Source organism: Alligator mississippiensis, chromosome 11, assembly GCF_030867095.1.
Source record: "Alligator mississippiensis isolate rAllMis1 chromosome 11, rAllMis1, whole genome shotgun sequence".
In the NCBI taxonomy this organism is placed as follows: Eukaryota; Metazoa; Chordata; order Crocodylia; family Alligatoridae; genus Alligator; species Alligator mississippiensis.
Genome location: NC_081834.1, coordinates 72,599,195 through 72,671,283, shown reverse-complemented (window position 1 = coordinate 72,671,283; position 72,089 = coordinate 72,599,195). Strand labels below are relative to the sequence as shown.

General features: G+C 47.4%; 1 long non-coding RNA gene across 1 annotated transcript; it reads left to right on the top strand.

The window, feature by feature from the left end:
• Positions 1-26,273: 26,273 nt before the first annotated feature.
• Positions 26,274-53,999, top strand: LOC132244239 (uncharacterized). Its single transcript, XR_009455831.1, has 5 exons — positions 26,274-28,481; positions 28,757-28,909; positions 33,046-33,134; positions 45,986-46,129; positions 51,413-53,999. It is a non-coding gene; the product is annotated as an uncharacterized LOC132244239 (long non-coding RNA).
• Positions 54,000-72,089: the final 18,090 nt, after the last annotated feature.

The following is a 72,089-nucleotide window of genomic DNA, read 5'->3' as shown; positions in this document are numbered from 1 at the left end:
GGCTTGATATCTTTTATTCCCAACCCAGCTGAGACCGGCTTGTCTGCAGATCTGGCCCTGAGTTTCTACCAAGCCTTTTGGCACAGTTTGACTTCTGGCTACTTTATATTTATATAATGGTGTTCAACGCCGATAAATGCAAGGTTCTCCACCTTGGGAAAAAAAAACCCGCAGCATACTTATAGGCTCGGCAGTGCTATGTTGGTTAGCACTATGGAAGAAAGAGACTTGGGGGTCATCATTGACCACAAGATGAACATGAGCCTGCAATGAGATGCTGCGGCTAGTAAAGCGACCAAAACGCTGGCTTGCATCCATAGATGCTTCTCAAGCAAATCCCGGGACGTCATTCTCCCCTTGTACTCGGCCTTAGTGAGGCCGCAGCTGGAGTACTGCGTCCAGTTTTGGGCTCCACAATTCAAAAAGGATGTGGAGAAGCTTGAGAGAGTCCAGAGAAGAGCCACGCGCATGATCAGGGGTCAGGGAAGCAGACCCTACGATGACAGGCTGAGAGCCCTGGGGCTCTTTAGCCTGGAAAAGCGCAGGCTCAGGGGTGATCTGATGGCCACCTACAAGTTTATCAGGGGTGATCACCAGTATCTAGGGGAACGTTTGTTCACCAGAGCGCCCCAAGGGATGACGAGGACGAATGGTCACAAACTACTACAAGATCGTTTCAGGCTGGACATAAGGAAGAATTTCTTTACTGTCCGAGCCCCCAAGGTCTGGAACAGCCTGCCGCCGGAGGTTGTTCAAGCGCCTTCATTGAACACCTTCAAGATGAAACTGGATGCTTATCTTGCTGGGATCCTATGACCCCAGCTGACGTCCTGCCCTTTGGGCGGGGGGCTGGACTCAATGATCTTCCGAGGTCCCTTCCAGCCCTAATGTCTATGAAATCTATGAAATATCTGGGTTGGCGTTTTCCTTTTAAGCCTTTGGTGTTCTTCTGTAGGAAGCCAAATAAGCGGCTCAGTTTATCCCTGATGCCACAGTCTGGTTGTGGGCTTCCTGGTGCTGTTTGTCTGTGGCCACTTTCTAAGTAGGCGCCATGAGCACCCTGGCATCCTCTGCCTTTGTGGCAAGCAGTTGTGGATGAGAGAGAAAGGGACAGTCAATCAAGATGATTAACTACGGTCTGATAAAAGATGTCAGATTCACCCAAAGAACCTTGCTTGTTTATAAAGGACACCTTTTTTTCTCTCTCTTTCAGTGCAGCCCTGCTCCATTTTACCTCCCGTTCTTCATACCGTCTCCTCCAAATGCATTCGCGTGGACCGATGATACAGCAATAGTTAAATGACACTGGCAGCAGGAGTGACAAGTGAAAAGCGAGTGCTGTGGGTGGCAGGTAAAATCAGCCGGGTACCGGATGTGGCAGGGAGATGCTGTGAGGCTATTTGAAACAATAGAAATGACAAAGTCGAAGGCTCTCTCACTGAAAGTGGCAGGACAGGAGAGGCGCTGTCAGAAGTGTGAAGGCATAACTCGGCCGAGGTCACACAGCAAATATTACAACGCATCCTGCATGTAGCCCAGTTCCGAGAAGCACGGCCTTTGTGCTTACAGCGCTGGATTGTAATTTAGGAGCTCCGAGGCTGGCTGTTGGCTACGCCATATACACCTGCTGTGACTTGGATAAGGTACTGAAAGTCCAAACCTGAGCTAAAGGGGAAACACCACGACCACTAAGGTAGTTTTCCTAGTCGCTGGGGTGGGCCACCTTCTTGGCATGGGGTAGTACCTCGACCGAGGTCAGGCACAGTCTCCCACTTTCTCTTCCAGTATGAAGATCTTGGCTATGTGTCCGCATTATGGAAATGGGAGACTCGTCCCTAGCTTGCCTCTGCAGCCATGCGGCTGAGGGTGGGCCAAACGGAGGGGCATCCGAACCCCAAGCCTCCATGTAGGATTTGGAAGCATCAGAAGCCCCAGGCAGGGATGGAGGATGCTTGCTGGTAGTAGGGCCACATGTGGTTCTTGAACGACTCGCAGCTTTGGAATTAATTTGGCTGATTTGCTTGGAACACGAAAACATTTCCTTATCAGTTATCTCCCCCCTTCCCCCCCCCCCCAAAAAAAAAAAAGTGCCCAAGCTAAAATATTTTGGCTGCGCTGGCTGCTTCCTTAGCCCCACATCTTTGTGGGCATGTCTACGTGAGACGTTTGCTGCCGAGCTAATTAGCTCCACAGTAAAGTCTCAGCATGTACACACGTGGCACAATTAGGCCGCAGTAAAGTAATCAATACCACCAAAAGATAGTATTTGTAAACACATGCAATAGCGTGTGGCAGTGTTATTAAGTGTGCTGGCTAGCCCCACGCTGGCTCCCCCTCGTGCCCCAGCCAGCCCCTCTGTTCCACAGGAAGCTGGGCAGGAGCAGCCTTGGGCTGGCAGACTCAACCCCCTGGAGCCCCCTGGTTCAACGGGCTGTGGTCCTAGGTGCGCTCAGGCACATGAATGGCACGTGTAGACACACCTGGCATTCCTCACCTGCAAGCCAGGGATGACAAAGTTCCCCCTTTCCACCCGCTTTGTCTTTGGTGTGTCAGGTCTTTAGGGAGGGGGCAACCTTTGCTGTGTGAATGTCCACTGATTTATACACCAGGATCTTAACTGTGGGACAGCAGTCACTCCTGTGTTTTAAAAAGCACAAAAGATCTTTGCTAAGCTCAGGTGCCCTGGATAGGTTTGTCTGCTGAGGCATTGCTCAGGAGAACCGAGCCCAACGCCTTTTTCACCAAGCGAGTCGACTTTTTTTTTTAAATCAGCCATTTTGTTCCTTCCATCAAGATGGTTTGTTTTTTCCTTCCTCCCTCACCCCCAATTAAATCATAGTGATTGTGTCACTCTGGACACATTGATAGCCTCTGAAACAGCACATGGCTCATCCCCGGGAGCTCCTAGGAGTGGCTTTTAGTAATGGACCAACTGTGACACAGACTGGACTCCCCCAGTTTTTCAAATAGACAATCAGCATATTCCATACTTTTAAAGCTGTAAAATTGATCTGCAACCCATGGGCATTTTCCATGAAAGCTTCACAAAGCACATTGTACATGATCCTGTTTATTTGCAATGTCAGTCGTCAGAAACCATATTGAACGCTGCACACAATTCACAAGAAGCGTGTCTCATGACTGTTCACCACAGCTTGTATGTGCTGCGTATTTTCTTACGCCAGTGCATATTTTTTCCGGGCAATTATCTATCAGGGTGGCAGTTATTCCTCGGCCCCATTGGAGGAGAAGAAATGGCAGGCGTGTCGAAGAGAAGAGGCTCGGCTTAGGCGATGGCCACGTAGATGTTCTTTCTCCCACCTCCTTGGAGCAATACCTGTGGCTTGAAGCTTCAGCCACTGGCCCAGAGTTTGGGTCTACAAATGGCTCTAGAGGGATGGGGCACAAGACAGAGGTCCCGGTGGCCCTCTCTGGGTTTCTGTACTCGCAAAACGGCTGTGTGGGATGCATCGGTCCACTAGTGTTGTTGCTTCTGGCCCTTTCCTTGGATGGTGCTAGCCCACAAATGCTGTTTAGTCTCCTTTTGTGGCCCTTGTCTGTGGCAGGAGGTGGCGTTCGGTGGTGGGAGCTTTTGAATCGTCTGGTGAAAAGCTGAGGGATCACCACCCTCATCTCGCTTTTTGCAATTAGGGAAGAGTCCCCTTTGCATAATGGGTGTTTTCCCACTTGCACGCGTCCTATCATCTCACAGACTCTTCCGGGCTCCATTGTTGCGGTGCTGCCGAGAGTGTTGTTCGCGTAGCCTGTGCCCCGCAGGGGCAGCATCCCTAAACCGAGACACGTGTTTTTTGTCTCTTTGGCAGCCGAGCAGGCCTGCTTTGCTTTCACCCTCAGAAAACAATTGGGACTGAGGGTAACAATGAAGCCTCATGGCCTGACGCAAGGCGACTGAAATGGAACAACCCGTCTTTGCTCTGAAAGCCCTTTGCTGCTTGGCTTTGCCCTGCCAATTCACTTCGTATGCACCATCCAGCCCCTCACTTCTGCCTCCTCTTTGCCCTCAGTGCCAGCCTTTATCAGCTGTCCAATTTCTCCTCCCCTTTACCCTTGTTGCCCCTTTTCTGAATGGTAAAAACTCTGCAGAAAAAACAAAAGTCCTCAAAAGCACTGTGTTCTCTCTTCCCAATCTCTCCATAAAGCACGAGACTTCAGGTGAGTCTGCGTTCTGCATCTTGGGGTCGCAACACAGGAAATGTAGCCTGCCAGATTGGCAGAGGTAGGGGTGAAACAGGTCGACACTACTGCACCGTCCTTATCTCAGGCGGTTCGGGTCAGTCAGAGCTCGGGCAGGTGGCTTGCCTAGCCAAAGGACCGATAACAGTGAAGCTGTGGCAGCGACTAGCGCCGGTTGCAAAACCTGCCTGAGCAACTGGGCAGATGCTCAGGTATTTGCTGCTCGGATGGGTTTGCCTGTGCTCGGCTCTAGCCTGCCATGGTCCCTCTGCACTATATTGAAAAGCAGAAGGGTCTGTTGCATACTCATGAGTGGTAATTTGTGGTCGGTTTTGTTTTTAATTCTCTCTCTGCAATGATACTGCACTTCCCCAGGAAGGAGCAGCCTGTGCTGTAAGCGTGCTCGGTGCCGTCCCTCCAGCGGAACTGGATCGCCCGCTACATGATATACAAGTGCATGCACAGCTTTGGCACATCTCACTGCGCGCGAGGGTGCTGCACAGAAAATAACAGACACTTTTTCTGAATGTCGGGACATTTTTCAAACACTGGAATGTGTGGTGTGGCTGCCTTCCTGCCAGGAGCCATCAGCAACCCTAGTCAGTTAGGAGATTGTTCTCATTTCTGACAGCAGGGATGTTTCCTTGTTGTCCACTGCACCTGTGGGCTGCTCAGGATGGCCAGGCAGCAGGTCCCTGCACGTGAGTGTAATGGAGGTGGTGCGGAGTGAGACTGAGGTGGCTGGGGGCAGGGAGGGGTTCTGTGTGTGTGTGTGTGCGTGTGTGTGTGTGTGTGTGTGTGTGAGAGAGAGAGAGAGAGATCTTTTATTAAACCAAATAAATAGTTAGAAACATTTTCCTGAGCAAGCTTTTGGGTTTAAAAATGCTTGGTCAGGCTGGGGAAGCCTCTGCAGTTGGTGTGCGCTCTTCCTGGAGGGCATGAATAGTAAAGAGGCCAGCAGCTGGTCTGCAGCAAGAAGGGCAGGCAGTGGAGATGTACATTGCCAGTGGTGGGGTGGGTCTGGGGAAGAGGGATGAATGTAGCAGGGGAAAGTGGAGAGGTACCTGTGGAGTCGGATGTCAGGCAGCTTATAGCGTGTCATAAATCCCTGGTCTATGTTTAGTGTAGCTGTGCCTTTGAGAGTTGTGCTGAGCTTCTCGTTGGCACAGCAAGTAGGTAAAATTCCTTCCCTGGAGGTGTCAGACGGAAGGCAGGGAGGTAAAGAAAACCTTGCTTGTTGTTCTGACACAAAGTTTAAAATCCAACATCAGCTGCAATTCGGCGTCGTCCGTGTTTACGGGATGTACTCGGTAGCCGTGCTGGTCTGTAGATGTGAGGCGATGCAAAAAGTAGAACTTTCGGTTCCAAAATGATCCCTTTTACAAAACCAACTGGGAGATCGCAAGACAAAGCTGGACCCAGAGGGACAGCTGTCCACCTCCAGCTGCCTCTGTGCCCAAATGAAATGTATTTCCTACCCATGGGGACTTTTTACCACTTATACTTTTCTCAGAGCCTGATGAAGGGCTTTGGAGCCTGAAAGCTCACCAAAAAGGACAGGTTTCTGGTGGTTTCCCAGTTGGTCTCATAAAGGGATCATTTTGGAACCAAGAGTTCTACAACTTTGCATTGCTTCTATGTTTCGGCCAGGAGTTGTTGTATTCAGGAGGTTGACAAAGTGACTTTCATAGGCTCGTCTGTGGAAAGCATTTTGCATGTTCCTGTGGAGGATTCATCCTGCGAGACTGGAGTGGGAGCGGTTTGCTCATGAGAAACGTGCCCCTACCAGTCACCGGGTACTCCGGCCTCAGATACATTTCCGTCGTGTGTTCACTGTGCCGCGCGGTTGTTGTTTGGTCCTTGCTACATATTTGCCATTGGGGCATTTGGTGTGCTGGATGACATAGCGAATGCTTCTGGGGGTACCGGTGTCAGACCCAGGAAGGACGACGGTTCTGTTGTGGCATGTAGCAGTCATGGCAGTGGAGATACACTGGTAGGCTTTGCACTTCATTTCATGGCATGGCCTGGACCAGTTTGGTGTGTTTTGGGCTGCAACAAGTTTGCCTTTGGCGATGAGGGTTACAAGGCTCGGTGCTTGTTAGGAGGTCAGGACAGGTGGCTCCGGGAAGATCTTGGGAAGAATAGGGTCTCCTTGTAGTGTGGGCTGCAATGGTTTGAGGATTTTCCAAGTAGGTTCGAGGGAGCGGTGATATGTCATAACCCGCAGTGCCTGAGTCTCAGGGCTTTCCTTCTGCACTGCAGCCATTGGTCACCTGGTATCTGGGCGGCTCTTTCAAACATGCAGCTATCTTGCTGAAAGAGAGTGTCTCTGCCATGTGAACGCCATTTTAAGAGCTGTGAGGTGGCGATCCTGGGTGTTTCCCGCAGTGCCAATTTCGTGCTACCTGAGGGCTTGGCTGGGTATCACGGGTTTTGTGGCATGTTTTGGGCAACTGCCAGTTCCGTGCAGACATGGACTTTGGTCCATGGGTTCCTCATCTGCCATGGATGTATTTTATCATTCGGGATGCTGATCATCACGTCTCGAAAGGAGACATCGGTGCCAGAGTCCGCGAGAGACAGTCGGACGGAGGGGTGATGACTGCCGCATTTCTGATGGAACTCAGTCGGAGATGTGGCCAGTTTTTGGTCCATACAACAAAGATGTCATTGATCTGGCTTAAGCACAGCAAGGGTTGCATGGCGCAGTCTTTGAGGAAGTCTTCTTCCAGGTGGCTCACAAACAGGGTGGCTTCCTGTGGGCCCACGGCCTGGAGGAAGCGGTGCTTTTTAAAAGTGGAATTGTTGCATGCAAGGATGAAGCATAGCATTTCCGTCGTATTGTTGGGTCTGTACTCTGAGTCGCCAGCTTGCTCTTGGAGATAGGTGGGGCACGCTGTCCTGGCAGGGGATGGTGGCATGTAAGAGGGTAACATCCATGTTGGCTAGGAGGCTGTTGCTGGCAAGGCGGCCTGTGTTTTGAAGTGTTTATACAATGTCTGTAGCGTCTCAGACCAAATTCGCTCCTTCGGTAAAGAGCGGTTTAAGGACCCGTTCCACGAGCCCTGCTGGCTCTCAGCCACCGACTCCTCAATTTACACTGTCATTGACTGGCTTGCATGCAGGCCTGCCTCCGGTGTCTTTACTCTTTGTTCCATCCGGGAAGAGCATGCACCCACCGCAGATGCTTCCTCGGCCTGATCGCGGGTGCTTAAATTGGAGAGCTGGCTAGAAAACTGTTTCCAACCATGTTGCTGGTCTCAAAAAGATATCAGCTTTACCTGGAGAACCTTGTCTGCCCCGCATTTGTGTACATTTGTCTGTAGTGGGGGTGGGGAGCAGGGAGAAGTGGTGGGCATGTGCCCCACAGCCGGGCAGGGGTCTCCCAGGCCTCCCTTGCTAGCTTTAGGAAGGGAAGGGGCCCTTATCCCCCTGCCCACCCAAAGTCCAGCTCCCATGGTGGGAGGGGGCCTCCACTCTTGTGTTTACCCAGGGCCCTGGTACACCTTCACCCGCCTCTGTGCTTGCCACCCCCACACCACTGCCAATGCCTTCTTCGTGCCAGGGGACCCCAAAAACTTGTGGGCCGGCCCTGGTGCTGAGGGTGCGCTCTATGCCATCTTCCAGGTCACCGATGGAGATAATGACCCAAACGGGCCCAGAGCTGACCCCTGAGGCACTCCACCTGATCCTGACTGCCCACCGGACATCATGCCCTTGACTGCTACCCTCTGAATGCAACAAACCGGGCACATTTTGGTCCGCCTTCCAGACCCTTTATCCAACCTAGACTTTCTTGGCTCACCTGTGGGAATGTTGTGGGAGACCGTAGCAAAAGCCCAGCTTGAGTCAAGGTCTGACAGTGCGCCCACATGTGCAGAGCCCATCTTCTTGCCTTAGAAGGCAAATCGGGTGGGTCGGGCCCAGCTTGGTACAATCCCTTTGCTGTCCTTGAAACACGTATACCTATTCGCAACGTCAATTTACCTTAAACATTGAACATTTCAGCTGGGCTAACGAGCAGACTTTCACCACACCCTGTGAAGGTCCGCAGCTGTTTGGAGAGGTAATGGATGTAGAACGGTGAAGAAAAGATACAATTAATTAAGTGACTTTCCAATGGGAAGGAAGTTGTACGGTGCCTAACCGACGGGCCCGCCTCGAAATGTGTCTGTAGAGTTGCGGGATGGCTTTTGGTACCTGAGAAATGTAGCTTTCACTTGCTGGGATTTATGGAAAAACATGGTGCCCTTCACCTTTTTTCAGCGCTGCTGTTATTTATATGCATGCAACTCTGGAATGTGAGATGCTGTCTCTGGAAATTTGCCTGGCATCCGGGATAAACACCACGCCCTGCTCTCTAAACAGACTGTCAGCAGGGAATCCATCGTCTGGAAAGACCAACAGGTCAGGATGCACCTGTTCTGCACGATGCAGCGTCAGGTAACAGATGCCCATGGTAGCTTTAAAGGACGGGGGGATAAAGAAGTCAGATCAGAGTACCCTCCTGATGCCTCTAGGCTGCTTCCGTTGCTTCGGCTCACTTGGGTAAGTCCACTCCCACAGCGCAGACGTACGCATACCTAGCAAGTGCGGATACACAAGGTGTTTTCGTTCACGGAAGGCCAATGTACCGCACGGTAAAGGGTCGCTCTGTAACTGCGTGCAGCGGGGACTGTGTGGTAACACAGGCTACTGTATGCTTTCCTACTACCTGTAAATGTAGGTAGCAGAGTGACCAAGCAGTAGTTAATGAGGAGCGGGCATGTCTGCACATGTGTTTACTCTGACTCCAAGTTACGCTTGCGTAAGCCCAGCCAGAGTAAGGCTTTCTGGGCAGGCATTGACACATGCAAGGAGCAGGGAGCAGATTTGCACCCAAGTACCCGCAGCCCAGTAATGGGCCCCTGCAGACACCAGGGCCAGCTTCAGGCTAGTGCAGGGGGGTGGCAGGGAGCACCGAGATGCTTATCTCTGGGCCCCGGGGTGCTGTCTGCTGCTGGGGTGGGGCCGACATTCCCCTGACCTGGCAGCAGGGAGCTCCTACCCTTGCTCCCTGAGCAGGGGTGCAGGGGGTGGAAAGAGTTGCAGGGGAGGGGCAGGGCCCAGCCCCTTACACTGATTCCCTGTGTGACAGCTCACTTGCTGCTGGCTGCACCACCAGAGGATAAGAGTAGGGGGCTGGGACTGACCCCCACCCCACTGAAGCTCTTTCCACGCCCCGTGCCTCAGTCACCCAATTGAGGCAGGAGACTGGTACCTGCCTGTTACCAGGACAGCTCCCAGCCACCCCAGGGCTGCGCAGAGAAGTCTGCATGTGCTGTCCTGAGCTGGTGGGAGATGACCTGAAACCAGACAGTCCCCAGCCACCTCCAGCCTGCTTGTGCTCCCTTGTGCAGCCCAGGGCTGGCTGGGAGCTGTCCTGGTCATGGGCAGGTCCCTTGGTTTTCAGTCCTAGGTGGTTCCTGGAAAAAGTGAGGCTGCTTGGCTAATCACTGTAGCCTGCAGTTATGAGGGCTGGGGGCCCGCAGGCGTTGCAGGGTGTATTCTCCATGTTCCCCGGATCCCATGGCCCCCATCGCCCGTGCGCCTGTCGCTCTCCATTTTCACCAGCACCTTGTTGTGCTTTTAGCTTCTCTTTTTGCATGCAGTCTCAGACCAGCAGGGACTCCCCGGGCCTGAAGAAGCGGGGCTGTGCCAGAAAGCCTGCTAAGACCTTTTTTCAAGCTGCTTGTCTGGTCAAAAACAAGATCTCCCACCTGCTCAAAGGACCTTGCCTACTGAGCATGCCAGTTCCTGCGTATCGCGGCACTGACATCACCCGGGGCTCCAAGAGGGTTTTGCGCAGCCAGAGCAAGGTTCTGCCTTCAACCGCAGGGTGGAGCAGGGCATCCCTCACTGCGCCCTCCCCTGGGACTTGCTCAAGCCCAAGTTCGAGCCTGAGACATGGGGCTGCCCCCGGAGCCCTTGAAAGGCACAAGGCCATGAGCCCAGCTGCCGCTCTGCCACCTCTGGCCCAGCCCCCAAGGGCCAGCTGTCCTTGCAGAGGAGTCATAACGCAATGCCCAGGAAGTCACCTGTGGCCCCAATGAGCTTCCGCTGTCGAAAGGCATGCATGAGCTGTGTGTGGGGCAGGCCGGGAAGGAGAGCAGGCCCTGGTTGTGGGAGCCCGAGCTGCTGGCCCTTCCTGGAAAAAGCGAAGCCATGTGGCACATTGCTGTCAATGAGAGGCACCAGCAGGAGGATTGCCTGCTGGTGGCTGGGCCCAGGGACAGCCTCGTAGCCTCGCATTTCTCTGGCATTGGGAGCGCTTGTCCCTGTGTGCTGCCACAGCTTACGGGGCCCGATGTTGGCTGCCCAGCGCGCTGTCCTCCCGTGAGCGTGCTTGTGCCAGGGCGCCGAGTGAGCGGCCTTGTAGCTTTGTGAAGGTCATTGCTTCTGGAAGTGGGAGCTCGTTCCTTTTTGCTGAGCGAAATCCCCCAGAGGGTCACCCAGCCAGGCAGGTCTGCTTTGTGGCCTGTTTGATTTCCAAGCGCTTGGTGCCCCTGCCTCCATTTGCAGGGCAGTGGGTTCTGCTGCCTCCTTTTCTGCCCCTGGCTGGCACGAGGTAGGTGAGCAAAGCCAAGGCCTGTCTGCCTGGGAATGGCCGCCTTTCCTTTGAAAGTCAGAGCGGAGGCTGTGCTTTCAGAGCTTGTCCATCCCCACATCTGTTCTTGACCCATGCTGATGGGCAAGGGGCCCTGACCTTAGCCAAACTTAAGAAGGGGCAAAGCAGAGGAGGAACAAACCAGAAGAGGCAGGCGTCGACTCGTACACTAGGCCTGGTGCCCCGGTGACAAGTATACCAAGCCTGTGGCTTCTAAGTGTCTGTGCCCATCCCTGCAAGGGCCTCGGTGAGTGGGGCTTATGGGGCCCCTCAGGCAATGGGGCCTGAGAACAAGGGAGCTCTGCGTCTCGCTGATGTTGAGAACAGTTGCCGAGGCTTCCACGTACTAACCCGCAACTGCGGAGGGTTCCCCTGAAGTCCAAGCACATGCCCAATCTTCCATGTGACTACCCACAGCTGATGAGTCATTGCTGTGAGGAAAAAAAAAAAAGGTGGAAAGGGGTTTTTTTTGAACACCCCGTGAATGCCATCCTAGGCTACAGGCTCCCACGTATCCCTCGTGATGATGAGCAACGTACGCCCAGAGTCACAGTGTTTTCCCAACCGAATGGTTCAAAAATGTCACGTGCCCCTGGGTATTCCCCATGGAAAGCGATACGTTGTGACTCTTCCCCGGCGCCTGTGTCTCCGCAGCCAGTCTCCATTGGTGCCAATCAGTGCCCGGCATTCCCTGACATTCCCTACTGCAGGGTACCAGGATGAGGCCCGGGACTTTGTTTTGGCTGTTGCGCAAGTGAATGCATCCAGTAGAAGAAAAGCCCTTTCTATTTTCTAGGAGTAGAGCTAGCGTGCAAATTCTTTCTCTCATTCAAAGTTTAGAGTGAGCTCTTTCTTGCATGAGCTAAAAGGCAGATTGGCACCAGCTGTAACCAAATGACTAACACTGAGGCCGGCTATCGTAGGTCCTTGCCTGTTCAGGAAACTGGTGGTCTCACCATTGGGTGCCCCAAATGTAATGTTGGAAACCCAGCCCATAGACACCATAACCCCAATGTGACGCGGTCGAGTAAGAAATGTATGAAAATACAGTGGCAGCCACTTCTGCAGAGCTTTCCCACGTGCATGATTTTCCTTCCCAGGCACGAGACCCCTACAGAGCAAGATCATCCAATCACCGTGTCAATACCGACTTAGCGAGGAACAGTGCCCTTTGAGTTTTTTGCCACACTGGCAAGCGGAGGAGCCAGCTGTCATGGTCCAGAGGTCACCTCCGCCTTTGTTTCCGGGGCAGCACAAGTATGCTCTCTGCTGTCCTTCTTCTTCAGGTGCCTGTGTTCACGTTACCTAGACCAAAGTCTACTGAGCTCCCTGGGTTGGATTTCTGAGACACAAGTCATTGTGCGGGGCAAAAAGATGCGTGCGCCTTATCCTTCATCCCAGAAAATGTGGCGGAGACCAAAATGGGGAGGATTCTGGGCCTTCCCAATGACTGCCGAGCCTGTCGGAGAAGGGGGGCCATAATCATCCAAGCCGTGAAAGCTCAGGGGTGGTGGGTGCTCTTGACCCAGTCCCCAGAAGTACTTACTGGTGCCAGGGTCTGCTGACATTTCCTATGGGTCACCCCCTGATCCCTGGAGAGGAAAGTATTGGGACTCCAATTGGGACTCCAAATGTCGGACAGACCAACGCAAGCATTAACAGATTCACGCTTATGATTTCTGGCTCTTCCTTACCTGTCTGTGGTGCCTGCCTCCCGGCGAGCCTTCCCACGTGCAGCCCATGACACCTGGTGGTCACCTGCTGTTCCCTGTAAAATGAGAGAGGTACGCATCAGATAGAACCCCATCTCGGTTAGCACACCCTACCCCTGCGACACCCAAAAGAAAACGCGGCGGTGCCCATGACGGCTGACTCCTCCCTTTTGTTTCCACCTCGGTCATTGGAGACAAGTCCCCGTGGAGAGAGATTCTCCCGGCCTTTGGCTGACTAACACCGTCTAAATCTTATGTACAAAAAAGGCACCCGTGCTGAGTCACTGAAGGTCCAAGACCGGGGTCGCTCCAAAGACACCTTTGCCACGTGTGTGTGCGCGAGAGAGACCGGCGCCATTCCCACTGTCTAAAGAAATGGGCATGGCCATGTCCACAGTTGTGAAACCGCACGCTAAGATCATGGGTGTGGCAGCTCCCAGCAGACACGGCGCGCACAGCATGGTTTTCACCTTAGCCATGTGATATGTTTGTATCGGCCATGTGTAAGCCATGTAGCCCCCAAGGTGCCTCTCCCTCTATGTGGAACGTTCTGCTAGCCGGTCAGTCAACGCTGTCACATGAATGGGAGGCACACGTGGACACGTGACCAAATGGGAGGGAAGGAAGTGCCCTCGGAGAAGCTTTCCGGTTGCCCTGTGTGCAGTAGGGTTGAAGGGATCTTGTCGATCATCGAGTCTGACCCCCTGCCCTGGGCAGGAGAGGAAACCGGGCTCAAATGACCCCAGCCAGGTAGATGTTGAGCCTCCTCTGAAAGACCCCCAGGGTAGGAGCCGTCACCGCTTCCCTTGGCAGTCAGTTCCATATCCTAGTCACCCTGATTGCGAAGTAGTGCCTTTGGATGTCTAGTCTAAACCTACTCACTAACAATTTAAGGCTCTTATTCCTTGTTTGGGGCGGGGGGTGCTAGGGAGAACTGGGTCTCTGTCAAAGCCTGCGGGTGCCCCCTGGGGAGCTTATAGATGGGCACCAGGCCCCCCTCAGCCTTCTCTGGTGAAGGCTGAACGGGTTCAGGTCCCATAGACTCTCTTTGTAGGGTCTGCCACGCTACCCCCGGATTATGCGGGTGGCCCTCCTCTGGACCTTCTCGATGCTGTCGACATCTCGCCTGCAGCGCAGTGCCCAGAAGTGGACACAGTACTCCAGCTGCAGCCTGACCAGTGTCACATAGAGGGGGAGGATTGCGACTTTGGACCTGCTCGTGATGCATCTGTAGATGCACGACAAGGGACGGTAAGCCCTACCCATTGTGACCTTGCATTGTGGGCCCGTGTTCATCTCAGAGTCAGTAATGACTGCAAGATCTCTTTCTGCCACTGTGCTCAGAAGGGAGTTTCCCAGCCTCTGAGCATGCTGCTGGTTCCTACTAGAAAAGTGCAGCACTCTCCACTTGTCAGCATTGAAACGCATCCTATTTTTGTGAGCCCACCCCTGTAACCTGTCCACATCTTGCTGTCATCTGTCCTTCTCTACTCGCGTGCCCACCTCACCCCCAAATCTTGGTCTCATCAGCAAATTTGAACAGGCTGCTTTTTAGGCCTTCGTCCCAGTGACTAATAAAGAAATGGAATGGTGTGGCCCCAAAGACCGAGGCCTGGGGGACTCCAGTGCCCACTTCCCTCTAGGTTGAAAAAGACCCTTCCACCACTATCCTCTCAGGATGACCCTTCAGCTAATTTGCAATTCTTCTGACTGTGAAGGCATTAATGTTACAGTCACCTAGTTTTTTGATGAGAAAGGGGCGGGAAACAAAAACTGTCAGTCGCAAGCGGCGGGTGTTCCTGCTAGCGCCTCTGGGCGGTGCTGGAATCGGGCACCAGACCCTCCCCCAAGGCCCGCTGTTCCCCCAGGTGAGTTTTTCGACAGTCACCCGATGCTTTCACCACCTAGTCTGGGGGAGGCTTTGTAGGTTTGGGCCCAGTCGCCTTGCTTTGTAGGGCCTGCCCTGCTACCCTGTGACTGAGGGAGCGGTGCTCTCTGTGCCGGCCACCTCCCTCTTGGGACCAGATGTGGGACTGTGACTGCAGTAGGCCCGGCACCGCAGAGAGGGGTGGGATTGCCTCCCGGGACCCACTTGCAATGTGTCTGTAGATGTGGGACAGGGTGCAGCGGGCCCTGCGGACCATGTCCTCATGTTGCCGGCTCACGTTTGTCCTGGAGGCGATGCCAACGTTGAGAGCCTTGTCAGCCACTGTATGGAGAAGAGCGTTCCCCAGCCTACGCTTGCCACCCCTGCATCCAGATTGCTGAGCAAGATGTCGAATGGTATGGGCCCTTGGCCCGAGCTCTCGGTGACTGTGCCAGCTGAGTTCCTCTGGGTTGAAAGCAACCCGTCTGTCACTGCTGTGTGGGTGCGACTGCGTGGCTAGTTTGCCGCCCATAGGACCGGGTAGGCATGGGCACTACAGTCGCTGTGTTGTGTGAACCTCATGTCGGGGGAAACTGTGCCCAAGGCCTTTGTCCAGTCCAGGAAGACATGTGCCATGACCCCCCTGTTCAGGGACCATGTGGCTTGACGGGAAAAAGAAACGGGGTTAGTTGAGCAGGACCTGCCCTTGATGAACCCAAGTCAGTTGCCTCTGAGCATGACCTCCCATGCCGGGCCCCCGGATCATTTTCTCAAAGACGTTTCTCCGAGGACTGAAAGTCGAGAGGCAGAGGCCGTACCTCTTGCTGCCACGCGCGGTCCCTCCTGAGGCCCCTTTCCTGGCAACATGTGGGCCATGTCTCCAGGAAGGCGGCTGAGCAGTTGGTGTGTGCGGTATTGCCCATTGTCTAGGTGGAAAGGAATCTTGTGGGGTGCGGTGCAAGCTGCTGGTGTGTCACCTGCGGGTTGCGCCTGGAGTGGCGCAGTTTTGGGAGAGAGGCTAAGGTAGACAAGTTTGGTGTCTGTTTTGGTGGCTTGGCTCAAGCCTGTGGCTGGTGTCCTGCGGACCCGGGAGGCCTGCTGCCCGTCCTGCCGCGTGATGACAGCGGTGGGTGCCTGGGAGGGGGCGGGGGGCTTGCTGGTGCATGCGGTGTGTGAAGGTGCGTCTCGTTCTGGCAACAGATGCCAAAGGTGCTGGTGTCCTCCTTTGCGTGTTTGGTGGCATGCGAGATGGGCTGCAACCTTGGCCTGCTGCACAATGTGCTAGGCTGTGTGTGTAGCCACGTGTACTGCTGAGTGAGCTCTGCCATTGAGCGTGTGCCCGGGCCACTGTGCATGTGATGTGTGTTTGGGGTAGGGGGGGTCTGCACGTAGTGCTGGCTGAAGTTGCGGGTAGAGGGAAGAGTGACTCTAGGGCAGTGCCCGTGGTCTGGCCAGACCTGGGCCAGGGGCAGTGTAGGTGACAGAGTTTCTGGAACTCCGGGGCGTCCCAACTGGGCAGGAAAGCATTGTGTCGATGGAGATGGAGGTCTGTTGTTCTGCACCTTCAGCCTCAAGAACTGTGTGGACCTGGTGTTGGCCTGCGATACGCTTGTGGCGTATGGACCCCCGGAGGACCTGCTGTAGGAAGGGACGGACGGCGGGATGGAGCTGGTGGGTGAGGGGGAGCAGGGTGACCATGGGCCTCTGGACCCCTGTGGCGAGCTTGACTGCCTTGTGGCTGCAGGTGTCGGATAAGGGGGTTTGTGACGGGGTGCAGCCTGGCATAAAGTCACTGGGGGAAGGGAGCTAGCTTGGGTGGGGAGGTTGTGAGGTGGGGTGGCTCTGTGAGTGGGGCAGGTGTGCTGAGGTGGGAGGGCCTGTCAGGGAGGAGGCTGTGGTGTATGGCCCTGGTGTTGCAGAAGCTGGAGGTGTGCAGGCAGTCAGCAGGGCTGCTGAGGGCCTGGCAGGAGTGTAAGAGAGGAGGGCAGTGAATGCCCCTCCACCCCAACCCTGTTAGGGCAGTGGTGCCTGTGTGCCCCTGAAGGAGGAAGGGGTCTGGTAGCCTAGGGCACCCCCAGTTTGTGTGGCGAGTCACGGCGGGCTGAGGCGGTGGTGAGCAGTGTGATGTGGCAGAGCCCAGTGAAAGGCCCTTGTGTGTTTTGGCTGGAGAATGGGTGCCTGTGGGATGGGGTGCTGCATGGCAGCCCCTGCTCCTGTGTTTGCTGTTTGGAGGAGGATATGCTGTGTGTGTGCCCCTTTGGGGGGGGGGGCTCATTTTGGGGGTGAGCAGGGTGGATGGTGGCTGTTGGCCGTCAGGGTGGGTAGTCAAGGTGGGGGGGAAATAGGTATTTAGGTGTCAGGGGTGAGCGGGAGAGGGAGCGGATGACTTGTAGCGTTTGCTGGGTGGCAACAGTGTGGAGTGGCTTGTGGGTTGTGGGATGGAGTCTACAGTTGAGGCACAGGGCAAGGCTGCCACCGGCCAGGGAGGTTGTGGGGAGCTGCCTGGAGCTGTGCTACTCTGTGCTGTGTGGTAGGGGGATGAGAGTGGTGCTGCTTTTGTGTGGTGACTGCTTTGGCAAGCGTGGCAGGCTGTCTGGTGCTCCTGGTCCTGTGTTCCTGAGTAAGCGAGTGGGGCCGGAGGAAGTGTCTCTGTGGGATGTGGGACGGTAGCGCTTTGTGGCCCTTGATGCCCTGCTGTGGGGCCCTGGCACTGTTGGTGGGGGGAGCTGGGTTTGAGAAAGGAGGTGAGAGGCTGGTTTGGTCTTGTCGATGAGGGCTTGTGGCTGGGAGTTAGAGTCAGTTAGGATTGGGGCAGGGTTCGAGAGCTCAGTTCTGTGCTGTGCAGGAGTGTCGGGTGTGGTGGGCTGTGGCACGTGCCCAATCTGGCGGGGCTGCAAAATGCTGTTGCTGGCCTGTCGTGCTGAAGCAGCGGAGAACGGCTGGCTGTGCAGGGTCAAGAAGGTAAGGGCTGTGGGCAGGGAGTGTTGTTGCAGGGCGGCCAGGGCCTCGGTGGGCAGGAGGAGGCAAGTAGCAAGTCAAGGGGCTGCAGCTGGCCCTGGGGCAGGAGGGGCGTGAGGGCTCAGTGATGGGGCAGGAAGGGGCTGGGCTGAGGTGTATAAGGCAGGGTGGGGGCAGAGGATGTGGGGGCGGTCTGGCCTGGGCAGCAGTGGGGAGAGGAGCTGCTGCTTGTGGTGCTGCTCATGGTGTGCTGGAAGGGAGAGGGGAAGTGAGGCTGTTGCTTGGGTGGAAGAGCTGGGGGGCAGGGGGGAATGTGGTGTTTCCCAGCTTGTGTAGGCAAATGCAGTGTGGTGGGGGGTTGTGCTTGTGCCTTGCTCTGGGCCCCCGGGGTGGTGGCTCTGAGGGGTAGAGTGTTGGGGTTGGTGGGAGGGGTAGGGGGAGGTGAGGCCTTGTAGGGGTGTATGTGCCGTGGAGGGGGGTGGTTGGTGGGGGACAGCCAGGTTAATGGGGTGTTTTTGTTGTGGCAGGTGTGTCTGAAGGGCCTGTTGGTGGAGTATTGGAGGCGTGAGGTACGTGCTTGTCCCAGGTGTGCGTGGAGGGTTTGGGATGGAGAGTGTGGTTGGGGGTCGAAAGCTTTATTGTCGTAATGTTGGCTACCAATGCCCAACTCAGGATCCTTAAAATTCTGGTTTATTAGACGGATTGAAACACTGTAATGAAGTTAAATCATAAACCTTGGGGCTGGTCCACACACACACACACACACACACACACACACACACACACACACACACAGTAGCAAGCTACAAGAGTCAGGTATACCTGTCCTACAAGAGCTGGAATCTGCCGTTGGTGGCCAGTCAAGGCTTCTTTCAGCGTGATGTTATCCAAAAGAAGGGGGCCACTGGCTGGTCCTTCTGGCTGGACAGGTCAGGTGCTGGTCGAGTTGGAGATCAAGAGAGCACTGCTGAGGCTCACTTTTCACTGCTTTTTATCTGTCCTTGGCAGACTTTGGTGACTCCCCAGTTGTCAGGCTTGCCCAATCCACGGGTTTTTTACCCTCGTGGGACTTCCCCCCCTCGGTGGCTACTAGATGGCATCTGTCAGCCCCAGGGGTCATCCGCATGTACGTGCAGGTTTGGGAGTCCGTTGATGAATTTAGAATAGGGCTCTGGGAGTGGTCGATATGGAGATATTCAGCCCAAAAGTTGGTCCCCAGCATTGATTAACTCAGGCCAGGACTTCTAGTCCTTGATCATTGACGTTTAGAGAGTTCCCGGTTGTTACATTGGTTTCTATTGAGTTCTTCTGTTGGTTGATCTGCAGTTTCCCAGGTATTAATTGCTGCCTGCTACCGTGTTACACATTCAATCACTGATTCACTCGCTCTTTCAGGGGCCAGCCTGATACAGGGAAGGGCAGTTTGATTCCTGCCTTTGTTAACAATGTTACAATGTATAACTTACTTATGAAACTAAACACATTTAGTTGAAAGTTGAAAGGTGAGGAGTATAAAATAGAAGCTCCAAATGCCATGGCACACAAATAGATAAAAATACCAAAATACACAGGGAGATACAAAATGCACACATACAAATTTTAAAACACAATTCCTTATCTTAAAGTGAAAGAAAGAGGAAGGATGAAAAGGTAGAAGAAGAGAAACATATCCAAAGAGGGGAGAGCAAATTGAGGCAAGAGGAAAAGGGGGCTTTCTGCTATGTTATTCCCCCACTTAACATTGGCCTTACACAAGGGTGATGTCACTAAAGTATTTGGGCTAGTATTTTAGCCTCATCTATTTTAGCATGTACTGTGTGTAGGGTGGAAACACGTCTGCAATACAGGAATATAATTAGGAACGTTAAAATTATGATTAGGATAAACAGCACTATGATGGGGTGCATCGTGAGATTCAGAATACCAGTGGCAGTTGGGGACCGGCCCAGGAGGGTCTCCCAAGGGCTGTAGTGGGTGATTTGGTTGATTCTGGTGACTACCTGGGTAACTTGGTGGTTGTTAGTTTGGATAATAGTGTAGGTTGTATTGGCTTGCGGACTACTGTGCTATGGGTGGCGTGCTGAAGGAGTTCGGTGCCCAGGTGGTTTTCTCTTCCATCCTACCAGTGACCGGACGAGGAAGACGGCAGGAGAACTGCATCAAAGAGACCAACTGGCGGCTTCGGCAGTGGTGTCTCGAGGCAGGCTTCGGCTTCCTGGACAATGACCTGCACATCACGACGAGGGACATGCTCAGCTGGGATGGGCGTCACCTGTCCCCCAAAGGTAAGCGTGTGTTTTCTTCTAGGTTGGTGGATCTCCTCCAGCGGGCTTTAAACTAGGCTCGTCACGGGGAGGGGAGTACGAGGGCAGGGGAAGCTGTGGACCTCCAAACCATGTGGCACCCACAAGGACAGCCTAGCCTGAAGAAAGAGAGCATTGGGAACCTGAAAGCCATGGGGAGGCCAGCACTACAGAACAGGTAAGAAACAAGAAGGTAAGAAACAATGGGCCCCCTTGGGACTCGGGGGGGGGGGCAGCAAAGGCACCAGTCGCAGGGCTCAAGTGCCTATATACTAATGCTAGGAGCATGGGGAACAAGCAGGATGAACTAGCGCTCCTGCTTGCACTAAACACCTATGACTTAGTGGGGCTAACAGAGACCTGGTGGGATTCATCCCATGACTGGGCGGTACATATTGAGGGCTATAGATTGTATAGAAAGGACAGGTCGGGGAAGAAAGGGGGGGGGGGGTTGCATTTTATGTCAGTGAGCAATATACATCAACCCTCATCAAGACAGAATCCAAGGTTGAGGAAGTAGAAGGATTGTGGGTAAGGCTACATGGGGGGCAAGGAGAAAGGGATTTGGTGGTAGGGGTCTGCTACAGACCCCCACACCAAGGGGAAGAAATAGATGCGGGGCTCCTGAGGCAACTCTCGGAGACAATAAAAGCTAAAGAGGCGGTAGTCATGGGGGACCTAAACTACCCGGATATCTGCTGGGAGACACAGACAGCAAGGTCCCATCGCTCACGCAGGTTTCTAACCTGTGTACAGGACCTCCACCTGACACAGGAGGTGCATGGTCCCACTAGGGGGAATGCCATACTGGATCTGGTATTGGCAACGGGAGATGACATGATAGGGGACCTCCAGATCGGTAGCCATTTGGGAGACAGTGATCACCTAATAATAGAATTCAACATAAGACGGCGAGTGGGTAAGGTAACTAGTAGGGTGAAAGTGCTAGACTTTAGGAAAGCTGATCTCAATGCACTCAGGAGATTAGTCAAGGAAGCACTGCAGAGTAGGAGTTTTGAAGGGATGGGAGCCCAAGAAGGGAGGCTGTGCCTTAAGGAAACGATCCTTCGGGCACAAAGCAAGACAATCCCCGAGCGAGGCAAAAAAGGGAAAGGGGCCAGGGGGCTTCCCTGGCTGACCAGAGAAATCCAGGGCAGCCTAAGGGCCAAAAGAGGAGCACATAAAAAGTGGAAACAAGGTGAGATCACTAAAGATGAATATACCTCCTCTGCTCGTGCTTGTAGGGAGGCAGTTAGGCGGGCCAAAGCTACCATGGAGCTGAGGATGGAAACCCAAGTAAAAGACAATAAGAAATTGTTTTTTAGATATATTGGGAGTAAAAGGAAGGCCCAGGGAGGAATAGGACCGCTGCTAAATGGGCAGAAACAATTGGTGACAGACAGGGGGGACAAGGCTGAACTCCTCAATGAGTTCTTTGCCTCAGTGTTCCTAAGTGAGGGGCACGACAAGTCTCTCACTGGGGTTGTAGAGAGGCAGCAGCAAGGCGCCAGACTTCCATACGTAGATCCTGAGGTGGTGCAGAGTCACTTGGAAGAACTGGATGCCTTTAAGTCGGCAGGCCCGGATGGGCTCCATCCGAGGGTGCTGAAGGCACTGGCCGACATCATTGCAGAGCCACTGGCGGGAATATTCGAACGCTCGTGGCACACGGGCCAAGTCCCGGAGGACTGGAAAAGGGCCAACGTGGTCCCCATTTTCAAAAAGGGGAGGAAGGAGGACCCGGGCAACTATAGGCCAGTCAGTCTCACCTCCATCCTTGGTAAAGTCTTTGAAAAAATTATCAAGGCTCACATTTGTGAGAGCCCGGCAGGGCAAATTATGCTGAGGGGAAACCAGCATGGGTTTGTGGCGGGCAGATCATGCCTGACCAATCTAGTCTCTTTCTATGACCAGGTTACGAAACACCTGGACACAGGAGGAGGGGTGGATGTCGTATACTTAGACTTCAGGAATGCCTTTGATACGGTATCCCACCCCATACTGGTGAACAAGTTAAGAGGCTGTGATGTGGATGACTGCACAGTCCGGTGGGTGGCAAATTGGCTAGAGGGTCGCACCCAAAGAGCCGTGGTGGATGTGTCGGTCTCGACCTGGAAGGGTGTGGGCAGTGGGGTCCCGCAGGGTTCGGTCCTTGGACTGATACTCTTTAATGTCTTCATCAGCGACTTGGACGAGGGAGTCAAATGTACTCTGTCCAAGTTTGCAAATGACACAAAGCTATGGGGAGAAGTGGACACGCCAGAGGGCAGGGAACAGCTGCAGGCAGACCTGGATAGGTTGGACAAGTGGGCAGAAAACAACAGGATGCAGTTCAACAAGGAGAAATGCAAAGTGCTGCACCTAGGGAGGAAAAATGTCCAGCACACCTACAGCCTAGGGAATGACCTGCTGGGTGGCACACAGGTGGAAAGGGATCTTGGAGTCCTAGTGGACTCCAAGATGAACATGAGCCGGCAGTGTGACGAAGCCATCAGAAAAGCCAATGGCACTTTATCGTGCATCAGCAGATGCATGACAAATAGGTCCAAGGAGGTGATACTTTCCCTCTATAGGGCGTTGGTCAGACCGCAGTTGGAGTACTGCGTGCAATTCTGGGCGCCACACTTCAAGAAGGATGCGGATAACCTGGAGAGGGTACAGAGAAGGGCAACTCGTATGGTCAAGGGCCTGCAGACCAAGCCCTATGAGGAGAGACTAGAGAAACTGGACCTTTTCAGCCTCCGCAAGAGAAGGTTGAGAGGCGACCTTGTGGCTGCCTATAAGTTCATCACGGGGGCACAGAAGGGAATTGGTGAGGATTTATTCACCAAGGCGCCCCCGGGGGTTACAAGAAACAATGGCCACAAGCTAGCAGAGAGCAGATTTAGACTGGACATTAGGAAAAACTTCTTCACAGTTCGAGTGGCCAAGGTCTGGAACGGGCTCCCAAGGGAGGTGGTGCTCTCCCCTACCCTGGGGGTCTTCAAGAGGAGGTTAGACGAGTATCTAGCTGGGGTCATCTAGACCCAGCACTCTTTCCTGCTTATGCAGGGGGTCGGACTTGATGATCTATTGAGGTCCCTTCCGACCCTAACATCTATGAATCTATGAATATGAATCTATGTAATGCTTGTAAGGCCTGTTGGATTTCTGGGTGTGTGATGGCATGTCTGAGGGCTTGCAGGGACATGCCTAAGTAGACTGGAGTGAGTTTAGGTTTGAAGAGGCTGTACTGTGGGGTGAGGGACTGATGCAACATGTCTTTTCTTTTATACTGTATGTCACACCCCGTAATGGATCTGACATTACACAGACAGAGGTTGTGCTGTAGGTCAGTAATATTATAAAACTCATTCATGGTGATAGAGGGACATAGGGTGCGGAGGCAGACACATCCAAAACCAATATTGATGAGCGAAGACTGAACACTGGGGTCTCTGAAAATCACATAGGGACAGATTGAAAAGTCAGGGTCAAAGCATATCTATACTCAACCTACTTATTCCCAATCTTTCTCCTTAACAAAACTCTTCCCAGTAAATTAAACAATGTCATTAAATCTTTCATACAAAACTGTTTACCAACAATTAAAAAAATTAAAAAAATAATTAGTACTTTTATTAACACTCTAAATAAAAAAACAAACTTGTATATAATACACCAAAACAGTAAACTCCTAAAACTAACAGCAAAATTAAAATCAGTATCTAAACACCACTACTACAACATTTTCCTAAAATATAACCCCACGTAGACAAAATTAATAAATTTTATGTTACATCCTATAATCGAAATTTTATTATACATCATTATCTTATATTTTTTCATGTGTACACTTACTTGCTGTGCCCAAAGGCTATATTGACAAATAAAAAATCTAACAAATTATCTCAACAACTATATCACCCTATAAAATTTTAATCAGCATAAATATATGCAAATGCAACCAGTCAAGAAATAATTGTAAAACCCATCCCAAAAAGACCTCTAAAAAAATGCCAAACTAACACTCCCCCAAAAAACAACTTCACAAAACCCAAAGACCACCTAAATATAACCTAATACATCTGCTAATCTGCTAAAAATAAAAATTAAAACTGCTTTATATAACTAACTATTCTAAAAAAATACCCAAAATAACAACTATAAAAAAACTTCAACAAAGCCCAAAGTAACCCTGCTTTGCAACATACAATTAAGCTTGCTCTAACCTGTAAAAAGTAATAAAACTAAAAACTTCATATAATTAAAAAATCCCCTTAAAATAAAAAGCAAAAAAAAAAAAAAATCATAAAAACAAAACTTTAAACAAAACTAATTTAAAAAACCCCAAAACTAAAAACCCAATAAAAAAAAGTATCTTGCCACCCTGAACACCAGGTGGAATTCCCCAAACCCATCAAATAATAATATAAAACAAAGTAAAGCATGCCTTTCCTCCTACCCAATGTGCTAACAACTTATAAATATAATAATAATTACAGTGTGTGTGTTTGTGTATAGTATTCATGACAATAAAACCTCATACCTAAGTTTTACCTTACATGTAACTTAAGTTACTCACCTTCTCCCTTTAAAAAAAACCAAAAACCCACAGAGAGATCAAGAAGCCTCTACTCAAGCCCGAGCCTAAACCCACGGGAAAAACCCCAGATTCTGCGGCGCACCCAGCAGGGTCCCATGCCCACCTCCAGCACACTGTGGGGCGCACCAGCCACCTCAGCGTGAGCCTCGGGTAAGGAGGTTGACACACGGAGGGGTTTCCATTTCAAGGCCCTTTACGGATAATCTCTCTGTCCGGGCATCACAAAGATCTGCGGGACTGCTCAGGGGACGAATCCCCAAGCCACAACCAGCAGACAGGAGAAAGGCTGCAACAGCGTTTCGTAACATGGCTTATCCCTTAACTTGCCACGACATTTTGGGTCAACACGGGGGTCAGGCAGAAGAGACTCTCAAGCCCTTGGCCGCCAATTGTGTTACCCTTGCTCTCCGAGTAGTGATGCTGTCCCTAACGTGCGGCATAATTCTTTTTTCTAGCTAGACACACTCGCCGTGCCCCTGAATTGATTTAGTGAGTCGTCTTTGCAAACAAACTAGATGTCGACATCCTAATGGGTCAGCATCACTTGTGGCTGGTTTTTAAACTCCATGAAGACTACACTTGCAGAACACAACATTACACACCTGGGTGGCCCCGCCCCGGTAGAAAACAGGAAGAAAAGTTACTTCCCAACTTCAAGTAGCAGTGGGGGGGTTTTCCCCCTTTTTCCCTTGGGGTCAGCATCCTCGAAGCCCTCCTGCAGGACATAAACAGAGAGATCAGGCAGAGAGACTGAAAACAGCAGCCCTCAGGGGAGAAGGCTGAGAAACCAGAGAGAAAACAGACTTTTTTTCCCCTTCCCTTTCAACTACATTTATAACTCTGTGCAGGGACTAACATGCACAGCATCAACAAGCTCGATAAGCATTTGATAGCAGCCAGCATCTGTGGCACAGCCACAACGTTTTCACATTCATAGCACAGTAGTTATAGATTTCTTCTGTACCCGCCCCATTGCATTAATGAATGGGAAGAGGAGTGTGACATTTATAAAGAGCCTGAGGACTGAGCGTCTCTTAGAATGATTGCTTTGAATCCTGGGAGGGGTGGGTGTGCGTGTGTGTCTTGGGGCACTTCAAGCTACATGATGACTTAATACACAGCCCTCAGCTACTACTGGTGTGTCAAGTGCCCCAACCCAAGAGCAGTCCCAGCAGGCACTATCAGTTAGATAGCTCTCTGACCAGCCATTCCTTTTCTACTTAATTCTGCCTCTGGGAAGATGCTGATTTGCCTCTGGCTTATCTAGGTGGTCTAGGAGTAGCTGTGCCTATGATCTGTTATGGGTATTTCCCATGCTTGTGTGCTTTGCTGGTTGCTGCATGTGGCTGGGAGTGGTACCGCCCCCCCCCCCCCACTGCATATGTCAGAAGCTTTTTAAGCCTTCCTCAGAGACACTGATCAGTAGTGATGTGTAGGGGGTGCACGTGTGCCCCCTGAGAGCGCTGATGCAGGGTGTCAGGCCACGCTCCCTGTTTAGGCAACTGGCAAAAGCAGACAAAAGCAGCAGCAACTGCTTCTGGGGCAGTTTCAGCTGCATCTTCAATGCCAAAATGTCTTTCAAATACGAGTTTCAAGCGATCCATGTAGTCTGCTGGGGATTCTCCTTTGTTTTGCTTACAGTTATTTATTTTGTCCCAGTCAGTTTTCCTGGGGCAGATATTAAGCATGGATTCAAGAAGACTTTCTTGGACACCTACTAAGTGACCTCCCATTCCGGGGTCTTGAGGAGGCCAATTAGCCTGTTTGATGAGGCTGTTATGGACTTTGGAGGGCAGAACACTTCTCATTAATTGGTTTAAATCTGCCCATGTTGGCTCATAACAATTGATTACAGTTTCCAATTCCTCTCTAAACTTCTGGGGTTCTTCCCTGATATTGGGGAGTTGCTTAACAGGGTTTAGGAGATCTCCTGGGCCTGGTATGGGAGTGGCACACTAAAAAAAAATCAATTGTGAATCTGTAGAAGACATTCTCAGTCAATTGTGGATAAAGTTGTATTAGTGCTGATAATGTTGTTGATGGGGGATCCCCTTTTGGTGCACTTTTTTATTTTAATTCTTTTATCTGAGATTTTAGTTTTTCTTGGGAGTGCTTGAGGCTCTGAACTTGAGATTCTTGACGTCTTTTGGAAGCTTCTGCATACCAATCAAAAAATGTGTCCCACTGAGTCTGTGGTGGTTTATTGCCTCTTGACTCAAGGGCTCCACGGAGATGAAGGATTTTACTTAAATCAAATGTTCCCTCCGGAGGAGACTGCAAGCTAGCATCATCTCTGGTATACCCATTCCATTTACCTAGAAACGTACAACTCTTATGGCCATAGTGTGTGCACATGTACAATGCTGGAGTCCCTTCTGGCAGAGCCGGTACGTCTTTAGACCCTTTGCTTCCCATATCCTTAACCTCAATTCACACAGGTCTTTCACACAGGGGAGGCTTATTGAAGGTGTCTGGTCAGGTTGTGAGATTTGCTAGCGGACAGAAATGCTGTGGCTAATGTCCATAGCACCGGCACACAATGCAGTTGCTCACTGTTAGACACTGCTCATTCATGAGAGTGGGGGTAGGGAAAATTTGTCACACAACCCTGATCTCCTTCAGTCCAAGAGTTTCCACCTTGCACCCTTGCTTTCGAAGAGCACACAGTCTGGTGTCCGCGGGGCAGCTGCACAAGGTTTCCACTCCTAGCTTCAGAAAGACCTCATAGTTTTTTGCAGAACTTAACTCAATTCACACAGGGATTCATTCAATGACAGCAGCAACACAGTGTCTTTACTCTTTTCTTTAATCTTAATTCACAGTTCCTACTTACATAGTGGGTCTGACAATTCTGGCAGCAAAAGGGTTGGATAGGGTAAGCCTCAAGCAGTGAACAGGAGACACACAGGCAGTCTCTGACTGAAAAGCCCCAATAGAGATTTCAAAAGGTCTCTTACCTTAGTTTGGCTAGCCGGGGCGTCAGTGAGGAGACGGTCTGTGGTTCAACTGATCACTCCAGGCATCTCTCTCCGAGTCACGGCACCAAATTGTGGAAGAAATCAAACTTCGCATTGTGGTTGTATTAGAATTGGCAGAGCCATCTAGGTTTATTTAAAGCTATACAAGTGATCACAGGGAGATTTCTCAAAGGAACTCTGACCTCTACACATTTACAAGCGTATTTATACTTTAGACAGCGAGAAAAGATGCAGGGTTCAGACAAAGCAACCTGGAGAGAAACAGAAAGATGTTGGTCATTTGTTTGTCACACGTAAGCAGTTTGCTTATTCAGAAAAAAAAACCAAACACTATGCTTTGGGAGCAGTTATCAGCTTCTGGTTTGGTGGAAAGGAGGAGGTTAACATCTGCACACAGACAAAACAAGACATGAAGGTTTTTCCTTATCTTAGAACATTTTAAAACACATAGCATTAGCATCTTTTTCTCTTCTCTTTCTCTCTCTTCTTAGTCAAGTAAGAGGCCTGGCTAAACTTATTTCCAAAACAGAAAGACATATTAAATAGTTGCTATATTCAATGTGGACTAAAAAAATCATCTTGAAAATCCACAGAGTTGACCCACCACTTGCTTTACTAAATAACATCTTTGATATTTGCAATTTATTTCTCCAGCCCCTTTTCCATTCCAATTTTCTCTCTGTAAAGCAATGCAATTATGTATTATACAACTTGTTTAGGAGATTCACTCTCACCAAGTCTCAGGTGCTGTGATTATGAAAAAGGAAATTGAAATGTAATGGTTCCATTATTCCCAATCTATTCAAGAGATGTAATCTTGTCTTCTGATAAATGGCTGTCAACAGCTACTTCCATGCCTTTAGCACTCCTAACCTGGGATTCCCTTTTTTATTTTCAGCATCCATGATGGGCCTTATATTGAAACATGCAGTTTATTTAAAATGCTTGAAATCCACTAATGCTTTTTATTCCCTAGACTTCATCCCATTGAGTAATAAAGAAACCACTCTCCATCCTCAGAAATTGGCAGGGAAGGAGTTAAACTTCTTCCTTGGGTTAGAATAATGGCCACAGGTGTTCCCTCTGGGGGCTGGAGAGGTGATTTGAACCAGGTGTGGGGAATTTAATTAATTAAGTAGTTTGCTGTGTTTGGAGCTGGAGCTTGAGTGCAGCAGTCTGCTGGAGAGAAGTCCTCAAGTGTTTGCTGTTGACTGCTCTGCAAATACTTTGTCAAGGTGAGGCACAATTTATAATACTGTTGTTGGGATTCAGACTGAAGGAAGCTTGGTTGTATTTGTGTTTGGACATTAAAGGGAAGGACCTTTTTCTGTTTTGTGAAAATAAATCACAGTGATTTTCCTTTGAATCTTAGGACTGGAGATCCTGGTTAGCTTTGACTAGCTTGGCATGTACATAATTAGTTTGGGCCTTAACCTTAGCCTGTATCTGCTGCCCTCCTATTCTTCTCTCATTTTTCTTATCTCTTCATCCATTTTCTTTTCCAACACAGTAACTGGTACCTGAAAGAAGACACACTCATCCTTCAGCATTTATGATGGGTGCTCATGGTCCTTGTGGTGTTTAAACAAAACATTACTTGAGGTGGAGAGAGATCATAAGAAACAGATTGAGGATTTCTTTGCCACGGTCTATTCATGCAGAGGTAAACTGTGTACAAATCTGCAATAACTTTGTATATGAACACTTTGAGCATACTTTTAAGTTCAGCTCAGTGTAATGCAGCTAACTCCAGAGATCCTCTAGAATTGTTATGGTTCTGCTTAACCTCAACATTTATTTCCAAGCGCTACTTTTACAGTAGGGACTTAGGGTTTTGTTGTTTTTTTTTGCTAGTTGATTTTGGGGGGTGGGATTAAATAATTTTTGCTTTGTTTTCAATTGAGCTGAGCTGCATAGAACCCATGCTGGAGCTCTTTCAAATTGTCCATAATGGAGATCAGTGAAGAGTAGTTGGTATGCTGTTAACTTGCACCCTATCTTTCCTAGGCAGGCACAAAAGTCCTAAACACTGAAAACGTTAAAGGGCACATTGGTACTGATGTGGTAAGACTTTTGGCGCTCATGTTCTCCAGCATGTCCACACTTCATCTTGATGCTGAGTATCAAAATGCCACCTTTAACCTTTTACAGTAGTTAATTTCCCTTTGGGGGTTGGTAGTGCAATTTTTTTTTTTAAACAATTTTTCCTCTCTATCCATATCCTCTTAATTGGATTACCTAAATGAAGGTTGTAAAATTCCTCAGTTTTCAGGTTTGATTTCTTTAGTTATTGTTGTTATGATTTGCTTTGGAAGGGACAAGGTGCTTTCTCGACTTTCAAGAAGAGACACTCCAGGAGAACGAAGCAGATGTTAAGAAGGGACATACACACACATTCATGCATGCACTCACACATATGCATGCACGCATGCCTGAATGGATGTGCATGCATGCACATTGGGTCTGTATACAAATCCCCAATATTCACAAAGGCAGCAGAATAGATTTTTAGAGGAGCTGAACACCACAGCTGGCCTTGAATGTTGTTGGACTTTGTTTGTTGGATACCTTGTCAAGGAATTAACCCAGAGTAGGACTGGTTGACAGAAACCTGACCTCTGACTTGTGTATGTGGTATGGGAAATGGAATGGTTTGAAGTACATCTGCCTAAGCCTGGAGAACTCAGCCTGGCAGGTGTGGCAAACCTCCTTCTGTGTCTAGAAAAGTGAGGCAGTTAGCTGTGTTAGCCTGAAGTCAGGGTCCTGCCCTTTAAGAAAATAAAAAGCGGAGAAAAGCCCCAGGACTCAACACTCCTGGTGCAGCCCCTGGGCTTTGGGGTCTTGTGCAGAGCCCCCCGTATGGCTTGGGGCAGCAGGGATCACCCCCCACCAGCAGGAGGGAGATGAGTCCGGGGTTTCTTCAGGGGGGGTCTTAAAGGGCCAGAGCTGGCATGTGTGGGGCACCTGTGAGGGGGCTAGGGGAGGGGGGGCATGGGAGAGCCCCCCATTCAGTGGGGGGGGGGCAGAGGGGAGCGCCCCCACCCCCACCAACACCTGCGAAGCCAGAGCTTTTTTTCCCCAAGGTGCTGGGAGCTGGGTGGGGCAGGGCAGCTATTGCTGGGCTGGGATAGTGGGCCTGGCCTGGCTGACTCAGAGATTTGGCCGAATTAAATCAGGACAGTGATTCAAATCACCAAATCGAATCACTGCCCCCCAAATCAACTGAATCCAAAGCAAATACTACCCAATTCGCACAGGCCTGTTGGCTAACGATCCCTGCAAGTGTCGGTTTGCTTCAGTATTAGTGCTTGGCTCCTTCAACTGGGAACACTTTTGGTTCCTCTCCTTAGCTGCAGTTTGTTCAGGTTAATTTGTAGAGTGAATCTTTACAATTCAGAAGTGTGTTTCTTTTGTGGCTTTAATGTGGCACTTGTATTATGCCTTTGAACAAACACAAGTGTGAGTTATTACACTTCTTGCACAGCTACACTTTAAAAGACAGCTTTATGAGGAATATTTCAAAGGATCACAGCCAAGTGATCGCAAAGTCCCATCAAAGCAAATGGCAGTCAGAGCAAACAGGCGAGGCAACAGGTGCCAGCCAAGGTCTTCTACAATTGATTTTTCAGGTCTGAATTGGCAGCCTCAGACACACTTCCAGCCCCTCCGGGGGCTCATCGGAGTCCTGCTGCTGTTTCCTCCATCAAAGAAAGTGTCCCTAGGACTAATTTAAGATGGAAGCTGTTGGCACTGCTTCAGTATAGGCAGGAAGTCTGCTTCACTGCCTGCTGTCTTAATGACACTATGCATAATGCTACCAAGTGGGTTTAGAAATATGATGTACAGGGACTGACTTTCTGGAACGGCGTCCTGTTTGTCTGGTATGTTTTTGCACTTGCAGATATGTGGTTCTGTGCCCAGGTTTCTGTGCGTCCCAGCTTCTGTAGTGCCTGTTATGTGCACACTGTAGATCCAGACTTTCAAATAATCCCGGGACTCCCTTCCAAATGCTATATCACTGACTCTGCTTATCGTGTACATCTGGATCATACTCCACATTCTACAGTAGGTGTAGTCCTAGAAAAGGGGTGTATTCAAAGCCTACTTAAGTCACTGGACAGAGTCTTTTCACTGACTTTAATGAGCTTTAGAACCGGCTCTTACAGTGCTTTCATTTTCAAAGTCATTGAGCTGTTGTTGAGGTACAAGGAAAGCAAAATGCTCTTGCTAGTTCCTTGTTTTAGACTCATGTTCTATGCGCTGCATAATTTCTTAAGCTGAAGGAAAGAACCAATCAAGTCCTATTCTTCTTGTCTCTGAATATCCACTACCACTGGGAAATATTCTATGCTGTGTGGCTAAGAAAAAATCCTTTAGAAGGCCATTTCTTTCAAGGGCTTGTTATGATGTTCACTGTTATTTTCAGTATTGCCATTCCAAATCTTCATATCAGACCTCAAAATAAGCAGACAAGCATATTATGGGACTAAATGTGTCTGTTCACGGCTGTTTTAAATGACTGTGGAAATGTTTCTTATGCAGATCATAATAGTGAGTACAGCCAGAGAGGTTCCCTTTCAACTCAGGAAAACACATTAGCGCAAAATATGCATTTTTTTTAGCTATTTGTTGCATTAAGATATCACAGATGGAAATCCCAAATTGAAGCCTAGATCATTCTTAGTTTGTAGGTTTATTGTTGACACAGTTGTAAATGCACTGTAGAAACTATTTACAATTCGATTCAAAGCGCTAGTCATTCAGTCTCATTTTGCAGAAATACCTGCTCTTATTTTTCCTAGCTTGATCATTGAAGTTGCTGTTTGCAATAATAATAAGACGACCCATTAAAAACTTTGGCATCTGGTTTCCATGAGTTCAGACCTTTACTTTAATCTTCTTTTTCAGCACCAGGGAAATACAAAACTTCCCATCTACTTTAAGCCTTTTTTGTAGCTGGAACTGGTATTTGACATTATATTAAGATGATAGCATGCTGCAAATAGGCTTGGTTTCTAAATGCCTGTGGGATCTTCATATCCTTCAGGAGTATTTGATATCTGGTGCTTTCTCTCAAAGTTGCAATTTATTCATCTCAGTTCAAAATGTTCATTCAAATTCTGCTTCCTCAAGAGATATGCAGAAATGAGCTCTGTTTTAATTTAGGTGATCAGCTACCTTGGGTGACTCCTCATATTATGTGACTTAGTACACTAGCATCTGGAGGACCCGGTTGAGGCAAAGACACATTGTCCAAACCTATAGTAAGAGATGCTTCCTGCTCTCCAAATATTATCCTAAGAAGATAAGCAGGTGCATGGACATAGTATACAATTCAGGCAAGCCCATTACTAGAATGAAATGTCCAGTTCTGTTGTCTATATTGAAATGCTGGAAAAGACAGAAGAAAAAATTAAGAGTGATCTGAGATCTGGGAAATCTTCCAAAAGAATGACTGACAGAAGAAGTTGTCTGTTTAGTTTGCTGGAGAAAACCTTAAGAGGTGATTTGACTGTGTTCCATAAGTGTCTTTCTGGGTTTCCTGAAAACAGATTGCTTTTTACTGAGCAAAAAATATAGGTTCAAGATGAGAAGTAATGTGTTTTTATTGAAGGGGCTAGGTTGCCATTCACCTGGAGGTGCAGTGTGTTCTTCACCAGTTGCTGTTTTCAAATTAAGACTGCACGCCTTGGGGAAATAATTTCTATAGTACAACTAATAGGGCTGGGGTCTTACTGTAGCTATTACGGTCCAGGAAATGTCTAAATTGTGGTATCTTTTATTAAACCATCTGTGTAGCTGGCAGAGAGATGTGACAACCTTTTGGCCACAAATCGCCCTTCTTCAGGTCTTGGAAAGAAGCAGACCTTTGGCCCTGTATTTCAACGGTAAGTCATGGGGCTGAGGCCGAAATGATTGTGTAAAAAATCTTTGGTCTCTATTATCTTGGAGGTGTAGCGTTAACATCTAAGAGTCTTAGACACAGGTCTTTTCTTGCACAGATCCTCCGATGAATTATGCATATGCTTGGTTGTGAGTAGTATCGGGATCAATGGGATAAGTAGCACCAGTGAAATCATGTGTGCATTTGAGCTTTCCTGACTGGGGCCACAATAGGCACAGGATATGCCTGATTTATTTCCCTGCTGTTAGTTTCTGAGGAGCACGCATGGAAAGCATGAAGCCCCCCACCCACACATGCCAAGTGCTGGAAATGAGGCAGCTAAGCCTCTTCTGAGTGGCCCTGAGCATGGGGTAATGAGCATGCCCATGCGAGAGAGCAGCTCAGGGTGCTAACTTAGCACTGCAGGGAAGCAGTTAGTTCATACAGAGCGTGCACACAGCAGGGTGGCTTATTGCATCAACCATGGGAAACTGAGGCATGGAGCACTTAAGGTCCTCAATTTAGAAAGGCGTTTAAGCATGTGTTTAACACTAAGCATATTAGTAGTCTTATTTGAGGCTAACAGTGCATCAAAGGTGAGGTATGTTGGTAAGATAATTTGGATCAGATGCTAAATAAATTGGTTTAGTAAAACAGGAGGTCACTGGCTGGATTAGGAAATGAGCCCAGCTATTGTGGGCCCAAATGCACAGCTTCAGCTACCAAATCATCCTCTCATTCTTATAATGTACACAATCAATCAAGTTCAATTCCTTATCGTTCTTTGTTTCTTGTGATGGCTTTTGTCCCAGCAAATAGTCCAGGAATCGCAGTGTGGGCAGTGGCTGATTTTAAGTAGAAATGTTTTTCAGCATTGTTTATAGTGTTGGGGGAAAATCTAAGTCCCCGGGTTCATTGGGCAGAGGCTCAGACGAACCACAACATAAGTTTAAAGACTTGATTTATTAAAGAATGTGTTCTGAACGGAGAACTGCCCCGCAGGGAGATTGCCTGTTGCACTTCTTGAATTACACAAAGCATTATATGGGAAACATGAGGATATCATCACAGCAACAGCTTCACCAGTCAACAATCGCCACTTGCTGCTAATTTAAATTTCCCTTACTGAGTAACTTAGAGCTGATAAAAGCCAGTTTATTCTAGTTTGTGCTAACCTTACTGTTTCAAGTTATGTCCTTCGCTTTCTGATAGACCACGTATGCTGCATAAGCTGTTTGCTTACACATAATGGTGATGAACGTTTCTATTGTTCTCCTTCAATAGCACAGTAAAATCTTTCTTTATTGACTACTGGTGGAACTAGCCAAAATTGCTTTCCTGTTAGAGATTGTTTTAAAAGACCAAATAAAGTTACAGTATGATCATAGTTATCCATACTGCATGACTCTCATGTGTTCAACTTTCAGATTCAACCCTAACTGGGAATACCCTCTAGAATATAATCTTTTCCTTACTGCCACCTTTTTAAATGAGTTTTGGAGCCACCCTGTAGATTGTAATAGCATATGGTGTTCTTGAAGCCTACAAAGCCATTCACCAACTTTGTTCTCTCTGAGCCCAGGGGTTTGATTCAGTGCTGCACCACTTAGAAAGACAGCATAAAGCACGTAACTAAGGGCAAACCAGGGTCTGTGGTGATGTAGAGCAATCACTGTGCTTTTCGGATCTTGGGCTTCCTTATGGGCCAAGAGAGACACCAACACAGATGCCAGAGCCCATCTAAGAGTTGTCTCCTTGAGCTGCCCTTCGGTCCTCATGGCTGCCTGAAATCTCTGCTGTCCGGCCACTGAACACTCCTCCCCTGATGTTTCTTTACGCTGGAGCATTTGAGGGAAACGCTTGGAGGACATCTGTGCACCTCTCTTAGGCTGAGCCCATGCCATCCTTTTTAAGGAGTGAGGACAAGTCAGGGAAGGAAGATCTAAATGCCCTGTGAAGTGAGATTATAAGCTTATGCAACTCAGTGGAGCTTTTCTATAAAGGAGATGCTTATTCAACATACAGCTTGAGTAAGTATTTAAATGGGTACAGAATGATTTGGTTGCTAAATGCAATGTTTGCTTAATGATTTCTGTCTGGTGAGGTCTGAAGGCCAGTTATATAAAGAGTATTAGTGCATCACTCCAAAATCCATGAGTTGACAACAAAGTAACGGGAAAAAAACAGACAGTCAGATCTGCGTCCCTTTCATTAGACCCTTTTGTTCTTTAAGGAAGCTTATATGCTGAGTGTTTGTTTTTTGCTGGGTTTTTTTGCAAAGCAAATGCATCGTATTTAGTTGCCCAAATTAGAGCTGCTTGATGCTTAAATGAGAATGCTGTGAGCTTTTGAAGATCTGTACCAAAGTATGGAGTGCAAGAGGTGCCTAATTTTGAAACACTGATGTGAATGGCAGGGCATACATGAGAGTAGATGTACTGTGCACGGCGTCTGTCTGTTTGCGTTGAATGCATGACCCAGTTAGCTTCTTTCCCAGCCATTTCATAGAATCATAGAAAATTAGGGTTGGGAGGGACCTCAGGAGGTCATTTAGTTCAATCCCTTGCTCAAAGCAGGACCAGCCCCAACTAAATCATCCTACCCAAGTCTTTGTATATATAGCCAGGTCTTAAAAACCTCCCAGGATGCAGAGTCCACAACATCTCTGGGTAGCCTGTTCCAGTGCTTTACTACCCTCCTTGTGAAAGAGTTTTTCCTAATATCTAACCTCAAATTCCCTTGTTGCAACTTGAAACCATTGCTCCTTGTTCTGTCATCTTCCACTGCTGAGAACAGTCCGGCTCCATCCTCTTTCAAACCACCCTTCCGGGAGTTGAAGGCTGCTATCCAATCTCCTCTCACTCTGCCCTTCTCCAGACGAAATAAGACCAGTTCCCTGAGCCTCTCCCTATAAGTGATGTGCCCCAGCCCCCTAACTCTTTTCATTACCCTCTGCTGGGCTCTCTCCAGTTGTTCCATATCCTTTCTGTAGCTGGGGGATGGGAGCAAAACTGGACACACTATTCCAGATGTGACCTCACCAGTGCTGAATAGAGGGAAGAATCACTTCCCTCAATCTGCTGGCAGCACTTCTACCAATGCAGCCGTGTGCGCCATTAGCCTTCTTGGCAACAAAGGCACACTTTCTGGCTCATATTCATCTTCTTGTCCATTGAAACCCCCAGGTCCTTTTCTGCAGAGCTGCTGCCCAGCCAGTCAGTCCCCATCCTGTACCGGAGCATGGGACTGTTCTGTCCTAAGTGCAGGACTTTGCACTTGTCCTTGTTGAACCTCATGAGGTTTCTTTTGGTCCAATCCTCCAGTTTGTTGAGGTCTCTCTTAATCCTAGCCCTACCCTCCAGCGTATCTACTGCTCCCCCCACCTTGGTGTCATCTGTTGGTTGCTCCTAACATACCATTTGTACATGAGGTTATGATTGCAGTCTATTTAAAGTATATGTGCATATATTTGGTTGTAAGCCCTGTTCCTGAAAGTACAAAAGCATATGAATAGCTTCGCTGGAGGCTGATACCTGATATCACTTTTTTGGGAGCTAGTATAATCCAATTTTAGCTACATTGTTACACTTAAAATAGTCAGAAACAGTTTTTCATTGCTTTTAAGCCACTGAACGTGAGAAGCAACAGGGGGTAGGTAGGTCCTTGTACTGTATACTTAGCAGTGATAAAATAGTTCACGTATTCCAATGCTGGGTTTAGAGGGAAGAAGGAAAGCTGTATTTGGACAGTGTTAATAAAAATGAACAGCTAAAATATAAAGAGGAGAATATAGACTCTAGGACTGCTAAGGAATGTGCCACTTTCCTCTCATCCATTATTTTCACTGGACTGTTATTATTTGGGAAATATGAAGAATGAAGACCAAACCTGAGGGAATGCAGGTGGTGAACTCACCAGGGCTTGGTTCACTTATGTGCAGAAGGCCATGATGATATGCCTTAGAATAAGTAGCACTTTAACATGATCCCTACCTTCTTATATAGCACTTTTCCATTTTACAAAGGGAATCACAATCTTTTTTCTTTGTTTATACTTGGGGAAACTGAAGCAGAGAGAAGTGAAATAACTTGGCTCAGTTGACCTGGTGGGTCAGTAGCAGAGCTGAGAATATACATGAGGCCTCTGGAGTCCTGTAATTTTGCCCTTAGATTCTGTTACTTCTCTTAAGTGGTGCCTTCTTGAACTCTTGCCTGCCCACAGGGTAAATTTCTTGTGCTAGTGAATGTCTCGAACAATAATAGAGAAACAAGGCATTGAAGATACTATGCATTTTGTTATGCTTTTTGCGGTTCACTTCTGGGTCTGCCGCTGAGCACACTGGAGAGCCCCCCGTGCTCCTGTGAGATGCCCCATCCACCCCACCAGCTCAGCGTTCACGAGTTGTGCCTGGTACGTCAAGGTATGTAGAAAAAGCATATAAAGCTGTGTCTTTGTCCAAATCACTGATTCTCCGAATGTAAATTGAATCTTCAGGTTTAGATTCAGCCAAATCAAATCAGACAGAGATCTGAAACACGAAATCACTATCCCCTGAATCCAGCCAAATCCAAATCGAATAATGCCTGCTTCGCACACCCCTACTATTTGGTATAGTTTTATTTGTTGTATTTTTTGTCTTACGGTTAATGGGAATAAAATTATACCACAAAACCATACCGATGGCTACCAAAAAGTTGTCAGCTGGTACGTTTTGAAGAAAAACCTCTGCTGAAAGCTTTGAGGATATTTTAAGGCTGTCATTTTACTTCTAGGAAACTTATCCAAAGGATGAAATCCTGGTTGCAGTCAAATCCATGCTAGTTTTGACTTTGTCTTCTATGAGGCCAAGATTTCAGGTAGAAATAATTGAAATCGGTGGAAAAATTCCCAGGCTTGTTTCATCAGGCTGCCAATTGGTACAAATCTCAATTTTATACACACAGAGACCCCTGCCTCGTACACAGAGAGCACCAGTCAGTCATCTGATATAAAACATGTCTGGGCACTATTCCACTGATTTCAATCAATGGTTATCGCATTGGTTAGACTAGTTGTGCAAGCAGTGGTCTCTGTTTTTAAATGTTTATTTGCAAGAGTAAAAAGGCTTGGAATATTTCAATCTAACTTCTAGGTAGCATGGCCTTTTTGGAGAAAAAAAAAATGTTTAGCCAACCACTTGCTTTATTTTCACTTCAAATTTTATATATTTATAGTGTGTGTATCCTCTTAACATTTCAAACTCAGTATTATTTTATAAGTTAAAAGCATGTCTTGCTCTGTGTAGATATTTTAAAAGTTGGATGATAAAACAAGTTCCATCTTCTCAAATTGACAGTCGACCTTCTTAGAGACAAGTTGATTGCTACTCCATTTTTGTGCTTGTCAGCTAACCTTGGCAAACAGAATCCTACTCGTGTTGGGATGGAACTTGTAAATCTCCCTTCACACTCACACTCATGTCCATTGGTTGAAATTTCTTCCAGGACCAGGGTCCAATATTTCCCCCTTTCTTTTCCTTGCCTTTTTCTCTTCTTCTTTAGGTTGCAAGAAGTTAAAGCTTTTATACATAGGAAAGCTTGTTAAGACAGACCTGAGTTGCACATTCCTTTGGTGAAAGAAAGCCTAAGTCAAGAGCCCTAACTTGAAAAAAGAATTCTTTCACTGCGGGACATGTTCAAACATTATTCCAGACAAGACTTTGATAGTATTGAATGAAAATGAAAAAAAAACCCTACAGTCTTAAAAGGCCTTTAAAACACTACCTGAATTAAGCATTAGAACACCATGTAGGAAGCATGTTAGAAGTAAGGGTAGTTTAAAATGATCGGATGCCATGTTTTTTCCTTTAAAAAAAAAATTTGTAGAAATAAAAATTTTCCCTCTCAGTGAAACTTCATCTAAAAGAACCCTAAACAAGGCATTTAATATTGAAACATTTGGATCCAACCTTTTCAACTCTTCATGTAGATTTTTTTTTTTTTTATAATGTAAGTGTGGCGGAGCACAGGGTGCTCCTGCCACTTTAAGGGCCTGGATTCGGCAGCCTCCAGGTGCCTGATTGCGGCAGCCATTTTGAGGCCTATATAAACCAGGCAGTTTGGCTGCAGGAGGGCAGGCAGCAACATCGCCTGGCCTTAGGGCTGCTGTGAATTCCTGGAGGTAAGGGGGAGCTGCAAGGGGTTGGCAGGAGGCTCCTGGTCCTGGGCATGACCTAAAACTGCACCCTGCCGGGAGTGGGTGGTCTGGTGGGGCTCTCAGTGGCGCTGGAGACCGCAGGAAATGCCAGGCCAGTGATCACCCCGGTGAAAGGTGGGTCGGGGCGCCTTAACCCCTAGCTCCCACCACCACCGGGTAGGTGACCCCTGAGTTGGAGGAGGGCCGAGAGGGCCAGGTTTATGAGGGCTGAGAGGGCCAGTGTTTCTGAGGGGCCCAGAGAGGGCGGACCCCGAGAGTGGCAGTGACGTGGGCGAGGTGCCGCGGTTGCTCCTAGGTGGAAGGGAGTAGTGGTACGGTGAGGCCCAGTGTTAGCGAGTGGCTAGAGAGACCCAGCCTGAAGGGGAGAGTCCCCTCGGCTGGCCCATGCTGGGGCCAGGACCAGTGAGGGTCAAAAGGGCCGGGGGCCCACCGCGAGGGACGCCCAAGAGCCAGGGGCCTGGGGTCCCGACTGGCCTTGAGGTGGGCCAGGGCCAGGTAGCCAAAGGTTCTGGGGGAACCACACCTGAGAGGGGAACAAGACTTCGGGTGGGTGAGGTAGCCGAGATGATGGCGGAGTGGCCGCCTGAGTAGGGAAGACCATAGTGGGGTCACGTGGAAGATTCTGGGGCCCAGTGTGGGGCCAGTGAGATGTTGAACACCATGATGCCATCTGCGAGGCTTGGGCTGCGGTATTAGGGGAGGTCAGAGCTGCAGAGCGCCCCTGGGCATCGGGGCAGTCGAAGGGCAGCCTCCTGCTTAATTATCATCTGAATTGAACTCATTATCATCAAAGGCGTGGCGGGAGAGATGAGCGGGCGGTTGCCCAGAGACAGGTGGGCGGGCCATGAAGAGCTAGGCCCTGAGTAGGCCTGCTGTCACAGTGACAGGCGGGCAGGCCACAGAGCTCGGCTCCGGGAGGCCCCCTGTCACAGTAAGCTTTAATGGAAAACAAATTTGAATTGTGAAGGAACATTTCAGTTGACTCCGAATGAAAACGTTCATTTCAAAAGATGCTTTGTTTTAATTCCAGTTCAGAATAGAAACCTCTTTTAAAAAAAAATACTCCCTAAGCAGAAATATCCCAGTTACTGCACATCTCCAGTAATGGGCATAAAGCTTGTTGTTGAGACGGATATGCTTTAGGGCACCAATAAATTAAATGATGTTAAAGAGGCTGACCAACGTCTTCTAGGCAGAGTGGGGAGCCCATATGCTTGATTCCTTATTTTGTTAGACCTTGGTTTGTTTTGTTGCATTTTCATCCTTCATTTCGTGGTCAATTTGCTCTCTGTTTATCAAAGCAATTAATATTTAAACCCAGGCGTGCTCCTTTATAGCTCATTGCATCAGCGCAGCAGTCTGAATCCTGAATTTGTAAGAGATGCTCATCACTGCACAGAATTCTGGGATAAGTTTGATTTCACCACTGCTTCCCCTACCATTTTCCCTTGGAGAGTACCATAGTAAAATATAACCTAATGGGGCAGGGGCATCCAAGGCATTTTGTCTTTGCATTGTCCTGCTGAATGTGCACTCAGTTATTGCTTTTGTGTCCCTGGGCAGTTTATATGGAGGCACTTGAGTTGCCTATATATCAATGAACTCCTCTCAGGCTAGCTGGCTAATCCCAAAGGAAAGGTAGAGACTAGTACATTTGGAGCCAGCTTGACTGCAGGAGCTGCTGGTGTGAAGAAGATCTTAACTCCATCTGCCTTTCAGGGTTCCACTCATGGACTAGTTGTCAACCAAGGTTGGAGAGCCCAGTCCATTCTGCCATGGCATCTGCCTTTCGGTAGCGTTTCCTCCACCAGGGATAAAGACTCGTACCTCCCCCCAAAGTTACTTCATCTCCAAAGCTGTTGGCAACATAGAGGTTGCTAAGTTATTTCCCACCACCCAGCATTGTGTTGACAGCTGCAGGTAGTACTGTCTGCCATCATAATTCAATCAGGCTATTGCATGAGTAATACTGGGTTAATTGTAGTCCTCCATTGCACGTTTACTTGCCGGTATCGCGCTGGCAGGATCTTCCTTTTTGCCTGGTGCAGTGAGGGTGTGAAGCTCCTGTTGAAACTGTTTTGGGCAGCTGGAAATGACCTTTGCTGCTGCTGGGACTGGAGAGGAGAGCAGCCACCTGTGACTTGGGAGCTCAGTTAGGTAACTAATCATGACTGACAACTAGAACCTAGTCTCCAGCAGCAGGGAGAGCAAGGAATAACTAAGGGGGAGTAGCAATCCTCTCCATCATCTGCGCTCTTGCTAAGCAAACTCTTTTTTTTTTTTTTTCACTGTGAACCTTGGTTGAAGTTTTGAACAAAGAAACACCATTGTGTTGTATTATTCCTACTTTATGTAGGTGCTTAGGAAGAGCTCTTTTTGCAACAGGAAACAGACTTCATCTTTATTTAGTTTGTTCTGTTAAAAAAGACAACCGTATATTATTTGGTTTAAAAAATGCTGTGACTAGAACTTTTTTCCATGCTTGGAACACTTGGAGAGTGATTAGAGAGATGATTTTTTTTTTTTTTTTTACTCATTTTACTTTGTTCTATCTTGAGTTGAGATGCAACAGTTTCAAGGCATAGTATCAAGTCTCAGCAAGTGAAGTAGAAAAAGGAACAAAGAATCTGCAAAGGTTTTTTGCACCTTTTTTGCACTTGCATTTTTTGTGTATATGTTCTGTTACACACCTGCCTCCCTCTATAGACTCATACATAAGGTTTCATATAAATCTTTGGGCTTGGACTTGATTCTCCTGTTGTTTATACTGGCAGGGTGGGGGGAAAGAAATGAGAATAACTCAACAGAAATAAAGGATTTACATCATTGTAAACCCTGGATAGGGCCCCACTTGTGTTTAAAGGGAGGGAGTAGGTTACTGGAAAATGGCTCAAGGTTTACTTCTAATGCTTCAAACTAGTGATGGAAAAAGGGGTCGATGTAGTGAAGGAAATCATACAAAGGGGAAGGTGTATGTGATGTGGAAGGTTTCAAAGTCCTAATGGCTTCTTTGTCTCTATATAGCATATAACATAATGTTGCAATATAATAAATGATAGGGCACTCTCTGTATTCTCTCTGTGCAATGGGCAAGGGTTTTTTATGTCATGCTTCATTCACAGCCTGCTACACTGATGTCACACAGCCAGCATCTCTTCTTACACAAAGGGAAGAACAACAATCTATTTATTGCTCTTAAGCAGATTTGCCACAAATTCCGTTTCCACTAAAACATCAAAACACCAAGAACAAGGCCACATTCCCTTCAAGGAAATGGATGGGGAGAGAGGAGAAGAAATGCCCTGTGTATGTTGTCATTTGTTTTAAACAATTTTGTCTAGGCATTCATGTTATATTCAAAGCTATAAGGCTAGGGACAGACATTACACATAAACCAGTTTAAGGGATCACAAACTGGTTTAAACCTGTAACAGAACAGATGTTCAGTGCACTTAAACCAGTTTGAAAATGGCTGAAATGGGTTTGAAATAAACCTGGTTGAATGCAGTATGAGACTTAACAGATTTGGATCAAACTGGTTCATGCAATGTCTGTCCCAGACCCCTTGCTGGTTTAAGTTAAATCAGACACCCTCAGCATCCTGGCATGCTCTCTGGGCTAGGTGGGGCTCTCTGCTGGACAGCAGGGCTGGCCCCTCCCCTCCGCTCCCTGATTGGAGCTTGGCACAGACTACAGGCATCTGTCTGGCTTCCCCTTTGCCACTCCCTGCTAAGCAGGGATTCTGTCATCCCTTATGCAGACACACAGCATTAGCTAGCAGACCACATGTTGGCTGTGGTGCGTGCTGTGGCAGACCGGACAAAGGGAGAATCAACAGGTAGCTGGTAATGTCCCTGTGTTGTTTTCTTAATGAGGTGGTGAACACCGAGTTAGAGGAGATGAACACTGTTATCAATTCCTGGCTGGGCACTTCTCTAAAGCTGTCCTTCATTATCAAAGACCACAGACACTGCCAAACAAGATTTAAATGTTGCCTATTAACAATGCTTATTGAAATGCTGAAAGGAATGTTAACTTTTTGTCCACATTTTAATGAAGAATAAAAATACAAGTGCAGATCTGATTTTTCTATTATTATCAATCAAGTTGGTAAACTCAACAACTGAGATGTTCAGAAAACAGATCTTTTATCCTAAGTCAGGGTAAATAAAAAGCATTTTTGAACTGTTTCTCGTGACAAAATTCCAAAAAAAAAAAAAAAAGGTTCAATTAAAATGTATCATTTTACTATAGTATATGCATTTCATTTTAGTTTCAACATTTTTAATAAAAACATTTCAAAGAGTTCTCATATGAACAAATACTTTGTCTAAAAATATTTAAATGAGATGTTATAAAATACATCTCCAACATATTTATCAATGAGGAGTTTTGTCAAACTTGATAAGACTTCATGAGACCAATCTGTTTTCTCATAATCATAGGGCATTTTCTATTAAAAATAGTTTTGAGGAATTTTTTTCTGCCTGGATCAACTTAGAACTCTGCTGACTGACATTTCCAGAGCAGCTAGCCTCTTTCATTTTACCCATTCCAGCAAGGGATCTCGGACAGACATTGCATGAACGGGTTTGAGCAAAATCAGTTTAGTCTGACATTACATTCAACAAGATTTCTCTCCAGACTGGTTTTGGCCATTTTGAAACTGATTTATGTGCATTAAACATCTGTTCTGTTACAGGTTTAAACCAGTTTGTGATCACTTAAATTGGTTTATGTGTAATGTCTGTCCCTAACCAAAATGATTTAAATTAAACCAATTCAATTTCTGTGTGGAGTCAAGACCTTAGAAAAAATATTAATTGGTCAATAATATTGAAGGAAACTTTCCTACTGATAGTATTCAGAACATGTTAATACCAGCGTGTGACAGTTCAGAATGTATAGCCCATTTGTTAAGAGATCTTGAAAATACCATTGACAATGTTGAAACCATTGCAACTGGTGAGCGAATGGAGTTGCATTTGTTATGGGCATTGTAGTGCGGTCTTCAGGCCCGGCCCGGGGCATGATGGGAGCCGTAGTGCGGGCTCCAGGCCCAGGGCATGATGGGAGCTGTAGTACAAGGTTCAGCCTGGCCTGGGGCATGACGGGACCCGCACCTGCGCAATGGGATGCTGTCTGATATTAAATATCAGACAGCATCCCATTGCCCCAAATCCCAGCATGGCAGGACATTTTTTCTTTCCTACTTGTCTCCTCAGACTGTTCTCTCAGAAGAGTTTGCAAATCAGCATTGCCAAAACAGAGTAAGTTCATCTTAACTCTAGTTTAAAAACTAATGGGCACAGTGGCGGGCGGGGGGGGGGGGGGGTGGGGAGTATACACGAGATTTCTAGGCTTGAGGTTTAATTTCTCTCTTGTCATTCACACTTCTTTCTGAAGATGTTTCATCAGTTTAAAACATTCATTTTAATCCTACTATATAAATGTTTCTGGCTGCATAAAAGAATATGATTGTAAACTGTTTCTTACTAGCCTCTCAGTGACTCCAAGCCACATACAGAAAGGTTAGCTTTCTATAAATGAGTCCCTGATCGGGCATGAGTTTTGGCTAATAACTTTTCTTCAACTCAATTTGGTTGGACTTATGGCCTCTACTTCCTTTGAAGGCAATGGAGCTGCAGATGCTCAACAGAGGTGCCTAAATAATAGAGCTTTGTTTTGAGTTGACTCAAGGTTTCTTTTGTACTTGAAGACAAAAATACATTTCAAAAGGGAAGTTGAAACATTGTGTTCCAACAACAGTGAAACAAATTATTTTGATGTTTTCAAAATACCTGCCACCCACACACTCCTTTTTTGTGTGTCCAAAACTAGTAACCTGATATGACCCCAATTCACAAAAAGTTTTGCCCTGTCCCAAAACTGACTGTTTTTGGCAAAGTATTCACCAAAAAGATTTCCCTTGTTTTGATGTTTATTAGTAAAGAGTGATGTCTTACTTTTTCCTGTTATTCTCACCCCCTTCATTGGAAGCAGAAATACCACTGAGGATGCTAACTGTGCAGTCTTTTCAGTTACCTTTCTAATTATAGGCAGTTTTGAAAGCCTGTTCTCACAAGATTGCATGTTTTGAGATTAAGCAACCACACCTACTTGGGTATTTAATCATACGTAGTACATAACTACCTGCTCTGTAAATGGAAAAGTCAGTACTCCAGGTTTAGACTAATATAGCTAAATTTTTAATCTAATGAAAGTCAAATTTGTCATTCTTGCTCCTTTTGCTATACTTTTTCTACATTTCAGTTTGACAGTGGCACACTGGATAAAGTGTACTTTTCTTTGCACTTAATAATAAATGCCATGCTATTTTATAGTTTCCTATTGATTTTTGGACCTTCTTCACTTTTTGCCAAATCTCTCCCCAAAGCACGTTTTCTCATGCGTCTGTTTTAAAGAAAATAACTTAGTGACAAATAAAAATATTTTACCTGACAACATGGTGCTAGGATTGGTATATTTTAAACTGAGACTGTTGTTTTCTGACATGAGCTGCAGTTTGTTTCTTCCTCTTAAGTGTGCACACACAATAGGAGAAGAATTTATTGCCATGTAATTCTACACGTAGACTGGCTGTGTGTGAGAGAGAGACGGATGGAATACTGATGTTGTTTTTTTCTTCTCTAATGACAGGATGCTGATTCTACACAAGTGGCCTCCCTTTGGACAATTCTTGATTTAGGAGATTAACAGATCCCCAAATACACGGAATTCAGTTCTCTTCCTCTTCCACTTCTTCCAGAAGACCACCTTCCTTTGAGTGTTGCTGCAGGAAAGGTATGTGCGTACACATGAACAACACTGAATATTTGAAAACAAATGCCTGGACAAGAGAAGAGTTCAGACTTGTGTGAGAACAGATATGTCCCTGCATTCACTCCTCATCTACCTTTAAGCCTATCTAAGTACATATGCAATCTATAATGTTTTGTTAGGCAACTTTTGTCTGTCAGAAGGCAAAGAGAAGGCTAAATCAGTGAAAGAGTCATTTAGTAGAGTTAACATTTAGTAGAAAGTGATGCAGCCCTTGTTAGAACACCTTCTCAAGCGTAATGGAGTTATGTATAGTGGGTAAAGAGTGAGGGCCAGATAGTTTTTTGAGTTACCAAAGTGTGAATTAGAACCAGCTCTGTGAAAGCTGTTTTGCATAAAGGGACTGTTGGCCCGAGGGGCACACGATGTAAACAGTTAAAATGGGAAACCTGGGAGCGGGCAGTAAAGTCACATAGCTGAGTTCATAGAGAGCACCTATGCACGAGCGCGGAGGCTGCTCTAATGCACTGCATTGCAGCGTGTTGGAACATAGCCATTTGGGAGACAGTGATCACCTAATAATAGAATTCAACATAATACGTCGAGTGGGTAAGGTAACTAGTAGGGTGAAAGTGCTAGACTTTAGGAAAGCTGATCTCAATGAACTCAGGCGATTAGTCAAGGACGCACTGCAGAGTAGGAGTTTTGAAGGGATGGGAGCCCAAGAAGGGTGGCTGTGCCTTAAAGGAACGATCCTTCGGGCACAAAGCAAGACGATCCCCGAGCGAGGCAAAAGAGGGAAAGGGGTCAGGAGGCTTCCATGGCTGACCAGAGAAATCCAGGGCAGCCTAAGGGCCAAAAGGGGAGCACATAAAAAGTGGAAACAAGGTGAGATCACTAAAGATGTATATACCTCCTCTGCTCGTGCTTGTAGGGAGGCAGTTAGACGGGCCAAAGCTACCATGGAGCTGAAGATGGCAACCCAAGTAAAAGACAACAAGAAATTGTTTTTTAGATACATAGGGAGTAAAAGGAAGGCCCAGGGAGGAATAGGACTGCTGCTAAATGGGCAGAAGCAATTGGTGACACATAGGGGGGACAAGGCTGAACTCCTCAACGAGTTTTTTGCCTCAGTGTTCCTAAGCAAGGGGCACGACAAGTCTCTCACTGGGGTTGTAGAGAGGCAGCAGCAAGGTGTCAGGCTTCCATACGTAGATCCTGAGGTGGTGCAGAGTCATTTGGAAGAACTGGATGCCTTTAAGTCGGCAGGCCCGGATGAGCTCCATCCGAGGGTGCTGAAGGCACTGGCCGACATCGTTGCAGAGCCACTGGCGGGAATATTCGAACGCTCATGGCGCACGGGCCAAATCCCAGAGGACTAGAAAAGGGCTAACGTGGTCCCCATTTTCAAGAAGTGGAGGAAGGAGGACCCGGGCAACTATAGGCCAATCAGTCTCACCTCCATCCTTGGTAAAGTCTTTGAAAAAATTATCAAGGCTCACATTTGTGAGAGCCCGGCAGGGCAAATTATGCTGAGGGGAAACCAGCATGGGTTTGTGGCAGGCAGATCGTGCCTGACCAATCTAGTCTCTTTCTATGACCAGGTTACGAAACGCCTGGACACAGGAGGAGGGGTGGATGTTGTGTACTTAGACTTCAGGAAGGCCTTCGATATGGTATCCCACCCCATACTGGTGAACAAGTTAAGAGGCCGTGATGTGGATGACTACACAGTCCGGTGGGTGGCGAATTGGCTAGAGGGTCACACCCAGAGAGTCGTGGTGGATGGGTCGGTCTCAACCTGGAAGGGTGTGGGCAGTGGGTCCCGCAGGGCTCGGTCCTTGGACCGATACTCTTTAATGTCTTCATCAGTGACTTGGACAAGGAAGTCAAATGTACTCTGTCCAAGTTTGCAGATGACACAAAGCTATGGGGAGAAGTGGACACACCAGAGGGCAGGGAACAACTGCAGGCAGACCTGGATAGGTTGCACAAGTGGGCAGAAAACAACAGGATGCAGTTCAACAAGGAGAAATGCAAAGTGCTGCATCTAGGGAGGAAAAATGTCCAGCACACATACAGCCTAGGGAATGACCTGCTGGGTGGCACAGAGGTGGAAAGGGATCTTGGAGTCCTAGTGGACTCCAAGATGAACATGAGCCGGCAGTGTGACGAAGCCATCAGAAAAGCCAATGGCACTTTATTGTGCATCAGCAGATGCATGACAAATAGGTCCAAGGAGGTGATACTTCCCCTCTATCGGGCGCTGGTCAGACCGCAGATGGAGTACTGCGTGCAATTCTGGGCGCCGCACTTCAAGAAGGATGCGGATAACCTGGAGAGGGTCCAGAGAAGGGCAACTCGTATGGTCAAGGGCCTGCAGACCAAGCCCTGTGAGGAGAGACTAGAGAAACTGGACCTTTTCAGCCTCTGCAAGAGAAGGTTGAGAGGCGACCTTGTGGCTGCCTTTAAGTTCATCATGGGGGCACAGAAGGGAATAGGTGAGGATTTATTCACCAAGGCGCCCCCGGGGGTTACAAGAAACAATGGCCACAAGCTAGCAGAGAGCAGATTTAGATTGGACATTAGGAAGAACTTCTTCACAGTTCGAGTGGCCAAGGTCTGGAACGGGCTCCCAAGGGAGGTGGTGATCTCCCCTACCCTGGGGGGCTTCAAGAGGAGGTTAGATGAGTATCTAGCTGGGGTCATCTAGACCCAGCACTCTTTCCTGCTTGTGCAGGGGGTCCGACTTGATGATCTATTGAGGTCCCTTCCGACCCTAACATCTATGAATCTATAGCAATTACCTCACTCACTAGCCTCCTGTGTCTCCTGAATCAGCATCCCCACACTTAAAAATGATTGTCGGGGTGCTTGAAGTAAAGTTCATCGAACTTCAAGTGCCCCCACCACCATTTTTAAGCATGGGGGCACTGATACAGGAGATCCGTGGCTCTTTTAATTGAAGTGGATCTCAGAGCCGCTTTAATTAAAGCACACCTCACCTCCACCACTGACGCATGTGTAAAAGTGCCTATAATGCATCAGGGTTGAAGCTGGGGCTAGATTTTAGGTCCCTGAGCAGAGTATTCCCAGGAGCAAACTGATTTTAAAAATATGAGAATAACATTTGTGTTTTATGGCTAAATACAAACAGTCAGAAAGCCCAAGGCTGAATTGATTCAATCTTCACAGGTTACTCTAAGCTACATAGATTGAACTGATAAGCAGATGAACAGACATTCACTTTTGATTCCAGAAATGCAGCTATTTGCCTGCAGTAGCCCAAGGCGCTAGAACCAAGGCTAAGCTGTCCACCCTGTAATGGGGGAGGGGAGCAGTTTTTAGGGGAGGTGCAAAGTATCCTGGGATGCTGGTGGACTGAGAGTTGACTTGATTCTGGAGAGGATCTGGGACAGAAATTCAATAAACCGCTTTAACCTAAATTAGTTGAGTCTACTACTATATCCATCCAGGTTTATCTTAAACTGGTTTCAGCCATTTTGAAAGCAGCATATGTGTACTGAACTTGTCACGTTACAGATTTGAACCAGTTTCTGATTACTTATGCCGGTTTATGTGTAATTCCCGTCCCTAGCCAAGATTTGTAAATAAGCTTGACAAGCCGCCACCAAGCATCTCCTTTTTCGTCAAGGACCCTCATTTGTGACCTTTCTTAAACAATGACAATATCTGTGTTTGGGCAAGATCTAATGCTAGATCCTGGTTAGGGTCTCTGCTACAGTATCTTATAACACGGTAGTACATAGTCACAGTTACACCACCATCTGCAAATGGCAGTGCTCCTAGTGTGAGGGTAGGGGGAGAGTTGTGAATGACACAATCCCTCCAGCATTCTGATGTACTCAATAAGCAGCCTTTCCTTCTATCATACCCCTTTGATTTTTCCATTAGCTTTGGTAAACTTTCCCATAGCACTTAGTTTTAGTCTTCGTTTTTACTTGTCAAGGTAAGACATGCCTTGGAAAGCACTCTTGAGACTCTCATTAGAGGCAGGAGAATTAAACAAGTGCATCTGAAAGCAAAACCAGGGCCCAAGTTAGTGGTTGCTTTCTGTAAAGTTTTGAAGGTGAAATTGCCCAATTGAGATCAAGGAAGCTTAGACCTGGCTCCCAACCAAAAAGCTCTCAAAACGAAGCATCCCAGGAGGATAATGTTTTCAACCTTTCAAATCTCAAATGGTTCACTGCACTTCTAAATACAGTCTCCCATCAAAATAACCTCCCATATAGGATGTGTTGAAGTGAAATAAAAAAGTAGTTTTCCTGTACAAAGATCAGACAATTGATTGTGGCCTATAAAGCTGCCAGTTATAGAAGATTTGCTTGTTGAGTATTTTGAATGTACCACAAAGTACAATTCAGGTTTCTAGGCACGGGTACAGATGCTTAGTGCGACTGAACAAATGGCATGTTTTAAACAAGGTGGAGCAATTCACCATGGCTTCAAAAGACACCCCACTGTAAGCTTTGAATTGACATCGATAAGTCTGGCCAATTAAAGCTTTATGATGATGATTGCATCGGCCCCATCAGCCAAATTTATTCCATCTCCTTTCAGCATATCGCAATTTGAAGCTCCAGGATTTGGTCAATGAAATGCTTCTCCCACTAGCAATGCTGATCTTTGGGAACGTTGCTTCTCAGTCAGTAGGTTAAGCTCTCAGTGGACATCACAAAAGGCAGTCAGAATTAGTGAATAGCGTTGAAAAATGGATTGCAATGTAAAGCACATATATGCATACATACTTGTGTGTGTATGTATGTGCTTTAGATTGTAATCCATTTTTCAACGCTATTCACTAACCCTGTCTGCCTTTTGTGATGTCCATTGAGAGCTTAACCCACTGACTGAGAAGCAAGATTCCCAAAGATCAGCAAATACCAGACCTTTAAGGATGAGAGGTGTGGAAGAGCAGTGTGCATGTTATAGCTAGATAGATAAAATAAACGTGCACACTGCTCTTCTACACCTCCAATCCCTAAAGGTCTGATATTCTTTGTCAGGTCCTTGAAATTGCGTAGACAAATGCATGCATGTCAGTTAAGATAGGTGCATCATTACCATCACTGTAAGGAAGTTGTGACAATTTTGAACAAATGATCCAGAGAAGGTTGAGCAATGCTGATCTAAAGCATGCTAGGATCAGAAATGGTGTCCTTTATATTCTGCTTTTGTTGTTGTGTTGTTTTTTTGTTTTTTTTTTTTTTAAGCTTTTAACAGGGAAAAGTCTTGTGTGCTGAAATTACTAGCTCTGCCCACCCTGCTTTATTTTCCTCCTTGCAGGTATTGCAGTTTAAAAAGTCAGTGCTGCTTCCCCTGCATTTCATCTCCCCATTAGATGGGAGACTTGAGCGACTGACCTTCTAAATTAGCTTGCACAAGAAACAAGGTGAGACAGTAGGAGAAAGGAAACCAGAATATTTCAGTCTACCTACAAATTGTATTTATACACAAACTTACTGCTTAGATAAGAACAGCACTCTTAATTTAAGTGCATCCAAATGAGTGTAACCCAGACTGCAAGAGGACAATGAAGTGCCTTTGTCTCCATCAACACACTTGGTAATCTAATTAAAAATGTACATGGAAGATATAACAGAAGTAAAGAGAAACTTTTTCCAAAAGCAAGTCTGCTGAAGACAAGGAGTAAGGTTAGTCTCGTCAGAGTAAGTGAATCAAAATCTTTTCCTTCTGCTCCTTCCAGGTTCAAGTGCCTAAAAGGATGCTTTGCTAAACTCTGTATTCTCGAATTGAAATAAAAATTGTTCACCTTCATGCAGAAATTAGTAGGTTCTGCCCTGCGTTAGGTATGCACCAGAGTATATCATTATAACTGTATCTTCTGGGCTTTAAAATCTGCAGTCTTGGTGTAGTGCTATTCACTGGAGTGCTGGTTTAGTGATGACTGTCTGAAGAAGACCCTCCAGCAACAGTTATTTATAGCAGCGTGTAGGGTCACCCTCCTTTTGCCTACACTCCTAACACCATACTTCACAGGCTGCTTATTGGGGTGATGCACAAACACTTAACATGAAGTACAAGAATTCTGCAGCCCATGAGAGGCTTTGTAAAGATTTTTTTTTTTTAATACCACCACAAGACTACAGCAGGTACCTAACCCCCTTAGGTTCATCTGCAAATCCCTACCTATAGTGCTACTATGTAAGCTTTTCACCCACCTCTGAAGTTCTGTAATAAGAGCCTTATGGCTGATGAAGTTGTCCAGGAAACACTTTTATTTTTCTAATACAGGCTGTAACTATTTCTATAGTATGGGAATGAAGTGTGTTGGCAGCGGATGTAAAGAATCCCATTACAGTCTAAGGGGTACGGTTCAGAGGTGGTTAGCTACATTAGTCTGAAGTCAGGCAGCAGATAGCATTGTAGGACCTTTAGATACTAACTGGTTCAGTGGCACCTGCCTTTTTAGGCAACCATCTATTTTGTCAGATGCTGCAAATGGGCTCAGGGAAGGGTGGTGTGAGCCTTGCTCATTGCTCGAAGGTTGCCTCCAGTCAATCCAGCTGCAAATAAATAGCTGGTCATGCAGGCTGGAGAGTGGAAAGTAGGCAGATGTAGTTTTAGCCACATCACTGCCCTGTACTGTTGGCTACAGAAAGTCATATGTTGTAAGCATGCCAGCCTGATGGGCTGCTAGCCTCCATCAGACTTGCATTCTCTTACAATAAGATTTCTGTAGGAATGTGTTGGTTTTCCCTTCTTCACATATTATATAGGAATTTTCTGAGAGGACCTACAATGGTGTCCCCCTACCCCCACATAAACTTTTTTTTGTTTTTAGCCTTAGATTTTAATAAGTCAATTGTTGGAATCTAAACCATCAGTGCTCCTGGTCAGGGAAGGCTTTGCACATCCTGAAACAGAGCAGGATTAGCGTGTGCGTGTGTGCACATGCACACATTTTAAAGCTAAGCTTCTCAACAACACCTGCTGCAGTATACTGCATTGCACTATTCTCTTGCAACAAGTATATCCTCCTTCCAATATTTTAGCATCTCTGATAATACACCTACTCTACTGCCTGCCAGCATAATTACAGCAATCAGCAACTTAGTTCCAAGAGAACTAAAATCACAAGCTAAACTTTCCTTATTTTTAGGGAGTTCTTTAGCTGCCTCCTTTTAAAGGCTGTGCTTTGGTCTCTGCTTGCTGTTGGAGTGAACTCAGATGGTGATTTAGGGCTGTGGTGCTTAGTGAGGGGTCTGGTTCAGGCCTTGTAGTCATAAGTATGGCAGCTGCATGCTGCCCAGGGCAGCCCCTGCTCCTTCTGCACTGACTGTGGCAATATGATCAGCCACCACTGCAGCAATGTCTGCTTTTGCACCCCACCAGGAAGGTGGTGCCAGGGGCTGTTACCCTGGTTGCCCTTTCAGTTATGCTTCTGGTTGCAGTTCCTTTTTCACTGACCCCAGGGGGTTTTGGATAGGGTCTCAAGTCAGTCCAACTCTTGCTGAAGTTAGGACTCGCATGGATCTCACAAGGAGAAGCATTGGGCTGTAACAGAGGCCTCTGCTTGTGATGATGCTTTTCATCTTCATAAGAGACTGGTGACTTGGAGTTTTAGCCAGATGCTTGGCTACTGTGCCTGCTCGTAGAAAGCACCCGCGACTTCTCTTTGGAACAGCTTCAAGGACTTTGGCTGGTTTGGCAGCTTCCAGACCCCTTCAGCTGAGTCATTTCTCCTAGCATCTGTCTCAGGCTGGCAGAATGCTTCTGAGGAACCTCTCAATTGCCAGCTAAAACTCTGCTGACCAATACAACGTGACTTGGAGGAAGAGCAGGGACTTAGCCCTTTTTGCAAATATAAGCATACATATTTATACAGACTGGGAGAATGGCAACATTAACTCTGGGGGGGTTTCTTGAAGGTCTGCTGGATGGGGGGGGGGGGGGGGGTTGTTTCCTTGTTTTTTCCCAGCATCTACAACATGCAACTTTAATCTGCTGCCCCAGAGCTGGGTGCAGCGTGTGAAATATCTGCCTATTCCTTCCTTTCTCTGTCGTCATGACTGATAAGATCTGAATTAACTTGGAAAGTATCATGTCTGCTTAATACTGTGCCCTCTTACGTGGTTACATTTGCACTGAGGATCACTGAAGACTGAAATGAGACCTCATATGAATGCATAGCTGATGTGTCTTCAAACTAATCCAGATCTTGCTTTGTGTGCTGTACAGCTTGCCTGCTGTTCTTCCCAGTGCTGATCCCAATGCTGTCCTTCAGCGTGACTTGACTTTGTGCTTCCTGGAACAGACTCTATTCTAATTTACCACCTTGACTTGTTTTTAAAAAAACAGAGAGCAAATAAACTTTTTGCTCTCAGATTAAAAAAAAAAATTTGGTGCTGAAGGGGGTAGGTTGACAGCAGCAGAAATGGAACTGGCATCAAAGCTCTGCACAAACTTCTCAAACTATAATCTGGATATGGCTTGTGAAATGCATCGGGATGATAAGAAAAATACAACCAGGAGAAAAAAACTTCCCTCATAACGCATGTGTGGTATCAGCAGTATGCTGGATTGCAGGGCTTAACATTTCTCCCCATTTTCAAAAAGTTCTGGTGCCCTTCACTTCTAAATATATGCTGCTGCTACCTGCCCAGCATTCAAAGCCATGCTATGATAACTGGCCACTGTTCAAAGCCCAGTGCTCATGGGCCTGCAGACAGTAGCAAAGTAGCACAAGCACAAAGAAAGAGCAGAAGAAGAAACCTTTTAGTGAAGATATTGATTTATACTTTGAGGAGATTATCCCTGTAAAGTGAAGGGGAGAATTTTATTTTTAAATCGTGAAAAAGCTCTCGTATCCTTTGGAAACAAAGAATCAAGCTACCCCACCATGTACCAAGCTAAATTGAACTTCAACCTTCTAAAAAACTCTTCAATAAATTGTTAGTCAATCATAGCCACATTAAATTAAAAGGAAAAGAAAAAAAATCTTAAAAAAAGAAAAATTTGCAAAGTTAAGTGTTCAGAGGTGAGGCAATGCAAGCACTCAGCTTGCTTTCATAAACTTTGGGAGCCTTGTGCTCCTGCAGTTTGATTCAGCCTTTAAATATGCAGCCTAGACTTTTTCCCCAGGAAACTTGCTTCATTTGGTGTAAAGGATGTCGCTGTTATATGAACAAATCAGGGTGGTAAAATGAAGGAGTCGTGTGCAACTCATCCATTATTGTGGCAAAGTTGTAAAGTATGTAGTAAATGAGGCAGACAGTGGCAAGAAGAGAAAGGGCTGCTTTCTGTGTAGAGCAGTTGATGTTACCCTAGAAAATCAGATTCTATCCCTTCTGATGGCTAGAAAATGGTATTCAGTGGTTTGCTTGTGGGAACTGGCTTGTAGGTAAAGTAGATATCCATTAGAACAATGGTCCAGGGCGACGGCAAGGGTTATTGATTTCTAAAAGCATGTCTGTGACAGTTTCTTCAAGGCCCACTGTGTCTGACAGGCAAGCAGGAACAGGCTGGGAAATTCCACATGCTGACAGGACAGAACGTGGGCAACACAATGACCAGAGACCAATCACTGATGCCCAAAAATGAAGAGTCATCAGAGGGGGTAAAGGACCCAAAAAAAAAGGGGGATTTCAGAGCAGGAACGGGTCCCTAGGAAGGGAACCTGAGGCCACCATGAACAGAGGGCATACCACCAGCCTGTCTTATCCACCCCATGGTGGGGGGTCCTCAGCTTCCAACCTTCAGGCTGCTGACATCTCTCATTCAAGAGAGAACTTCAGAGTGAAGCTTGTGTACTGGCCAGATGTACCATGACTCTGTGAACCCTGGGACTGGTAGATACAGAGGTGTTTGCCTTATTCTTATCTGTTATCACTGTGTATCAATACAATTTGCCTATTAACAAATGGCGAGGTTGTGGTCAGTCTGAGGGGTTGGGTGTGGTGGGCCAGTAGATGGTGCTCCTGCACTTAGCCACCCACCTCTCTGCTCCCAACCACCTTCCAGGCTCCGAGTGCCTCCCTGGGGGCAGCCCACATCTAGCTGACCCCCTTCCTGGAGCACACTCGCTTGCCTGGGGGTAGTGCCGCCACCACCCAGGGTCTGGCGTGATCCTGGTTCTGTGTCCCCTGGGAAACACAGGTCTAGTAGCCCTCAAGGGTACTGTCACGGCAGGGTCCTCGCAGAGGGCCATGATCTCCTTGAGGCCCTCTCACCGCGCTACTTCGGCCCGAGGGCACCCTCCATTCTCGCCCGCCACGTCTTGATGGAATATGTAATAGGGAGGCTGCCTTGTGTTTCCTCGGGCACGTAAGCTCCTGGACCCCTCATGGGTCTCCCCGTACAATGGGCACTACCTAAGCACCCCAGCCTTGTGGGCTATGCGTGGCTCCTACCTCCCCTGATACCACGCCCCAAGCCTCGCAGATGTAATAGACGTTGTTTGATCTGTCTCTCTCGTGCCCAGCCTCCCGCTGGGCCTCCCCTGATGGTACGGTCCCGCTCAGGGACTCCCTAGCGGGCCTCCGGTCCTATGGGCCAACTGCACTGGCACCCTCTCTGACCCTGGCTCCCCGCGCTGCTACTCCCTGTCTTCTCGGGGCAACCGTAGCGCCCTGCCTCAGTCTGAGGGGTGTTACCGCACTAGCCTGCGGCCGGGCTTGCTATGCCCGTCTCGGGCTCCTCAGTAATTGCCCTTCTCTCTAGGGCTCCTTAGTATAGTGCTCCCCCTCTCTGGGGCTCGCTGTGCCCACACTGGGCTACTCCATAACGTACCATGGCGCTCCCCCTCTTTGGGGTTCGCCGTGCCCACACTGGGCTACTCAATAATACCGCCCCTTTCCTGGGGCCGGGGTCTATGTTCCCCCACACGCAAGCCAGGGTCTAGGTCCCCGTCCGCAACCTACGGGTTGCGCCCGCGACCCACTGGCCGCGCTCCTCACTGCCAGTCGCTCATGCACCGGTGTGCGAGCTGCACCTTCCCTGGCGCTATGCAAATAATGCACCCTCTTGGTGCTAAGGCACCCCACACTCTCTGGGGTCCCTATAGTTGAGGCCTCCTCCAACCCCTACAGCCTCACCCAAGCCTCCGGGTGTAATAGCACAAACACGAAGCAAAACCACAAGCCCCTAGGCTGTAACATAACCACAAGCCGCATGGCTAAACTCTAGTGCCCATCCTCTCAGGGCTATCATGAGCTGTACTTGCACGTCCTGCTCCTTTCCACATCCTCACTCCCAGAGCTCCTGCCTCCCAGGCTGCTGGCAGAGAACTGCCAGCCTGGCTTCGGCCCTGGGCTTTATAAGGGCCAGGCCCTGCCCCCTACAGGCGCTGGCTCCCCTTAGTTGCTCCGGCAACCCGCAGCTGTGCTCACTTGGTTCTGCCAGGGCCCTCTCCCTGGCAGTTTCTCCTCTCTTAGGAGCAGGAACTAAGGTGCCCTGTGACAGGTACATGACTCACTTCAAGAACTTGAGGTGCTCCCCTCAGTATGAAGCACCAATAGTGGTCTCCCTTAGGCAGCCGAACCAAGGTGGGGACCCCAAGGCCTAATCTAGACCCACTCCCAATAAGTCTTCTGTGCTAGGTACAAAGGAGTACTTTATTGGTTACAAGAAGTAGGCTTGGAATGGGGTACAGGGTTGAGCAGTATCAGAGCAATCCCTTAGAGCAAAGAGGAATAGCCTTTGATCATGCATCTTAGTTACTTGAAGCTATATATCTGGTTAGATCTCAGGTAGCTTACTCACGAGCATCAGCCAGAGGCAGGTGGAGATTCCCTCTAGAGGCAGGCTGTTCATTGATCATGAGTTTCAAGAGAGGGAGCCAGTTACACATGGTCCAGCTCTTCTCTCTGAGTTTTCCTCATGGCTACAACCCTCCTCCTGAGCAGTTCTTCACTTATATAACCCTTATGACCTCATTTACCTGGTCTAATGGAGGCCAGCACCTGTTGGCTGCCAGCGAACCCACTGGAAACACATCACTGGTTGCCAGGCAACCTGGCAGGGTCTCTAGCCTCCTCCCGGCCAGGTTGGCATTCCTTAGAAGAATAGGGAGCATATGCCCCTCACCCGGGCAGGTGATGTCACTTAGGCAGAGGGAGCAGGTTTCCTCCTTCCCTTAGGAATGTCTTAAACTCAGGTTCCCTAAAGAGATGGGATGTCTGTCCTCTGCAGGGCCCATGTTAACCACACTGTCATAGAACAGAGTGTTTGGGGAGAGACAGAGGTGGCATTCTGCCACACAGAGTATCTATCTGGGTCATAAATCCAATGCCAAACCCTTCCTCTGCCAGACAGCCTGTAGGTGAGGCTTGGCAAGTCATGTAAGAAAAACCTCTAAGAAACGATCATAAAATCGTAGATCCAAAAGAGACCTCAGCAGGTTAACCAGTCCCAACCCCCTGCCCGAAGTAGAATTTGCCATGAGTAAACCAACCCAGCTAAGTGTTTGTCTAACCTGGTCTTAAAAACTTCCAAGGATAGAGATTCAACAACTTCTCCGGTTAGCCTGTTCTGATTCTTACCCACTTAAATAGTGGGAAAGTCCTTCCTAATATGCAACCTATTGACCCAATATGTGTGTTCTGTATTTTGGGGGCGCTCACTTTTAAATGTTGCAGATCAGATTGACCAGAGCCCTTGCAATGGAGAATGGGAGCTCCATTCTGAACATAGAATGTGCTGTAAAATGAATCAGGAGCTCAGAAAAATCAAGCCCTAGACTTCTCAACAGGGATGAGTGGCTTTTTTTGGATAATTGTATCTGTGGGTCTCTGCATGTCTAGGAACTCCCTGTGTATGATAGGGATACAATTTGTCTGTTGGGAAGAGAAATTCATCAGTGCTCATAAAACACTTGGACACTATGATGACGGCACAATGGATAATCCTAATCAGTGACAACAAAAACTGTTGGATGGCAACTACTTTAGCCATAATTGTCTGTCCTAGGCAAAAATTAAGCAAGAGGTCCTGTGAAAAAAATGTGACCCTTTCATTTCCAGCAACATATATTATTAACCACACAGTATTTAAAACCTACGCTGAATATCGAATTGATCAAATGTACACCTTCATGAGGACAGAAGTACAATGCAATGGCATATAATGCCAGTTGCAGAAATTGTGTGAAATTTTTAATAAGGAAAGTTGGTGTGCAGAAACTATTACATACTCTGCATTTTCACTTTTCTTTCTCTATACTATCACAGGAAAAATCCACATTGGGGACTAAATGGCCTGCAAAATTATAGTTGAGATAAACTGAACGTGATGAAAAGACAAAGCTGAACAGTAGCGAGAAATCCCCAAACATAAATATATATGAGATACTATAAATATGTATGCGGTACTAGTACCTGATATATATTTATGTTTGGGGGTTTTTTTTGCTACTGTTCAGCTTTGTGTTTCCATCACATGCATAAGTGTATAAATATATGTATCCTAGGCAATTGTCCATCAATAATGACAGGACGGTGGCTGGCATGGAACGCTGCTACCCACCGGCCCATGCTGCCACCACTCTGCATCCAACTGCATGCAAACCCTCCCCTCTTGTTCTGTGTTCAGCCCCATTCACCCCCCCCACATGCCACAAACACAGATACCACACACTCAGCCCCACACTCACACACGCAGCCACACACACACCCAGCTGCACGCATGTACACACCCAGGCGTGTGCCACATGCCACACAAAGCACCATGTGCCGCACACAGTGCCACGTGCTACACAGCAGCGCACGCACACCATGCACCCAGCCACATGCCACCCACACAGTGCCATGTGCCACACACACACACACAGCACCATGTGCCACACAAATGTGCACAGTGCCATATGATGCAGCCACATAACCACACATAGTGTCAGGTGCCACACACATGTGCTTTGCTGCCCAGCCTACCCAGTGCCAGAACTCACATGGCGCCATTCTGCACCGCTGTGAAAGTAGCAGCAATGAGGTAGGGAGCAGAGGCTGCAGCCCACCCTTGACCCATGCACAGACTGGGGGGCCACATGCAGCCTCTTTGTTTTTCTGGTGCTGCTACTCTGGAAGAGCCGCTGGACTCTAAGTGTCCCATGACCCAACCCAGCCAGGGTTCAATTCACCAGGAATGGGGTCCCAGCTGGGATGGGTCATGGGGCAGTCAGAGCCCAGTGGCTCATTCAGGGATGTGGCATGGGGGAGCGGCTGGACTTACCCATCCACCCACGGCCCTGGAGGAGCCACTGGTCTCCTGTGGCCCAGCCTCAGCGCAGCCTGCCCCCCTGCTGGGTTCAGCCCAGTCTAGCCTCATCCCAAGGCCCCCCTGCCTTTCCACCGGCAGCAGCAGAGCCACCCCCACTCCCCTTCCCACTTCCCTCCTCTGCCCCCCTCCCCCTCCCTGCTGGCTGTTGTCAGTGTCCTACGGCATGGCAGCTCCCTGGTCCCCAGCCACCTCTATCTGCTGCACTGAGCAGTGATGCAGAGTTGTGCCCAGGCCAGCCAATTGCTGCCTGTCCTCTTGGCCGTGCATGTGCAGTTGGCCCAGAGCATTGTGGACAGACAGACTGACTAAGGCTTTTATTATATTAGAATATATATATATATATATATATATATATAGTACCTCATGCATATTTATGTTTGGGGGTTTTTTTGCTGCTGTTCAGCTTTGTGTTTTCTTACGTTCAATTTATCTCAACTATAATTTTACAGGGCCATTTACTCCCTAATGTGGATTTTTCCTGTGATACTGAACGAGCAGCAAAGGGTGAGAGAAAAGTGTGTGTGTGTGTACATTAGCTCTTGCCTGTCAAGAATGATGGATTTCAGGGAGTGTTTACATGCCTCCCCCTTGCCCCCACTCACCCTTCGGGGCCAGCCATGTAAAGACTTCCTCCACCATCACCGCTGCCTCCAGCCTCTGGCGCAGGGGCTCCCTCGCCCTGCCCACCTCACAGCAGGGCTTCTCCCCTTTCCTCCCTCCCCACTGCTGCCACCTCCCTACTGGCTGTTGTCAGGACTGGGTGGCAGGGAGGGCACCGCCACCGTGATCCCTCCTGCCCTCCCTGCTTCCCTCTCTCCCTTTCTTCCCTGCTACTCAGCCCCAAAATCAGCTGCCCCCATGACCCCCCTATCACCTCCCCCCATACCTGTCCAGGCCCATGCAGCTTCCCTCCCTGCTGCCTCCCCCTTCCTGCTGGTTGCTGTCAGGGTCCCCTTCCCAATTCATTCCCTCACCACTGCCCAGCCCTGACAACAATGGTCCCCATGGCCCCCTTTGCCTCCCCCCTACCCCGCTCCCTTCCCTTCCTGAAAACCGCCTCCCCCTCCCTGCCGGCTCTTCTGAGGGGCAGCAGGGATGGTTGAAGGGGGGGCACCACCACCGTGACCTGCCCCCCGCCTTCACCTTCAGGCAGGGAGACACGGGGGAAGCCTCACTGCTCGGGTGGCTGGGGCATGGTCACCAGCACCACTAACTTCCCTGGTAGCAGCTCAAACTTGGGCCCATGCAGCCCAGGCCTGTGCAGCCAATTGCCGCCTGCTCGCCCTCTTGGCAGCACATGCACAATTGGCCAAAAGCATTACAGATGCACAGACAGACAGACTAAGCCCTTTATTATATTGGAATAGACACACACACAATAGATATAGATAAATAAAAGATAGTGAGCTTTGGCTAGGACTATATAGAAGAGGATTTGTTGTTTTTGTTTTGGGGTGGGGGGGTGGGGTTTGAATATATGTATTATAATATAAAGCCACACACTTAAACCTTCCATTTGGACATTAAACCTGACTTTCCCTTCCAACTGATTTTTTTAAAAGAAGAGCCCATGCACAGAACACTTTCATGTGTGTGCAAGAAACAGGAGTCCCTGGCATCCCCGTGTCACAACCCAATTGAGTAAGTGCCCATGCCACAAGCAAGAGCTAGTATTTAAAGCAATTTTATTTTGCACTTGGTTAACTAAGGGTTAACAGATGATAGTAACAGCCTTCTTTGCTCTGCGTATCAGCGAAAGGAAATTTATTGCTGAGCCACTAACAGAAATAATACTTTTGCCTTCTGTGCTTTACATAAATCATTATAATTGGTCAGAGTAAAAAAGGGAGTAACCCTACAACAACACCCTAGTGAAAACCGCTATATAATTGGCAATTGTAGTTAAATTTATGACGTGGTGAAAACCAATTGGCTATTACACAAATAAAACCTGTTTTTTACTTCCGCAAAGTGGGAGACTTCAGTACACACCGTGGGGACCTCTGATCTCACATATCAGAGTAATTAGACAATTTGATCACTTGTCTAAGTTTCCCCCGTCTCGACCCAATTTCAGACGTAAATCAACGACTGCCGGCCTGACCATTTCTGCCCTACCATTTCTGTCCGAACACTTATGCAGACCGACCTGACGAACCCTAAGCTGTAACTAACCAAGTACCTCTGACCTCCGTCTTTCACCACCATGACGGCGTGAGTAAACAATCTTGCTTTGCAACCGATAAGCTTCTGTGCCTAATTCCACTCCAAGAGTCACAAGTACCCACCTGACGGCCTTCAAAGGCTTCGTACCCATCGCTGCAGTGAACGGCAGCGACATGTCATCACAAACAGGATCAAGGGGAAATGTAATGGAGGTGGAATTAATTAAGAACTGCCCCTGGTGTAGGGGGGGGGGGCGCCACGTAGATAACGCGGATAAATTATGGGCCCACATCACTTATCACCAAGCGAGCGGAGCGGAGACAGGGTGTGTCAGCGGCTACTTCTCGCGGAGAGGAGAGGAGGGAGTCGGAAGGGAGTGGAGAGGCTCTGAGTGGGACAAAAGGAAGATGATTAACTTGCCGCTCTGCGCAGTGTCACTCCTGCTGCGTGAAAATACATACTGCCGCGGAGATGGCAGCTTGCCAAAACCCTCTATCGCCACCAGAAAATGGCGCCGAGAAAAAAATGAGCTGCCCGGAGGACCTGGAAAAGAAGGGCGGAGCCACTGAAGAACAAGCGGGACTCCACCCAGCAAGCCCGCTCCCTGAGATGACGTCGCTCCCAATGGCCCCACCTGTGTACCACAGGGAGGGGGCAACGAGCGAAAATCTGATCCTCCCACCAGACACAGTAACAACTACAGCTGCCGCTCATCCTGTAGCAATAACCAAGCAATTTACCAACCCAGAGGGTGCAACCACCACCACCACCCTTAAAGCCATCGAAGCATGCATGGAGATTTATGGAGGAGGGGACACCATCACCCTTCGCCTCTTCCTCAACCTGCTCGCTACTCAGCCAACAGAGAATCTTTTAAGTCAACTTCCATGATTGCAAGCCCTTGTGAAGTCAGTAGCTGCAAACCCAGCCAGCATATCAAGCCACCTTACTGCATACCTGGTCGGGCACCAAGGGCCAAGACATTCCCAATTCAACTCACGAAAGGTATCAAGACTGCCACCTCAGAGAACGCCGGAGGAAACAGCCATGTTTGGGTTCCTCCTATACCAGTTCACGCTTACCAAACAATGGCTACACATCCTAGGAGATGCGGGACAACGACAACTGGCACATATACTAGGCTACCAACCTCGACCGATCCCGCCAACCTGTCCGGGCCCCGGAGGCACCCACGCCTAGCAGTGCACTCCGGATAACACCGCAGACTGCCCCAACAAGCAACTACTCGAAGGAGGCATCTATGAACTATTCCAACCACTACAACATTATGCTCGTAGATGTACAAAAGACAATTTTATTGTTTTTAGTTTTCTTTGTTTGTCTGTCTGTTGTTTGTTTTGTCCCCTTACAGGCCCAGCGGTGACAAAGCGGCAATCTGTGACTACCCGATCGCGAGAATCACCGAGCACCAACCTGCAGCACACCCGGGTCAACGCCACAAAGTCCGCCTACTCATATGTCGCAAGCAGGGTCGTTGCTCTATTCCTGCTGTTACCAACAGGTTCCTCGGCGAACGGAGCTGACTTCGAAACCTCCAGCTCGGTCCTGAACCTTCTGTCATTATAGGCCAAAGACATAACTAACGGCTCATTTTATGGTTTCTTTTTTCCTGTTAATGATCTTATTACATACTTGTTTTGTTTTGAAGCCTATTCAGCATGCTGACTGTAACCAGCTTATGCCAGCTCTGAATTATTGAGAGAGAACAGCATTAGTAGTCTGAAGGTTTGGGGGATGTCGCAAAAAGGTCAGGGGTAGACAGAAAAATGAGAGAGAAAAAGAGGAGATGTTGAAGGTGGATGGAGGACAGGGAGTGTTTGGTGTCAAATTGTTGAGGGGAGAAGCAGGTGATAATGCATGACAAGGTTGATGCATTTCGCAAAGAAATGAAGAAAGGCCGCTAATGACGGCACGGAAAATTGGTGTTTTCAGAGCTACAATTTAACTCAAATATAAGAAGCCACAATTTTAGAAACCCTCCGTATAGGGGGCATTAATCTGATACCGCACTCTCAGTTACCTTAAAAAATCAAATTAGAGAAGATTGCATGAAATCAAGGGTAACAGTTTACTGCGTTTAAGTTAATTCACGTGTCGGCTTCTTTGATTACCTTGTGTTTACCATTGATCATAATAGCCATTATTGTATATATGGGTTGTTAGATTTTACAGTATCTCAAAACAAAGTTGACCACGCTTTCTGCTTTTGTATGCACCCGCTTGCCAAACACTAACAATGATAAACAAGATGGTCTGTAAGTAAACATGATGTGACTTGCTGTGCCATGGGCAAGCGGGCATGTCACAACCCAATTGAGTAAGTGCCCATGCCAAAAGCAAGAGGTATTTTTTAAAGCAATTTTATTTTGCACTAGGTTAACTAGGGGTTAACAGATGATAGTAACAGCCTTCTTTGCTCTGCGTATCAGCGAAAGGAAATTTATTGCTGCGCCACTAACAGAGATAATACTTTTGTCTTCTGTGCTTTACATAAATCATTATAATTGGTCAGAGTAAAAAAGGGAGTAACCCTACAACAACACCCTAGTGAAAACCGCTATATAATTGGCGATTGTAGTTAAATTTATGACGTGGTGAAAACCAATTGGCTATTACACAAATAAAACCTGTTTTTTACTTCCGCAAAGTGGGAGACCTCCGTACACACTGTGGAGACCTCTGATCACACGTATCAGAGTAATTAGACAATTTGATCACTTGTCTAAGTTTCGCCCGTCTCGACCCAATTTCAGACGTAAATCAACGACTACCAGTCCTACCATTTCTGTCCGAACACTTATGCAGACCGACCTGACGAACCCTAAGCTGTAACTAACCAAGTACCTCTGACCTCTGACTTTCACCACCTTGATGGCGTGGGTAAACAATCTTGCTTTGCAACCGATAAGCTTCTGTGCCTAATTCCACTCCAAGCGTCACAAGTACCCGCCTGACGGCCTTCAGAGGCTTCGTACCCATCGCTGCAATGCACGGCAGTGACACCCCGTAGCTCTGCTGCAGGGAAAGCTACTGGGCAACACCTGAGTGTCAGGTACTTTCATGCTGCTGCCTTCCAATAGTTGAGGAAACTGAAATAGCCAGGGGGTCCTTAGGTGTACCAACAAAGGAGGAAAGGCTGTGGGACAGCATTGGTTATTAAACCACAGAGTGGAAGGAAAACCTTTTCTCTGTTGCTTTTTTCTTTAACCTCTTCTCTCCCGGCGTAATGGGGGCAGGGTGTGATTAGTGTGGAGGAGAAGCCAGATGATTTACCGGTAATGGAGCTAGGAACTTAGCTAGTTTCAACATGTGCAAAGATTTTCCCTCTAGGACATCACCTCAGTGATTATAGTCAAGACACCATATTTTACAGAGTCTGGTCACAGACCCATGGATCTGACTTGAACTACAGCTGGGTGGTCCCTGCAAAGGTTCCCTAATGAAGTGTGCTTTCCCTTGGCCACGGCCCCTCTCTCTCTTTCCACTAGCATCCTTATTAACCAACTGTGAAACCTGACATTTCCAATAAGGAACAATTAAATCTGAAACCAAATTGAATGAAGCCATTTGCTTACAAAACAATAGCTAGCTAGCATGGGGATGGTGAAAAATGATTGAAAGCCATGGGTAAAAAAATGAGGTAAATTAAGTTTGACTATATTAATGCTCTTTAAATACTTCTACTGCTCAGAAAATGAAACAGGAAATATCCTGTTAAGTCTCTTACGTATACAATAGCCATGCATGTATTGTGCATAGCAAGCAGTTGTGGGTCAGAAAATCTTCAGGGGCCACTATGGTGTCTAACATGTGTCTAAATTTAAATACCATTTAAGTGAAGTGCAACTACAAGGTACTGGACTCAGTGAACAAGCTCATTTTTAACCTGATATGTTAAGCACACCTTAGCTAGGTACAGATGTTCAAAAAGCCAGAGGCAGAAGTGGTCAAATTTCACACTTTAAGCACCCAGAGCCCCCCCTCACCTTCTTCCCCACTTCCCCTGGGACATGAGCCAGTAAACTGGGAGGAGGTCTGTGTGGTGGGGAGGCTCAAAAATAGAGGTTAGAATCTTGGTGCAGACACTACTGGTAGGTATTCTGGATAGTGTGGTGAGCATGTTTGTTATTGCCCTGAAATAGAATAGTTTTCTGATAGCATACTGTTAGGTTAACAATAATTTGGATTATTAAGAAGTTTTAGCTTTGCAGCTGAATACAAGGCATGACCTGTGGCCTAGCAATGCTGCTGACCACAAAGCAGAATGATAGCTAAGCCTTTGCTTGTGTTAAGTAATCATGTTAACTGTGTTAACCATTTTCTAAGTAAAATGCAGCAAGTGAATCTGTGTCTATGTGCTGTAAACCAGATGCAGCAAGGAACAAGATAAGAAAAAGAAGCCATTGTTCCAAGTACAGTGATTGCGTCCTTAAGAAGTTTCTACTACTGTACAAGTTTTTGCTAATGTATCATAATGTTACTGTTACTTAACTTTTAGCTTTTAAAAAGTGCTAGTTCAGCTTAATAGAAATATGCTGTTATGAAGATTTGTAAAGCACCACCCAAATATTACTTTTGTTAACCCTGTAGTCTTGCTTTATTGTAAAAATTATAAAAGAACACCCCACCCTTTAGGCGGGCCATTTTGCCTTTTTGCTGGCTTAATGGTCATTGCTCGAGCAAATAAACTGTAGTTAATTCTTTACCCGTGTCACCTGGTTTCTATGCAGCTAGACAATGAACTCCAGGGAGTTTTCTCCCACCACAATTTGGTGACCCAGATGCAACCTGTCTAGCTTGGTGCCTTTGGAGACCTCCATCCCCTGACACCCCAGCGCGCACCAGGTGAGTTCACCTATTGGGTTAGTCTCGGGAGGTGGATGGTCCCCTCAGGACCAATAAGGCAGGATCCTCAAATCAGGTAAAGGAACGGTACCAGCGAGTACCTCAGGTCAGGTATGTTTTTGGTTTCTGTCTGGTTTCTGGTTTGCTGGTTTAACCTCTAGAGGTCTCTGGAAGCAGTCTTTAAGAGTATCCGTCGGCCACTTTAAAAGCTGTTAGAGCTGCAGCCTGGCCGAAAGGTGAAAGGCACGGATATAAAGTAAAAATGCTGTTATAACGGCCAATGACTAGGGTCTCAGACTCAAGACTCCCCTCCTCACGGAGAAAGCCAGTGGGGTCTGAGAACACCGGTGGTTGTACGTGGACAAAACAGCTTCTAGGCAGGAAGAACTTAGGGAATAAGATTGCTTATACTTAAATATAATGGGTTCTGGCCTAGGATATTCACCCCTTGATTATATAATCAAGAATTGGAAACATTTGGAGGGACAGGCAGAACTGTCCAAGTCTCGTATGGCAGAACTCTGTTTAATTATTTGGACGTCTTATACGTCTCAGTTAGATTTGGGAAGACAATGGCCAAAAAATGGATCATTTAACCAAAATCTCCTGGCTGCTTTACGAAAGATCTTGGAGGGCCTCCACCTTGGCCTAATAAATTATTAGTATTTATGAGACAATGTTGCTAGTAAGCCTTTAGTCACCCTGACCCCTGTACCTTTCCCGAATTTGTTAGCTCCCCTTAAATGTCCAAAACCTTCTGCACCACCTTCATAATCAGAAGATGATTATAAACCCAGACCCCCTATCCCACCTGATCCGTTCATTCCTGTGCCGGCAGGAGACTCGGGAAATCGTGGGGAGGCATTACCCCAACTACCTCCCAGCAACCGCCCAAGTCCTGAGCCTGTAGATGGATCAAGGCATCCTTCTCCAGACTCAACTTCCCCGAACACTGTTCCGACTCGCATAGCTAATCGTACCCGACAACAAGTACCTGCTCCTAGCTTTCTGGCTCCCCTAAGAGAATACCCTGTGCCTGGCGCGGGTGGAGACGTTATCAGTCACTGGACACGTACTCTGTTCTCCACCACCAACCTCTTAAACTGGCAAGAAAACACCCCCAGGCTCAGAGATGATCCCGAAGTAGTTCTAAGGCGCTTCAAAACCATTTTCATGACTCATAACCCCTCCTGGTCAGATATCATGCTGCTTCTCGAAAGCCTCTTAACTACAGATGAGAAAATCCAAGTACTACACCATGCTAACCAATTTCTAACCGATCAGCCCCATGAAAACCACCCCATGCCTAATGGCGTGCCTAGGCAAAATCCAAATTAAAATTGCAACCAAGAAAGGGGGCAGAATTCAATACGAATGCTAAAAGACAGCATCTTAGAAGGACTAAAAAAAAGCAGGAGATAAAACTACAAACTGGTCCAAAGTGACAGCTACTGTTCAGGGTCCAGAAGAACACCCTTCTGACTACTTTAAAAGACTCTGTAAAGCTATATGCCAGTATAGAAACATGGACCCTGAGACACCTACCACTTTGCCTGCGTTAAGACTTGTATTCATAAGTCAGGCTAGCGAAGATATTAGAAAGAAGCTCCAACATGACACTGAGGGTTTTGAGAGTAAATCCATGGCAGAAATCTTAGCCATTGCTACTAAAACTTTTAATGGAAGAGAAGAAAAAAAGAAGAAAAAAAAAAAAAAAACGAAAGAAAGACCAGTCCAACATTCAAATGTTGGCAGTGGTAATTCAGCTGCCAAATCCCTATAGAAACCTCATCAGAAGCATGCATCCAGGACACCATTGTCTTACTCATTGCACTAGCAGCCTAAGGCCACAAGGTGTCACCAAGCAAGCTTCAGTTTTGTAAATCCACTGTTAAAACTTAAAAAGAGTTAACCAAACCACTTGTACAGCTTACCACAAAAGATGCAGAAAAAACAGTCTTTTGAGATCATGAAGCTGCCCGCAGTTTCAGTAATATAAAATCTGCTTTAACTTCTGCCCCTGCTCTAGAGCTACCAGATTATCGAAAACCCTTCACGGTCTTTGTCCATGACCAACTAGGAGTAACCTCTGGGGTACTTAACCCTTAGGCACCACCCAATGCCCGGTAGCTTACTTCTCTGCACAATTAGATCCAGTGGCAAAGGGGGGAGTAGACTGCCTTCGCGCAGTGGCAGCAGCTGCAACAATAGTCGAGAAAGCCCAGGAATTAGTCCTCGGATACCCCCTTATCCTAAAGGCTCCACACGCAGTAGCCCTCCTCCTCCAGAAAAATACTCAACATTTTTCTCACCAGAGAATGAACAAGTATAAAACCACACTTTTAATGGCCACAAACCTGGTCATAGAGAAATGCAATACCCTGAATCCAGCTACTCTATTACCTCTACCCAGTGACAGGGAACCAGACTCCCACGATTGCCTTCAATTGCAGCATTTTCAGACAAACCCAGGGCAAATCTTAGTGACTTACCCTTAGACAAACCTGACTTTTTTTTTTTTTTTTTTTATAGATAGCTCTTCAAAAATAGTCAACCGAGTTAAACAAACAGGTTATGCAGTAGTAACTCCATTTGAAATACTTGAAGCTGAACCACTGCCTGGGCAGTTGAACGCGCAGGAGGCTGAACTTACTGCCCTTACATGAGCTTGTCAATTAGCATCGGGCCACACTGTAACTATTTAGACTAATTCTAAGTATGCCTTTGGAATCTGTCATGCCACTGGACAATTGTAGAAAAAAAGGGGATTTATGACAGCCTCTGGAACTAAAATATCTAATGCTAAATAAGTCCATGATCTCCTACACGCTATATTGTCACCAAAAGCCATAGCTGTAATGCATTGCCCAGCTCACATCAAAAAGGGAGATCAAGTCTCAAAAGGCAATGCCCTGGCCGATGCCGCAGCTCAGACAACAGCCCTACAGCCACTATCTGCCCTAGCCTTCCAAACTCAAATCCCTCAGTCAAAGGCATATTTAGAAATATTGCTAAAGCCAAAAATGTACGAGTCTGCACCACCTTTAGAACAACAACGATGGAAAGCGGCACGAGCCACCTGTGAAAAAGATGGTATATAGCAATTGCCAGATGAAAGGATAATGCTACCTAAAGCAGCCCTTAGACCCTATCTACAACAACTCCATTAAAGTGAACATTTAGGTTATAAAAAACTTGCCGCTATCACTAATAAACTATTCTACGCACCCGGAGTCTACCAGGAAGCAAAAAGGCTTTTAAAACACTGCAGTATATGCAAAAAGTTTAACATCAAAGGAGAAAAATCAAGACCTCCTGGAGCCTGCCCCTGGGCTTATACTCCCTTTAAAAGACTACAAATAGATTTTGCAGATATGCCTAAAGACAATGGGTACAAAAACCTCCTAGTATTTGTTAACCAACTCACAGGGTGAGTAGAAGCCTTCCCCAGCAGAAAAGCTACAGCACAACAAGTAGTAAAAATACTCCTTAACAAAATTATACCCAGGTTAAGTCCACCACGTATAACTGAAAGCGATCAAGGATCACATTTTACTACTGACATAAATAAAACACTAGCCAGCTGCCTAAAAATAAAATGGAAATTCCATACCCCTTGGCACCCGGAAAGCTCAGGGCAAGTAGAAAAAATAAATCAGACCCTGAAACAAAAATTTGAAAAGTTATGTGCTGAGAACAGGTTAAAATAGACTAAAGCTCTCCCACTGGCTCTTATATCCATGAAAACCACCCCCAAGAGAGAACTAAAGCTCAGCCCTTACGAGCTGCTGTTTGGACACCCTGTTCCCCAACATTCCCCCTTGCTACCGGCTCACACTTCTTCTCTTTTAGGTGATGAAAAACTCACCTCTTTATATTTTATCTCTACAATCTCAGTTAAAATCTCTCCATAAGTATACTGCTTTAAGCCAACCTTTACCTGCCAATGTCCCAGCACATCGCATCCAGCCTGGAGACTGGGTGTAAGTGAAAACTTGGAAATGGTCTCCCCTTAAACCTAAGTGGCAAAGACCATATCGAGTCCTCCTCACCTCCCACACCGCCGTAAAAGTAGAAGAAAAAAACAACTAAATTCATTATACTCATACAAAAAAGACAAAAGTTTCACCAGAGCTCAGGATCAGCTCTGATGCAACACAAGCTTCGCTGACCTGGAAAAGGGGAAGCCAGAAGAAGACAACTGTGGACTTCGTGGAAGCACCGCATGCCCACCTGACCATGACAAGGGTAAGCCAAAAGCAGATGAAAAAAATAAAAACAAACACCTCCTGGACCTGCAGCCCATTAGATAATATAAAACTCAAACTAACCAAAGTCCACTAATGAACTGTCACCCTTTTAGAGTCCTGCCCAGCCCAGAGGACACCAAACTCCAAATACTACATCTTTTAAACACTTTTGAATCAGCCAAAACCGAGCACTTTGAAACTGTAACATGTCCCAGAAAATCAGTTATTAAAGCTGCAAAGTTATGCATACTGTTTGTGCTGATTTTTATTATAATATGGTTTTTATAACTATATTATTTCTAATCTTTCTCTTTGCTGGAGAAATAAGTCTTTCACAGGGGTCGGCTATAGCTACCAGTTGCTACAGATATGCTAATCCTGGTGCCCGAAGTTTTCCTGTCTAAATAAGCGATTCAATCGAACTCTCTAAAATAGACGAGAAGGTC